At 39.8% G+C, this 62,389-nt stretch overlaps 2 protein-coding genes across 3 annotated transcripts; one reads left to right on the forward strand and one right to left on the reverse strand.

Moving 5' to 3' along the window:
- Window positions 1–220: 220 nt before the first annotated feature.
- On the forward strand, window positions 221–36,871 carry SUN2 (Sad1 and UNC84 domain containing 2). Of its 2 annotated transcripts, none has more exons than XM_088141032.1 (18): window positions 221–566; window positions 4,034–4,197; window positions 7,028–7,224; window positions 7,887–8,024; window positions 10,080–10,175; window positions 10,687–10,780; window positions 11,669–11,739; window positions 13,840–13,961; window positions 15,062–15,277; window positions 16,335–16,412; window positions 19,544–19,587; window positions 20,605–20,770; window positions 25,546–25,761; window positions 26,656–26,740; window positions 27,058–27,173; window positions 27,780–27,947; window positions 30,094–30,186; window positions 31,713–36,871. In XM_088141032.1, the coding sequence occupies exons 2-18, from the start codon at window positions 4,073–4,075 to the stop codon at window positions 31,827–31,829; spliced, it is 2,142 nt and encodes a 713-aa protein (XP_087997158.1). In that variant the 5' UTR covers window positions 221–566; window positions 4,034–4,072; the 3' UTR covers window positions 31,830–36,871. The 2 variants fall into 2 exon arrangements, with proteins under 2 accessions (XP_087997158.1, XP_087997157.1); XM_088141031.1 differs by having other exon boundaries at window positions 221–522.
- A 2,225-nt stretch (window positions 36,872–39,096) lies between these two features.
- On the reverse strand, window positions 39,097–58,803 carry GTPBP1 (GTP binding protein 1). Its single transcript, XM_007441785.4, has 12 exons — window positions 58,593–58,803; window positions 57,008–57,119; window positions 55,265–55,445; window positions 52,379–52,727; window positions 51,275–51,398; window positions 47,782–47,896; window positions 46,142–46,286; window positions 45,836–46,018; window positions 43,744–43,879; window positions 42,811–42,989; window positions 41,513–41,713; window positions 39,097–39,937 (listed from the first exon to the last, which is right to left on the reverse strand). The coding sequence occupies exons 1-12, from the start codon at window positions 58,782–58,784 to the stop codon at window positions 39,845–39,847; spliced, it is 2,010 nt and encodes a 669-aa protein (XP_007441847.2). The 5' UTR covers window positions 58,785–58,803; the 3' UTR covers window positions 39,097–39,844.
- Window positions 58,804–62,389: the final 3,586 nt, after the last annotated feature.

Here is a 62,389-nt window from a genome sequence, read left to right on the forward strand (position 1 = left end):
CCCCGCCTTCCGGTCTTCCTTCCTGTTCTACGCCACGCCCACCAGAGGGCGGGGCCAGCCCCGCTGCAGCTTAACCCGCCGCGGAGCCTGTTCTTCTCGCGCAGCTCGACAGCTGAATCCACAAAACTAACTGGCGGGGGCGGGGGGGAGAGGCGGCCAACTGAGGGCGCTCCTCGTTCAAACCAACCAATAGGCACAGGCCGTCGCGGGAGACTGACAGTCCGGGTCAGGTGCGGCTCCTGCCAATAAGCTCATGCTTGTGAGGTTTGACAGGCGCACGCAGGCAGTGGAGGAGCGGGCGAGAGTCCCGCAAGGCTCTATTGTTGGCGCGCGGGCGCTTGCTGGGGCTTCGAGCGGACCGAACCAGCAACAGCAACACTCTGGGGTTACCAGAACCAGTTAAGAAGCCCCCTAACTTCGCCTGCCCGGAAGAAAGACCTCAGCCGCTTTGCATTTGGGGGCTGCCTCGTGTTTTTGTTTGGAGTTCTTTTGGGCGTCTCTCTCCTGAAGCCGTTGTAAAAGGTAACTCCGTGCGCTCAGAGCGGAGGAAGAAGAGGAAGAGGAAGGTATTTCCTCCTTGGCTTTTCCCCCTTCTGTCTTGGGGGCAGGTATTTTCCCCATCACCCCCCCCCCGTCCGCTCTTGCGGCGCCCGAGCTATTTCCCACCTTCAGAACATCCCAGGCGGTGAGCCATTTCCAACCCGGTCCCCTTCCAGATTGCTGGGTTGGTTACAAGTCCCATCAACCCGGGCCATATTGGCTGGGGATGATGGGGTTCGTCCCACGTCTCCGAGGAGTGCTCGGCTGCGGTCCGCCTTCCCTACCATCCGCCTTCCGAAGATCGCGGCTTCATTTCTGCCTTTCTGGTAACGCAGCTGCTTATTTCATTCCTCGGAAGCGAGCCTCCGATGGCCTCGTTTCTTTCCGGCAAGAAGCAGCGTGGGCCAGCCTCGCGCGCGCTGCGCTTGTTGCCGTTCTTAAAAAGCGAAGCAAGCTGCAGCTTGGAAGTTTCCTCGGGAGACAGAGGAGGGACCGGGGAAGGAAAGGGGGCCCGCGAGAGACGCAAATACGCCCCGATCCTATGCATGTTTGTTCGGATGTAAGTTCCGTAGATGGGCTTTGAAGTAATGCAACGAACAAGGCTGCGACTGAAAAGTGCAAGGCAGCCACGCGGATCGAGAAGAAGCAGAATGCGAGGTTCTCCTGATAGCTGGATCGGCTATAATTGAAACAAGGAAAATAATTGTACTGTTTTGGTTTGACAGTTTTGCCGTTGCTTAAACCATTTTCTCTTCCCTTCCTCCTGGCCTTTCAATATCTGTAATTGAGATGTGGTGGTTAAAACTGTAGTTACGAAGTATTTGAGGGAAGGGGGAGGAAGTCACACCTCCTAATCTGGAAATCCTGCCCTGGAGAGACCTAGATTCAAATTCCTCTTAAGTGATCTCGGCCCATTTACAACTCAGTCTTAACTTATTTTGCAGAATTATTGTTGTGAAGTTATGTGGGGAAAGAGTATTGCTTTAAGCCACTGAGAGGAAATATTTATTCTATTTAGTGTTACTGATTCTCTGGGAAGATTAGTGGTGATATATATCACTTACCCCACTGATTTTTTCCTCTCAAGAGCCCTGTGATTTAGGCTCAGTGAAAAATATTCATGTCTGATGACATGCTGATTTCTGCAATTTTAGCCCAGCACTCAATAAACCACATAACCTGTTTTCTTTAGACTAAAAAGTGCACATGGTGCTGCCCGAGTGCTAAGAGAGATAAGAACTATTGTTATTCCTATATTAGCAGGAGTGGGGATGGGGGCGAGGGTGGAGAGTGAAAGTGGGAGCAGCTTAGCACCCCCTTGTGAATACAAGACAATCAAAATACAATCTGAATTTCCTGACACTATTTATTTATTTTATATGTCAAATTTACATCACCACCCAACTCCCCCACAAGGAGGGACTCTGGGTGGTTTACAACTATGAAATATGCTACAATATTTCACAAACTTGTCTTCTTTAAATGTTCTAATGTAGCAAGTTAGCCTTGTCATTGGAAGCAATGGAGCAGTTTTTGCTCTGTAGGGTCTCAGTAGTTTTCTTTCTCAGAGGTTAAACCATAATAGTTAAGGGGAGAGGGGTAGAAGAACAGATCTGAAAGATGTGAAGGAAAGGAGGCCAGATTTTCTCCTGGAGTAGCATATTTGATTTCAGTTGAGTTGCCTAGGATGTGCATCCTAATTGAGATGAAAGGATGCATTAGTACTCTCTGTTACTCTTGGGAGTTTGGTACAAATTCTCTTTGCTTTTGCTCTTTGCTTCCTACACATTTGGGGGGTAAAATTATGGGAAGGAATATGTGCTATAACAACAATGGAACTAACTGCCAAATTTGGGCTGCAAAATCCTGACCACCACTAGATTGCAGCAGAAAGAGAGAGAGAACTCAGACTCTTGCTTTGATCTAGTGATGGTATGGAGTTCTGCAATCCAGGTGGAGGGATGGGAATCATGAAGAACGGAAGGGGGTGTGGAGGGTGGCAGAAGCACGGCTTGTGACTAAGCAAGAGAACCCCTATTGTACATTTCTGCCATGTGACTTGCTGAAAATTGGAGACATTTCCCAGGAGACTAGTTGTGTTGTAGGAGGAGAAATGCAGGTTGTGGCATGATAGAAACCTAATTAGAGTATTAATGATGGTGTAAGTGTTCATAAACAATTGCTAACAAGCAGCCTTCTGAGTTGTAATGAGCAAGGAGGGCGGTTTTCTAACCATATAAGGAGTTAAGGAGTGAAAGATAGGCACAAGGTCAGACCAGGTTTCTGCTATTTGGGTTGTTTTCCATCTCAGCGAGCAAATCTGCAGGGTGGCTGATGCTGTATAAATATAGTTGCTGCTGCTGTTGGGGGTGGTGCCTGACTCAGTTCCAGACTGGCCTTGTCTTGGCTGGGATATGTATTCTTGTCTTGCCCAAAAGCTCTACCGTTCCTGGCCAAGATGCATTTGGTTCATGATGCTCTGATGCGAGCATCTCATTCATCTGTCAGCTGGCTAGAAACTAAACTCAGATGCCAGTGGCAGTCAGAAGGTGACCCTGCAGTGTTGCTCACTGCAAGAGCATTAGATATTAGTCCCAAGTGCCTTCTGATGGAAAAAAGAAATGAAGAAAAATAAATCCTCAAATCAAGCTTAAATCCTGATGACTGTAGACAAATAGAGTCATGCTGTTTTCTTGGCAATAGTACTGAAGTAGTTTGCCATTACCTTTGTTGCTGTTGTTACTATTAATTATTTACCCAAAAAGAAGACATGTGCAAATGACCGATGCAACATTTGAAACAGACACTTGGGTCTTGCAGGGATGTGCCACCTTGATATTTCAAAAAGAGTTGCTTCATTTGCTCTAACACATTTTGCAAAGGATTTTTAAAAATGTTTTACACAGTCTTAGGGTGTGTGTGTGTGTGTGTGTGCGCATGCTCATGCACCTTTGAGTCAGTTTTTGGCTCCTGGCAACTGCTTAGACTAGTCCCTGCAGTTTTCTTGGCAAGATTTTGGAAGTGGTTTGCCATTGCCTGCTTCCTAGGGCTGAGACAAGTGACTGGCCCAAGGTCACCCATCTGGCTTCTTGCCTAAGGGAGGACTAGAACTCAGTCTCTTGGTTTCTAGCCTGATAATTTAACCACTACACCAAAGTGACTTTCCACAGTCTTAGTAGCTATTATTACAGATAAGGGGAACTTCCCTGTCTAGGAGCAGTAATTGTAAACTTTGGAACACACTAGCAGGGATTCTTGGAATTGAGTGTTAGCTAAGGATTCTGAAGTCTAGATCAGAAAAGTAGAATATCAGCAATAGCAAGAGAGATCCATTCCTAGGTAGCCTATAGAGAAATTGGCTTGGCCACTAGGAGAAAGAATTCTGGTCTACATGAACTTTTCTTCTGGACTCAGTAAAACTGTTCTATCAAAAACCATCTTCATAATACTTAAATCTGTTCTGATGTTCTCTCCTCTGTGCTGCTTCCTCTAGGAATCTTGACAGAAGTGTGGTGGCGGCTCTTGTTTGGTCATGTCTCGACGAAGCCAGCGCATTGGTGGGACTTTTCGCAGTTATCAAAGTGAAGATGATGGTAGCAGCGGAGGAAGTTCACTGCTCGGTGGACCTCAGCCCCTGTTTAAAGAGAATTCAAATAGGTAAGTGGGAACAAAGGAAGAGAGAGATTCGCCCCACACATGCTAATGAATTAGGTTTCTTCACCTTTTGAGTGATAAAATTAGTTCGTTATTGCTGTTTTCCATACTTTCAGGTTGAATGTGATCATTTACCAACTGGCCATCCTTTATCAGTGCCAGATATAAACAACTCCCATGATTATTACTACTATAAATCAACATATTTGAAAGGCAGTAGAATAGAGAAGGTTGCTTAATGGGCCTCTGGCGTTAAGTGGAAATAGGAAGAGCTATTTTGCATAGTGGTGTATTCGTAGCTGTCTCAGTATTGATACAATACTCAACTAAGCTCAGACTGAATTCAGATATCTTAATTTTAACAAGCTTTTGTTTTTGAAAAAAATACAGTTTTCGTTTTGAGAACCACATTTGGTTGTTGACATTTGGTTTGGAATTCAACTGAGAAAGAGTTCGGGGGCACTAAATCCGGGTTTCTAGAGAATCTGGTTTAGCACTGAGTTTCATAGCTTAGTTACTACATTTTAGAAAATCTGTTCTTAAATTCGATTTGTCTGTCTTATCACCTGAGCAGTTTTTAAAACAATATTGCCCAGAGCTCCAGTTTTCAGACTTCAGAGGGGTTGTTGGGAGACTTTCCCATTTATGTTCTTTCTACATCTATGCTTTTCTGATATCTCTTTTGCCAGCCTCTTCCATGTAGTTGTGATAATCCTCTCTGATTTGATTATTGTCTCTACATAATGAAGCAGCAGCACTGTTTGACGTTACTGGAATTGGAAGAGAACAGACATATAGCTCTGTTTGCCAGCTGCTTAAGGGCTTCTGGAGAGAAGAAAGAGTGAGCAACAAGGCATTGGCGATTTCATTTTGGATTGTCTTAATTATAAAAAGATATAATGTTTATAATTTATTTTATCAAATATTTATGCAATTCTGTCTCATTTTTTATAAAGTGAAGAGCTGCTCCTGTTCACTCTCTTTTCCTGTCCTTAAGATTTATCTTGTGTTAATAGTAGCCATTATGATCCAATTGTGAAATAGCATCAAGGTTGAATCTTCCTCTAAATAGAACAAAGTACATCATTAAAAATTGCACCAAAAAGCAAACAATCTGCTTTGCTCCTTCTAAATTTACAAATAATGGGTGTCTTAAGACCTTTCAAGATTTTTTTTAATTACCTCTGGCACTTCCTAGACCATTTCAGTACATTAGTTGTAGTACAATAGATAGCCAGTATGTAACTGGTTTTAATATGCAAAGGTTTACTTTTGAATCAGCTTTCCACAATCTGGTTGGGCTAGCATTCCTTCATTTCCATCAATTCAATCTGTAGTTGTGCTGATTGGAACTGTGGGAGTTGTAGCCCAGCACACCTTTAATCCCCAGGTTAGGGAAGGCTACACTAGAGAGGCTGGGGAGCTCCCATTCCCATTAGATACTTCGATTCTTTGTTTAGAAACTAGAAGTAGTTTAGGAATGAAGGCACATCTACACAGGCTGCTTAAAAATAAATATATAGATAAAAGTGATAGGTACTACAGCAGGGGAGTTAAATTAGTCATCATTGCTGATATCACAGCAACTGATCATTATACAGTATGGCCATGTTCACGCCACTATGTTCCACTTGAAATAGCAGTGGGAACTCTAAATGCAGTAAAATAAATATTTTCTCATGAAAATGTTATGTTGTTTGTAGAGGATGCATGCAATTTCTTTGTCATAATTTCCTTGTTGGGAACCATTCATACAAATCTACAAAGGAAAACCATAAATAAATAAAACGATCAGTTATATAAATGAAGCTGTGGACAGAGGCACAGGGGAGACTTGGTGCCATGGAAAAAAGCCAGATTTGGATGCAAAACTTGTTTCTTTGTCTAAGAAGCATAGTTTTAATGCAAAAACAAACAAATGCTTGCTTTTCTCATAAATAGCCATAAAGCAACATGGGAAAAAAGGGTTCTCCCCCCCCCCCAAGTTGGGAACTGTAGTTGCTTCTTAGGAGAAAATAAGCAGCCTGTGAACCACGTCACCCCTCCAATGCATTTTTGCAGCCCCCACTACTCTTCAGAATTGCCCTGAAACAATTCTGAACTGCAACTTTTGGGAGACAGGATAATTTATAGCTTAAAATAGGCCTCTGGGAAACTCAGTGCATCCCCCCTCAAAAAACTGAGATGAGGGATCAAAGATTTCAACCTTGTCCAGTCTAGTAACATCACTATAGAACGTTAGCCACAGCCCCTGCAATCTTTAGAGATGGAAAAAATAATTACTTTTAAAAAGTGTAATCTGTAGGAGGAAAAATGTTGCCTATGTCTGGAGCAGACGGTGTCTGACTTTTGAACAATCAACTGAGAGGGCATTTGTCCTCACAGCCTTTTTTTCAGGCTTCTGTTTGCTTACTAATGGCAAGATTTCCCGTTGATGTGATTTGCCAGAGTTGTACTTAAGTTCCTCACAAACAGCTGCTAACCACATCAGGAAAGCCATAGCTGCTGCAGAATAAACAGGCAGGAAAGAAAATAGGCAGAGAATTTTCTCTGATGCATTGCCTCCGCTTGGTTAAAGACATGTGGGTAGATGAAAAAGATGTTAGCACCTGTCTGTATTACTCCCACTTCCTCTGTACCCATGCACTTTAAAGAAAAATGTTACAGGCAGAAAAAGCTGCTTGTGCTATTTTAAAATGCACTCAGATCTCTCCTTGGGAGGATGGTGGAACATTCACCCCTAAAGCACCAATGATTGGAGAGGATCCAAATGATTGTTTTATTACTTTGTACCATCTTATCAGTATGCCATTTCTGGTTTCTTCTCCTGCAGTCAAACCCTGAAAAGGAAACCAAGCAGCATGAAACGTCTCTCCCCTGCACCTAGCCTGGGGATCAGTTCTACTCCCCACACCACCTCCTACTACAGTGAGTCTGTTATCAGTGAGTCTTATCTGACTGATGGCAGAGGACTTTCTCTTAAAACTGGTACTGCCTTGGATGATCCACTGGAAAGCAGTTCTTACTGGAGTAAGTATTCCTCTGAAACTCCTTGTAGCTAGCATGTCCCAAAACATATGGAGGGCACTTGCTTGGGAGAAATCAATATAAGCTGCAAATGCAACATTTAGCTCAATGTGCTGCTGACATATAGTTCTGTATCTCCTTTTCAACTGATGCCCAGTGATATCAGCCAAATGATGCTGGATTGGTAGTTATAGCTGATGAATGTAGAACAATACCTGAAGGGTCATGCATGGTCCCTCTCTAGATTAGATGGTGGGGTTTTGAATGCAAGAGAGTATTAAAGAGGACTGAGGGAAAATTGAGTTGGGATGTGTGCTGAAAATCCAGCAAAGAAAAGACTGTTCAAGGGATGCTGGCTGGTGAGATTCTCAAACATCCAACCAGTTAATATAAAATATTGTAGCTCTTGATGGTGATGTAATCCATCATCTGTATTATCAACAACAACTATTAAACATGGTCATAGAGGGGAGGGTACAATTCCAAAAATATTTTCAAGGCGCAAGGGAGTTAATCTTTAAACTGTTTTGAGATTTTCACTAAATGGTATGCCTCATTTGAGCTTGTCTGAAGCTTATGGTATCTAGTAACATATAAGCTATGTGCAGGAGATGTATAAAATCATTGAGTTTACTTTTAAAACAAAATTTGTATTCTGTGGTCAGGTGAGGATCTCTCATTGAGAAGGAAAAGAGGCACTGGGGGCATAGAATCCAGTAAGAAAATCAATGGATTAGGAGAAAGGAAGACATATGACACCTATGCTTCTTCATCTGGGTATTCCTCTGAGGATGACTACACAGGTATGGGGAAGTGCTGTTTGCCTAAGCAGTCAGATGGGACTCCTGGAAGAAGAACATTCGGGATAGAATTAGTCATCACTATTTACAGCAAAAACTGGTTGGCTTTCTAGATTGAAGGAAACCATAAGTTAACAAAAACCCTGGGGAGATCCTTGAACTGGGTGTCTTGAAGTTTGCCTCATGGCTGTGCATGCTTAAAACCTGACCTCCGGTTCCACCGCAGGTCCTTGTTCTTCTGCGCATGACTCAGAAAGTTGCATGTTATGTTACTTTTTTAAAAATTAAGGAAGTTATATATCAATCTTTCAGTTTGTTTTTAAAAAACAACTGTTGCAAAACTGATCTGCAAATTAGTGATACACAGGCAGTAGTCAATAGTTTCCATCTCCATATAGTTGGCAGAGGAGGAGTTTAATGTATATGGAGGAAAGATTAACATCCATGGCTGCAACCTGCCTTCATAAGTCAAACTAATCCAGCCACCAAAACAGTACAGCTGGTAATGTTATTTTATTTCTGGTTTGGATAGATAAACTAACGAGAGGAAACCAGTGGTTTGTTCGGCCAATTCCTGGTGTATTTTTCTCTCCCTTTTTAAGCTGTTCTTGCCTTGAATCTGCTCAGTGGAGGGGGGAAAAAGTCAGGAATAAGTCAGGAACCCACAAACAAATCATGGATTCTCACATCACTCTAAGTCACAGCTGTAATTAGCAAACCTACGATCATCCATGGTTTCAAAGTTACTTCCTTTAAACTATTACTGCTATTTTAACTTTGAGCACCATGAATATGATTTCATTAAAAAATATTGCTTTTTCTTTTGTTCAAAATCTGTGTGTGTGTGTGTGTGTGCATGTGTGCATGCATGCATGCATGAGAAGTGGCAGTCAAACCAATTTAGCTGCTTCACTGGGCTTCTACCCATCCCGGGGTCTGCAGGATAGCATGCAGCTTTCACATTTGGCGATCCATACGGTGAGTGCCCCCCCTCCCCCATGTACTTGGAACGCATCAGTGTGGCACTCTTGTTTATAGAGATTCAATGGGCATGACTGTAAGGGCAGTGACTGATTGTTCCAATAGTACCTCCCTACTACATTTCCTATTCCCTCATTTGGCTCCTCCGATAGGCAGTAGGATTGCTCTGTTGCTGCCTTGATTGACTGACTGACTGACTGATTGATTGTTTGTTTGAATTTATATAGTTGCCCATCTCATGTGTGTGGCTCTTTTCTTATAAAAATCAGTGTCCCATTACATACTCAGTGTTGAGGAGGGCATCATAGTAGCAGGTAAAGCAGTCAACCCTTTGACTTACTGATCCAAAGCTGATATGCCAAGTGCCACATTTTATTTTTTGACTATACAGATAAATGTACCCATAGCAGGCCCCACCAAAAGGAAGGAAGGAAGGAAGGAAGGAAGGAAGGAAGGAAGGAAGGAAGGAAGGAAGGAAGGAAGGAAGGAAGGAAGGAAGGAAGGAAGGAAGGAAGGAAGGAAGGAAGGAAGGAAGGAAGGAAGGAAGGAAGGAAATCACATTAAGCAACCTAAATACTGAATTACACAGTTTCACTTTTATTAAGCCTCCAGATACTTTGGGTAGTCGAGGAATGTGTGTTCAGTGTGATGAGTGGTCAACTGCCCAATGAAACTTTAAACTGCAGATACCAAGACTTCAGTATGGGCAAGGAGGTCAGAGGCTGAATGAAAGACTGTGGTCCCATGGGATACTGCCAGAACCAACTGAAGGTGTAAGATTCTTGGCATGGACCATGGAGTGTGCATCAATGTGCCCTATATTGCCTGCATGCAGTGTCTTGAAGTGGGATGTGGGGGAAATCACCACTTCTAGAGCAGAGCACCTTAGCCTGACATTAAGCTTAGCTATAGATGGATGCTGAAATAGAGGCTGTAGGATATAGACATGTCCTCTGGAAATGGTTAGTGGGCTATTGTGATACTGGGGCAAGGAAGATATGTGGATGTGTCCAGAGAAAGGGGAAAAAAATCACTGATGATTTGTTAGCTGACAAAACTATATTCTGCTTCATGCAGGTGGTTCTTCCATGGACCAGAATACATCCAATTTTGGGCTCAGGAGTGCATTCTCCAAAGTAGGCTCCTTTCTTTGGCTGGTGCTTACAGCCCCAGGTAAATGGAAAAAGTTGTTAGAAATTTGATTAATGAAGGAGGCTATACAGTTGTGTCTACTCTATGTCTTTGTGTTGCTTTTTCTGTACTAACTTATCTGATATGGGCTTCTACAATATAATGCTGAAAATGTTCATTTGGAAGGGATGCAGAGAATTATACTAGGAGATTGCTAGAGGCCCAGAAGCAAGTATCTGGAGAAATTCTAATGCTTCAGATTCATTCTTTGAAATTCATCTGTCCATGAATGCAACTCAAGTTGGAAAATGTTTTATTTTATGTTTTAAATAATTTGTAAACCATCCAGAGTTGTTGGGAGCCAGGTGGCATATACATTTAAATAATAGTAGTAGTAGTAGCAGTAGTAATATCTGGTGGTTTTTGAGAATCACCATTTCTGCTCTTAAGTTTGCAAGAATGGCTTCTGAGGAATTATGGTGTGGATGAAGGGAAGAGAGGGAGAGGACGCTGAGATGCTGCTCTTTTAAAAGCTGCTCTGGGCTTTTTGCAGGTCGGCTCTTTGGTTTGTTGTACTGGTGGATTGGGACCATGTGGTATCGCCTAACAACTACAGCCTCTCTCCTGGATGTCTTCATCTTAACACGGTCAGTGTGGAGAAAATTTGAAATACGGACTTTGCGGCTGACTTTGATTCCTGAATGAACTGAAGAAGCACTAACTGAGAAAGGGGAATAGAGGAAAGTCCTTCAGGGTGCACAGTTTGGGGTGTCCCAAAATTCACCAGCACTTTAGAGTGTGTGTGTGTGTTTGGATGTACACTGTCTTTCTGCTACAGCCCTGTCTCGTCTAATCTGCTTCTTACCAACTAGGTGCTTATCATATGCAAACCAATAGCAGGTGTCTAAGAGCCATAGGATGGGCTTAAAAGTTTGAAGTGGCCCAGCTCTACTATGGTCGATGATCAGGCTTATGCATTGTGCTAAATGAGGTTTGTTTTGACCATGATTTGAGTAAACCATAATTGGCTGGATTCACATATAATACTAAACCACATCCCATGCAATTTACAAACCATACCACAATAGCTGGGTCTACCCAACACTAAGCAAACTACAACACAAGCGGACTATAGTTGCATAAATACATTGCACCAAATGTGATTGGTTTAGTTTTGGCTTAGCAGGTTGGATGAATCTAGCCACAGTAACTGGTAATCTTTGGCTTACAGCTTAGTATGTTATAAGTGTGGTTAAGGAAATGACATGGTACAATGTGTGAACCAGGTCTGTTTCGATTACTTAACAATATTAACTCCAGCACGTACATTTGATATGACTTCATCATGCTCTGGATGTCCCTGCCTTTTCCAGCCAATAATATAAAGTTGGGGTGTAAAACCTCACTTCAGTGAGGTCACATCACATGTTCTGTTGTTGTTGGCAGGCTGAGGCAACACTCCTCTGCTTATAATGCCTGATTTTGCCTTGTATTAATACTTTTTTTCCCTCTCTTTCCTGTTGTTTGGGGCCCAGGAGCTATCCAGTGTTGAAGAAGCTATTGTTGTTCTTGCTTCTGCTTTTGCTCCTGAGTTCTGTTGGTTATGGTGAGTTTCATGTTTCCTTTGCCTGTCCTTTCTCTGTATCTCTTAGAAAGTATGAGATGACATCACCCTGAAAATAGCACTACTGTAGATCTTACATTTCATCATGTGATGCTTTCTGCAGACTTCTGCTTTATATTATGCAACTGTTGAGGAAGGAAGGAAAAAAATGTGGGGAGGGCAAAAGTTTTTTATTTAATGCACTCCTATTTTTTTTTCTGTTAAAAATTGCTTCCTCCATAAAAAGTTGTACCTTTGGCTAGAAAAATCTGTTGTTACCCATGTGGCTTCTTGCATGACATTTGAGCAGATAAAGCTCAGCTGGGGAATTTTAATCGGCAAAACAGTGACCTAGAAGAAGTAAGAAGTCCTTTTTCCCCCTTACACCAGTTGTTGTTCTCAGGAAAGTATTCCACTTAAGCAGTGACTGGGGTCAAATAAAATGAGATAAAACTGTTTATTGGTGCAAATCTGGAATTGACCAAGTCCCAGACCTTGCCACTCTTGCAAATAAAGGCATATTGATTCATGACTTGGCTTCAGGAATGTGGTTCACAACTCTGCAGCTAATGCTACCCTGCAGTGATCTGAATCAACTGCCAGGATTTTATAATGCCTTCATTCTATCAAGTACTAAAGCTGACTTTTAAAGGACTAGCCCATTTTTCTGGAATTGTTGGCTTCTTCTGTGAGAGATGTGTGTGGGAATGAGAGTCAGAGGATCCAGCTGAGAATACTTTACTTGTGGGAGGAATTCAGGGTCCATTTCTTAAGAATCACAGGGCAGTGGTCTTTCCCTGATATAGCTGGAGGCTGTACTCAGGAGGGCTGAGTTCTGCTTTTCCTCCCAGTGTGGTTGGTGCTGCCACTGTGGAAGGTGTCTCTTTTTTTAGGGTCCTACACTACGGCTGCTTCCTTCCATGTTACCTCTCCATTCCAATGGCAGGCACAGCTCCATTTGATCAGACAAATATCTACAATAAGGACTGAAGAGCTACACCTAATGCCTAGAATCACTTTCCTTGGAAGACCAGAAGAATATAAATATAATAATTTAAAAAAGGCTTTGAAAAGTCATATCCATATATCAGTGTTTCTCAACCTTGGCAACTTTAAGATGTGTGGACTTCAACTCCCAGAATTCCCCAGCCAGCATGCTGGCTGGGGAATTCTGAGAGTTGAAGTTCAGACATCTTAAAGATGTGAAAGTTGAGAAACGCTGCAATATATTGCAGATTTCTATCCTTTCAGCTCATGAGGGAGGGATGTGTGCATGCTTGAATGTTTCTGTGTGTGAGAGAGAATGGTTTCTCATACACAGGTGGGGATTATTTTTATAAATGGAACTCCTTTTTTTAACATTAATTTTAATCAGCCATTATTCTTTCAAGTAATTTCTTTTGTCCTAGCCTTGCTGTACTTTGGAGTTTGGCTTCTCAGAGCTATATATACCTATGGGCACACACATGTATATATAAAAGGATCGGTGCAAGTAGAGTTGGCAATCTTAGATTGACTTTGCATAAGATTTTTGTCTATGTGTGAGTTTTGTTTTATTTTTGTTAATTCTTCCTTTCTTGGAGACTCATCTTAAATTCAGGCACATCTTTTTGTAGTACTTAAATGTATACCTTTCTCATATGCATAATGTATCTGATGCATTATTTAAAGTGATTTTATTTCCCTTCTATCCTTTACATGCCATTTCCAAATATTGAAAAATATCATCCCAATAAGTACATTTAGTCATGCTTACTTTAACAAATATGATGATATGATAGTAAAAGAAGCTTCATTTTGTTGTCAGCGACAGCATTAATTCTTTCAGTTTCTGACCTTTCTAGCTTCTTTCTCTTCTAGAAATATATCTTTGCATTATATCTTTCTGAAGGCATGGTCCAAAAAACAAATGATAATATGTTTGAACAAATAAGAACTAAAAAAATACAGGATGTAACATTGAATTCCAAAATTATGAGATCAATATCTTGAATTGCATTGAATAAAATCTGCCAGCCCTCATCCAACCTATTTGGATTCTTCTGGAATATACTCTGCAGTTATCTTTTTTACTTGATGTTCTTCCTTTTCTATTTATTTTAGGTGCCTGGTATTTTTATCCCTTTGGGCTCCAACCTTCTATGTTTTCTTGGGGAATGATGAAATTATTTCCTTCTGGCACCAAGAAGGACCATGAAATGGGAGACTTTGTTGTATTTTCTGAGGTGTGTACTATGCCGATCTTCGGGTTGTGCTTGTAAGGAATATGCGTGTGGATGTCACCTGTTGCAGAATTCTAACCTTTGCTAAAAATGGACAGTGTTTAAGAGGAATTGCAAGGAATTCTCCACCCATGTCATAAATGTAGCATAGACACTTAACAACCTTAACGTTACATTGATAGATTCCTTCAGACTAAAAGATGGCTAGTGGTTAAAAAAATTGAGTTAGGAGGTCTGTAGTTGGAATGTTGTTTTTGCCATGGACTTGCTGCATGGCCTTAGACAAAATATACTCTCTCAGCCTCAAATCCTTCTATTTACAATGTGTAATACTGACTTGACCTACAAGGGTATTCTACAAATTACAACTATCTAATGCATATTCAATATGCAGTAACAATGTGCAGTATAAGAATAATGATATCAACATCAAACAAAAAAGATGTATAAATCAGCAGTGAGGAAGCTGGCTCTTAACTGGTTCTTGAACTACAGCTCCCAACACCATTAGCTATACTGGCTGGGACTGGTGGGAGTGGAGATTCTGTAGCATTTGGAGAGTTGTGTGCTGTATTGCTTAAAATGTTGGACAAACTGCAGAAATTCAAGTTACGTCCACCATCACTATGCTCACTAAATGACTTTGGGTCAGTCACTATTTTCATTCCAATCTGTATCATAAGTTGGTTGGAAAAAATTGGGGGGAGACAGTACTCTTTACACTCATTTCAAGTTCTTTTTTTTAAAGGAAAGCCAAAATATACAGTATATCTGTTAAATACTGTAAATACATTTATATATCTCAAGATGAATGAATGTTAATATAATATAAGTTATTCTGTAATTTAAAGTGAGTCCAAGTTGTTAAGAAAATTATACCAGGTCTTCATGTTGCATCTGGGAGCAACCCGGAAACCAGTGTAGCTGAAGAAAAAAGAAGTTATTCCGTTCACTCTAGCCCACAAATGATCCAGGTTTCTACATTTTTCATTGGCTGCAGTCCACATAGAACATCCTGTATTATTCAATTCTGGAGGTTATTAAACTATGGATGAGAATAGCATTTCATTCTTTTTTCTTTTGTATTGTCCCTTGATTAAAAGGCCCAGCAGCAGGTTTTGTCTCGGCTCCAGGCTCTGGAAAGACGTTTTGAGACCCTGGAAACTGCAGCTTCTGTGCTAGAATTCCAGAAAAGAAAGAACACAGAAGATGCCACTCTATCACATGATGATACTCTGGTGCTTCTGGATGAGCTGATGACTCGGCAAGAGGCAGCCATGAGAGAGAAGTTTCGCTCAGACACAGATCTTCATCTCCAGGTCAGAGAGTGGGGAGGCCAACTGGGACTAAAAGGGAGGTGCATTGTAGAAGCTTGAATCACTGTCAACTAGAGCCTGTAATTGCTTAAAGAATGTTAATCTCCAATCTCAAAACCTGTATTTGAACTCTAACTAGAAGCTCATTAGACACTGTACTTCTACCCTACTATAAATTGAACAGACTCTTGGTAGCTTACCATAAAATAAAACATAAGACGTATAATACAAAAAACCAACTATCTTAAATACCTAAATCACTAGCAACAATTAAGAGGTGTCATGCTTCAAATGCCCTCTGGAAGAATTTCATCTTCAACTTCTGGAAAATGAACAGTGTCAGAGCTAAGTGACCTCCAACAAGAAGCCATTCCGAAGGGCTGCCCCTACAACAAAAAAATGCTTCCAGCCTTCATCCCCCTTGACCTCCAGAAAATGAGGAACAACCAGCTGTTTCTTCTGGCATAATCAAATTGGTCAGGCCAATTTCTGTAGAGAGATTAGGTCCTGCAAGTAACTTGGGGGTGAGCTATGAAGGTCTTTATAGGTTAAAACTAGCATTTTGAATTGTATTTGAAAGCTGATAGGAGTCAATGCAGGGCCCACAATACAGGTGTCAACTGATCCCACGAACTGCTGCTGGCGAGCACTTGGGCCACCGCATTTTGCAGATGACATTCACAGAACCTCAACATTAAATAAACTTACAAAAATTGTCAAGATTGCATTGATATCACCTGAAACCTCATAAGATCTCAGGATGAGGTTGCCGCCATTTCATAAAATCTACATGTGTACTTGAAAATATTGCTGTTTTTTGGCATAAGAACTGTGTACAACGATGTGAAAAAAGTTGGAGTCTAGATGAACAGAAGAGAGGAGTAATTGCTCTTTATAATTACATCTTGGAGCTGTATTCATTTTTACGCATTAAAGAAATTTAAAAGTTGTAAATTTTAAAACTCTACTTCAGTTTAAAGAGTACAGTTTTGAATTTTTTAAATCAGCATTTATCTCCTGTAATTAATGCTTGTGTTCTTTCTTTCTCTCTTTTGTGCAGAATGAGCTGGATGCTTTCCGATCCCAGGTGCAAAAGGATTTTGACAGTTTCCTGAAGAAAGTCTCTCAGGCTTCCGAGGTACAATTTCCTTACCATTTGTTACAAAGTGGGCAGATGCAGTGATATAGGAAAGCCTGTCTTGCTCTGTAATGTTTATGCATGTAACCTTTATGTCAGTATTTCAGAGATGTTTTTCAGAACTTTTTGAAACATCTGGCAACACTACTGGACACAATCAGTTAAATTTTGCCATTTAAATGTGAGACATGGATCTTATCCTACGTACCACTGAATTTTAGTGGACTTAATCCTGAAAAAGGGAACTTCCCATTGACACAAACAGTACAGCTGATAAAAAGGGAAATGGTCCAAAAAGAAGAGCTATCTTAAACACAATCCCTGTATTGCCAGGACATGTTGTGCTCTTCCATTGTTTGGGGTTTTTTTGGGGGGGGGGGTTGCAATTGGTCTGTTTAGTGAGGCAAAGTCAGTTGCCCATGACACACTTACGGAGGATCGAGGATTTTCTAGCTTTTTCGGGGAGTGGGGAGGTCTTGGGTTTTTCTTTTTTTAATCTATATTTAGGGGTTAACCACAGTTTTTCTGTTTTCTGCTTCAAAACGGTGGGAAACTGTAGTCCAAATGTTCAGTTGTTACAGCAGGAGGATGCTCTGGGGGCTGTAACAATATGGAGATGGGGTGTATAGTCTGAGGTTCCAAAGCTTCAGGTTGTCTATCTCTGTTTTAGCTGAAATCCCTGCCTAGGTAGAGAGTCTTATCTTGCTGGGTGGGTTGCTAGCATTTGCTTGTTCCTTTTCAGCAAGCTTTGGAAGATCCCAAACGCAACGATAACCTATATCTGATAACCTGTATCTGACAAGTGTGCATGTCAGGAAGCTGCCCTGCAAACCATTTAAGGACATGAACTGGTGCAAAACTGGCTCAAAGATCAACCATTCCTGGGGAGATGGTTGGTGTATAAATTAAGAAAGGAGAAAGAAAAGAAAATGATTATGAAACTTCAAGAGGGTGATACTGTAATAACGGACAATGAGACTATACCAAAAAATTGTTCATCACTATTACTCTAATTTATATAAAAGACAGGATCTCCCTCTGGAAAACATAGATGACTGCTTAAAAAAACAAAAATTGCCAAAGCTTTTAGATAACCAAAGATAGATTATGAATGGACCCATAACAATAATGGAAGTATCTGAAGCGATTAAAAAGATTAATCCGAGTAAAGCCCCAGGACCAGGTGGATTTCTGGGATCATACTATAAAAATTTTGAGGATGAAATTCTACAACCGCTCCAATTTATGATGAACTCTATATTGGTGGAAGGTAGAATGCAAGAGTCTTGGAAGGAAGCCAATATAGTGTTGTTACCAAAAGGACAAGATCTGACTTTAACTAAAAATTATAGACCTGTATCATTATTGAATAATGACTATAAGCCGTTCACAATTATTTTAGCAGATAGATTGAAAGTTATACTACAAGAATTCATTTATGAAGATCAGTGTGGATTTTTACCTAAGAGACAATTAAAAGATAATGTTAGAACAGTGCTAGACATTATAGAATATTTGGAACAGCATAATGAAAAACAAGCTGCATGATTTTTTTGGATGCAGAGAGAGCTTTTGACAATTTAAATTGGCCTTTTATGTTTAAAGTTTTGGAAGATATGAACTTTGGAGAGAATTTTATAAAGGAGCAAGATCGATTTATACATCATAGAAAGTACAAATTATTGTGAATGGAGACTTAACTAAATTATGTGAGATACAAAAGGGAACGAGACAAGGTTGCCCCCTGTTTCCCTTGTTTAGTTTTGGAAATTTTGAACAGAGATATAAGGAGAGATGAGAATATAAGGGGCATAAAAATCAAGAAAGAGACATGTAAGTTGAGACCCTTTGCAGATGATTTGGTGTTGGTGCTGGAGGACCCCTTAAAGGTGATTGAAGCTTTGATGAAAAAGTTGGAAGAATTTGGTGTTTTGGCTGGTTTTAAAATTACTAAACAAAAGACTAAAATGTTAATGAAAAATATGAGAAATAAGAACAAGAATAATTGATGAACAAAATGGGTTTTAATGTTGAAAAAAAGGTTAAATATTTGGGGGTGAATTTGACAAATAGTAGTTGTATGTTGTTTCAAAATAATTATGTTAAGACTTGGAATGAAATTAAAAAAGATATGTTAAGACGGGAGAAATTACAGTTGTTATTGTTGGGAAGAATTTCAGTAATTAAGATGAATGTTTTACCTAGAATGTTATTTTTGTTTCAAACAATACGTGTTAGGACAACTAATTTAAACAATGGCATAAAGACATATCTAAATTTGTGTGGTAAGGTAAAAAAAACACAAATTAAGTACAAAGTTTTACAGGATGCTAAAGAAAGAGGAGGTTTAGGTCTCCTGAATTTGCAGTTGTACTTTGCAGCTTGTTGTTTGGTGTGGATGAAAGAGTGGGTGGCTTTGAGAAATAGGGGGTTATTGGAACTAGAGGGGCATGACCTGAAATTTGGGTGGATGGCTATTTATGGTACGATAAAGTTAAAGTTAATGTAGGTTTTAGAAATCATTTTATTAGGCATGCCATATTGAGAATAGGGAATAGATAGATATAAATCTATGTTTTCTCCAAAGGTTCCTTTATGATTGTCACCACAAGAAGCTTTTTAATGCTAACTGGAAACCTTTTTTGGACTTTCTGCAGGACACAGAAAAAAATGAAATTATGCAGTATGGATTTGATGATTAGAAACAATATGGATTAATAGAAATAATGGAAGTTATGTTGTAAATTTAGAGCAGGAGTTTGATGTATATTGTTACTTATATCTGTAACAAGGAGGGTCGGAAGTCAATTCTTTTCTTTCTTTTGTCGTTTCTCTCCTTTTCTCTCCTTTTGATCTACTGTATGTTATTTTCTTTTTCCAATTTCTTTTTCCTTCTTTTTAATATTAGTTTTTGTTAGTTTTTACTACTCTCTTTTAAAAATTTAATAAAGTTATTACAAACAAAAGAAGATCAACCGCTGCCCCCATTTTCTTTTTCCTTTTTTTTACCCTTTTTTGTTTTGTTTTTGTTTTTTGGCTTTTAATTATCTGCCTAAGAATTTTAAGAAGCTTGAAAGTTCGTAACTGGTACAAAAGCTTGCCTGTGCTGATGGCTGGTATTTCTCCCACAGCAGGTGGAGACCCGGATGCTCGAAGTGACAGCTCAGTGGCAAAGGTAATTTGAGTGCCATAAGCAAATCATTCTGCCTATTTCCACCTTACGAAAAGGAAGAATGGAGTAGTGGGGTGAACACTTGCAGTTGGATTGGATTATTAGAATCAAATGCAGGAATTGTGATTGATATTAGAATTGTTATTCTAAAACAGCATTTTAGCACTCATAATATTCAGTGCATTCTTACCCAAACCCTTACTCTAGGATAATGGTTAAAAAGTGATTATTTTAACTGAAGTCTGACTTTTCTGCCTGGGCAGTTACCATTCCTCAGGTCATTTTAAGAAGGTACATTTCTATCTCATTTGTGCAGGGCACTTTTGCTAAACACTTCTGTGCTAAGTTTATTAAGCAGTGCTGCAAGAATACACATGCGTTAAAATAGTACATAAAAATTTAGAACTCTTTTTAACAAGTGAGTGTATCTTCCAATGCTTTGCAAAAGAAATTTGTTCGTGGTCAGATATGACTAAATTGGGGGTTGCTCATATTTTGTACCAACATGCTTGAGATAATGCTTCTCTGTACTTTGCTGAAGTATACCTCCCAGCATCTCCATCCATTGATCATAGAAGCAGGGTTGCTGGGAGCTGGGGTTCAACAGCATATGGAGGACCACATACTGCCCATCCACTTAAAGCTAGATACTCTTTATATGTATTTATTTAAACCATTTTTGCCTTGCTTTTCAATAGACAAGGACTCCAGAGGCAGCTGACATAAAATCCATTAACAAACAAAACTAAAATTAGGTTTTTCCAACAATTGCTTTGCTATGATATCAGATTGTACAATGATCCCATTTATTGTGTAGACTATTATTAATATAGAAAAGGCTAAATGCACAGTTTGGATTAGATCATTTAAGGTTTATGTAAATGGATTCGCTGTTGAAATGTTCATACTCCTAAGCTAGCTTTCAATAAACATGATTAGAAGAGGTAGATGAATACCTTTATTTGTATTGCATTATAAGCAGCATCTCAACATCTTTTTCTGTTTTTTCCTGTTTCGAAGCTCCACAAAAGAAAGTCTAATGAGTAATTTCCAAAGGGAAATGGGCAAGATGGAGACACATCTATCAAGTCTGAAGAAGGAACTTATGGCTTTGAGCTCTGATCAGAAGGTATTGTCAAGACAAGTGGAATCTCTTCCAGGGCAGATCAAGGAAATGCGAGAAGATGTGAGTTTCCCAATAAGTTTAATTTCATTTATTTATTTATCTTAAACATGTATGGACCATTTGTCTTTTCAAAAAACCCTGAAGTGGTGGGGAGGGCGGAGCTGGCGTCGCGGCGATACGGCGGGGGATCCTGGGTTCCCAGGATCGCAGCTGATATCTCCTCCCCTGGACGGTCCCGACGGACCTAAGCCGTCCCGAAGAGATGGCGATCGTAAAGGGCGCGTCCCGCGGATCTCAGGGACGCCGCAAGTTCCAGATTGATCCTGGGAGAAGCTCTTGAAGCCGGCGGAGGAGAGCCAGCCAAAAATGGCTGCAAAAGCCGGGACAGCTCCAAAGGAAGAAGGAAGAGAGGGGTGTCAACTGGGTGAGATGGACTTTTATTATTCAACTATTCTTAGAGAACACCTTAAGTAACTTAAAGAGATTTTTAAAAGTGAAGAAAAGTGGATTAAGCGGCGAGATTGAACCTTATAAAAAAAGAAGGGGGAAAAAAAAATTCTTTTCAACTTTCCCTTTTTAGTGGAATTGACAAGATGTTTTTCTTTTAAAAAAATATATTTTTTAACTGGATTGGCTTTTTCTTTTTAATATTCAATAATTCTTTATTTTAAGCCTTTTTTTTGACTAAGATTTCTTTATTGTTATAAGAAATTTATACTTTTTGATTTTGAAATGGGGAAAGTGGAGTTAAGAGAAAGTAAATGAAAGAAAGTTGCACTGCCATCTAGAGGCGCGACTTAGTGCTTTTTTCCTTCCATTGTGACGCATGCTCAAGGACTTTGTGCTTTCTAAAAAGATAGTGGGATGTGCATGTTTATACAGGTGCCATCCGTAACTATAAACAAGAAAGTGGAGTTGAAAGCGATTTTGAAAATATCAAGATGGAAAGTTTGAGCTAGTCACAAGAGCCTTGATTAGTGGCAGTAGCTCTTTTTTCTGCTAGAAGCTCTGCTTTGCTCTCCATTCCCCCCTCCCAGTTGGATTTTTTTTTAAAGAGACTTAGTCTCTCCCCTCCTCTCCTTTTTTTTTTCTTTTTTCTTTTATTTTTCTCCTTTTGCTTCTTTTTTTCTCTTATTTTTGGCAAGAACAAAGATAAAGAATCCTTTGACTCAATGAAGGTTTATCAAGACAATAGACTATACGAGAAACACAATGTAGAAAAAGATCTTTAAACTATCGAGGATGACTATAAAAAACTGGAAGAAGAGCTGCAGAAATTCCCGCAAAAAAAAAAAAAAAAGAAAAAAAGATATTAAAGCTAAAATGGACTTAATTAAACATAAAATGGGATCAATGGAAAAGGAAGAAATAGTACAAGAAATCAGAAGCATTAAACAGAATTATTGTGAGGCCTATAAACTGAGAATTAAAAGGGTTAATCAACTGATAAATGAAGAGGGACAGACTTGTTCTTGGCACTGAGGGTGAGAAAAAGATTATACAAGATTATAATGGAAAATCGTATTAAGAGAATGCACAAAAAGAAGTAAAACAACACTGAAAGAAACTATTTCAGATGTTTAAAGAAAAAACGAGGGGAATACAACAATGATGGAACTGACAGAAGCTTTAAAAAGCAGAATGTTTGAAAGGACATTTATTATTGCTTTCTCTTATCCAATAACATAGAAAAAGGAATAAACAGCTAGATATTTTGGGATATTGAATGAAAAGGGTGAACTCAAAATTATGCAAGCGCTGGAATAAAGTATAAATCTGAGATGTATAGTTAAAAATTGTATTTGATTGTAAATGTCTTAAGAGATTAGACTAAAATTTATATATGGTTGAATATAGTAACATATAGATTTTAAACTAGAGACATTTTTGTTGAAACATGTAGTGAAGAATCTGGTTAGAACTGTAACCTGGTTAGAACCGTAACTGATACTGTAACTGATACTGGTTAGAACTGTAACTTTTAAGAATTTGAAAAATTAAAAAGTACTTATGCAGGAGGAAGTTATTGAAAATTATGGAATGTGCAGAGATGAGTTAAATTGAGATTTGATATTAGAGTAAGAAGATAAGTAATTTTATATGACACGGGATTTGTTTTTATTAATGATTAGATGAGAAAATATAGTAATGTAATGGATTAGGAAATTTTATAATAGAAATTTGATATTAACTATTATATATATACACATATAATCGATAGATGAAAATGTATTACTAATCCTATTGAAAGTTAAAATTTTTTGTAATAAATGATTCTATAGATTAGCTATGAATGATTAATAATTGTTTATTGATAAGTATACAAGTATATTTTGAATAGATGATATGAGAATTTAAGATTATGAAAGGGGCACCAACGAGTTGGTAACTGGTTGACACACGGTATAAAATGGAAGATGCTTTTTTTATGCCTTTTTATGTTTTTGTTTGTTCATGTATGTTTTGTGTTTGTTGTAAAAATAAAAAAACATTTATAAAAAAAAACAAAAAAAACCCTGAAGTGGTATACAAATATTTTAAATAAATACATTGTTGTCATTCCTTAAGGATCTATCATGGATTACTTATACATTGGTTTGGACATCTCCAGGCCACACTCAGGGACCATCCACCTCTGGCATTCACTCGATTCAGGATAGGCACTGCTCTCCCGTGACATTTAAGATGACTTCTGGCTGCGTTGCAATAGAAGAGGGAAAACTGAGAGCAGCCCAACAGCATTAATGCTTGAGCCAGGGTTGATGGTGCTCCCCATGCCTTGCTGAAATCAAGGCACTGTGGCACCTTGTTGCTATTTCATTGCTGAATTACTAAATCAATATCCTGCCTTTTTATATAACATTCAAACCAGTTTAAGCAATGAAAAGTATACGTTCTAAAATGTAAGAATAAAAACAGTACAATTAAAATCAAGGCAACACTAAAATCAATTATCATTAAAATCAAAATTTACTAACTAACAGAAGTGTGGTGAAAGAGATCAGTTTTCATTGTTTACCTAAATACTTGGAGAGTAGCAACAAGTACAAGAGACAAAGTAGAGTCCCATGGGATACCATCAGTCAACAAACTCATATTAAAAGTAATCCCCTAGCATCCCCTTTGGGGTGTGTTTTGACAAGGATTGGAACCACTGCAAAACAGATTCCCCAAGTCCCAGCCTTATCATATGGCCAGAAGGATACACGGTTGGTAGCATCAAAAGCTGCCAAGAGATCTAATTTCTAAATCTAAATCTTTAATTTCCAGCATACGTTATCTACCAAGGTACTATCAAAGACTACCAAAGCAGTCTCAGTACCATATACCAGATGAAATCCTTGTTGAAATGGACCCAATTAATCAGGTTCAGCCAGATGTGTTGGAGTGGTGAGACCTTTCCCTTCCCAGTCACCTTACCCAGCAAAGGAAAATAAGAAACTGGCTTATAACTATCCAGATTTTCCAGATGCAGGCAGGGCTTTTTCAGTAAAGATCATATGACTGCCTCTTTTAAGTAAGTAGGAACACGTCCCTTATTCACAACAGCATTTGTCATCTCCAGTAACTCTGGGGAAGAGTTCTGCCGAGGCCAAGTTAGTCAGCTAGGAGGGACAATGATTGAGTAAATAGATGGTGGTCCTCATCCTTCCACATACACCATCCACATCCTCTAGACATAGAAGCTGAAAAGAACTCATACAGACAGGTGGTTTCCAAGATTACCTTACCTACTTCCTCAACACTGGAGTCCAAGTTGAAGTAAATCAGACCAACTTTCTCTGCAAAGTACAGTAAACATTGTTCAAAGTGAGCCTGTAACTTTTCCAACTTCTCTCCCCCAGCATCTTGTTTAAGAACATGCCACTATAGAAAAGTGGCCTGTACTGTGGAGGTGCTGTGGAGGCAGAGAAGTAAGCCCATTTTTCTCCTAAACATTGTTCAAAGTGAGCCTGTAACTTTTCCAACTTCTCTCCCCAGCATCTTGTTTAAGAACATGCCACTATAGAAAAGTGGCCTGTACTGTGGAGGTGCTGTGGAGGCAGAGAAGTAAGCCCATTTTTCTCCTAAACATTGTTCAAAGTGAGCCTGTAACTTTTCCAACTTCTCTCCCCCAGCATCTTGTTTAAGAACATGCCACTATAGAAAAGTGGCCTGTACTGTGGAGGTGCTGTGGAGGCAGAGAAGTAAGCCCATTTTTCTCCATCCACTGCCACAGAGTGGGATTGCAAATTGCCTTTAGGAAGAGCCCTACTCCACTTTTGAAACAATTTGTTCCAAAGGTTCTTCCACTTGTGGTCCTGCTTTCTATAAGTCTGCCTCATTGCTCTCCACTCCCTGGTGAATCAAGGTGCCACTTGAGCTCTGTTGGAGGAAAGAGGGCACTTGGGAACACTAGTATCAATGAATCAGGCCATCTCCATGTTTTGCAGATCAGCCAGTTCTTCAACAGTATCACAGAGAAGGCAGGAAATTCCTCAAGCAAATTTAGGAAACCTTCCAAATCCATCAGGTGCCTGGGTTGGACCACTTTAACTAGTCCTGCAGTGAGTTATAGCAGCCACCAGTGTAAAAATTATCAAAAAATGATCCATCCATGATCACATCCCCAGCCAACAATGTCATTTCCTGTGGATAATGAGGGTAGCCACATTTAAGAGGGGTATCAGCTTAAGGAAGATCTGTTCTTTTTAAAAGACCACAATAATTCTGAGATTCTTCTGAAATGGACAATACACTTTCTATTCCATTTGATAGAAAACCAGTCATCAGATGAAGAGTGGGGATGGGGGAATAAGCTATTTATTAAATCTGTTCTTCTCTTAACTATGTAGGTAGAAATTCAGTTTCCTGCGTGGATTAGCCAATTCCTGTCCCGGTCTAGAGAGGATAAAACTGGCAGACTGTTTGTCCAGCATGAAGAATTACAGGAACAACTCCGCAAACTGGAGCGCAAAATCCTTGCCAAGATCTCAAAGGATCAACAATTGTCTGTGAAGGATGTTGGGGTCACCCTTCATAAAGAAGGAATCATAGGAGTAACTGAAGAGGTATGAGGGTCTCTTTCCCAGTAGGCCCAAGAGAATCACCATGGATTATTTTGAATATTCTGTTTACGGTGCTGTTGTTTTTGTGAGATGTTCTTATGCATATGTAAATCTAGATTGTAAGACCTGCTCTGTGATTTACATGTGCATTAATTGGAATGTTTTGTATCTGAATGGCTGGCTTCCTGAATTAAACTATCATAATTTTGTGGCATTCTGCTATCAGTCATAATAGATCCTGAACAGAAAACTCACCCTACTGTTGGGCAGAATTTGGGTAAACACCTTGGGCAACAGGGAGAGCTCTTGACCTCTTTGCTCTTCCCATTCATTGCAAACGGACAATATGTGTTTTATGCAGCCTTCCCTGTGTTCCTAAGCTAGCCTCAGGTGCTGTGAAGGATGCTGTTCCATCACCAATTTGGTTGGCTTCTGTAGGAGGAATAGGGGTATATGCCGTTTGCCTCAGGTATCAAAACGTTTTGACTTAACTTTGCTGAAAGGCTATCCTGTCCAGGCTTGTAACCATGAAGTTGTGAGGATAGCATTTTTTCCTTATCTATCACTCTGTGGAAGGGCAAGGCTTGTGAAGCATTTCCTGGCTGTTGGCACAGGAATGGGCAGTCTTTATATCTCTCAGCTTAATTTCAGTTCCCTTCCCACTCTATACAGACAGAGGTAGATGAGTTCAGATGTCTAGTAAGAGCTGTCTGTCCTTCCTGATCCTGTTGATTGGAAGAGTGAGAACAGAGAGTCAGAGAATAGGTGTCCCAACATTTTTGTGCTCCAACTCCAGTTCCCATGTGGCCCTCAAGTAATCACCCTGAGAGAATGTGACCCTATATAAGTTGTATCCCTTTAACTCTTCTTGTATTCAGTCTTGCTGTCTTGTTTCAGCAAGTACATCATATTGTGAATGATGCCCTAAAGCGCTACAGTGAAGATCGCATTGGGATGGTTGATTATGCACTGGAATCTGGAGGTAGGTTACACAAAAAACACAAACAAGTTTCCAGCTTTCATGTCAAGAACCTGGGATTGTTTTGGTCAGTTTCATCTGTAGGCTTAAACTTTTGGGAGGGAACTTTCTTTGTTGCAGTTTCATGCTTATTGCTTCCAAATAGCTGGCAATTTTCTTTCTTCCACAAGATTCAGTCTCTGCAAAGAATCTCCCTAAGAATAAAGTATGCAAACCTGTGTGAATAATCTAATAACATATTTCTAGTTTCTCGTTTACAAAATGATTTGGGCATGAGCACTGTGCACAACTTACCTTCATTCGTGCCTTTTTAATTATAGGGGCCAGTGTTATCAGCACTCGGTGTTCAGAAACCTATGAGACCAAGACTGCACTTCTTAGTCTTTTTGGCATACCCTTGTGGTATCACTCCCAGTCTCCAAGGGTCATTCTACAGGTATGATTTCATTTTCAAAGGAACAATAGAATGGTGGTCCTTTTTCTCTGTTTTCTCTCCAGAGTATTTTGCTTATGTCCCTTAGTCACCCAGTTTATTTCCTGTGGCTTTTGCCCTGTGATATGGGCAGACAAGTTTTTGTAGCAAGAGGAGGATTCTTCCTTTCTCTAGCATCTTTTGTAATGACCATGAGATATCCATTGTCACCTGGTTCATTCAAGAAGGTCTCTGCAATAAGTGTTACTTATTATAAGCTAAACAAAGCTGGAAGAGGTCCTTTGCCTGATAGATGATACAGATATGGATATGGATATGGATATAGAATAATTCCCTGGCTTTCAAAACAAAATTTAGGGAATGATAAACTTAGTTGGATGTTGTCCTATTATTCCGATGGGAGCAAAGCTCCAAAAATGCTCTTAGAGGAATTTTTGCTGAAATTCTTTTACATACCCAATTTTTACTTTGAATAAGGCAGTAGCCTCATAAGGGCCAGTGATTATTGTAATCTGTGAATGGATACCAAATGCCTGCCCATAGTTTGTGATATTCTTTCTTTTGGTTATTCCTTTTAACTCACATTCTCGTTTGCCTCATTTGATACAGCCAGACGTCCATCCTGGAAACTGTTGGGCTTTCCAAGGCTCCCAGGGTTTTGCTGTCATTCGTCTTTCAAGTAGCATCCACCCCACTGCTGTGACATTAGAGCATATCTCCAAGGCCGTTTCTCCCAGAGGAACCATTCCCAGTGCCCCCAAGGACATTGCCGTCTTTGTAAGTCTGGAGAACATAGCAGGAAAGAGCAAATTAAAGTGAGCTCGACCTGGGAAAGGGGAGATATTTTTTCCCATCACAGGGAAAGAACAATCCATGGTAGGGAATTCCTCTCATATCTGATTGGCAGGCAAGATTTGCAGAAGTTTCTGAACTTTCTCAGTATAGGAGTCTCCTCACTCCTGCCTCCGGTTTTGTTGAAAGACCTGCAAAACAGTCTTCATCATTTTGTCAATTCTATCTGTAATTCTAGTGGGAGAGTATGTTTCATTTTAAAATGTTTTCAATACTTCCCTAAAGATACAGTTTTCTAATATTCACTCTAAATTAGTGAATGATTAATTTGTAGTCATCGGTTCTAGTATCCATAGATAGCTTTAAACTAGGTGGTCAGAGACACTGGCTGAGTGGTTCATACATTGTTTTAAGCAATGTTATGGCTTATTGGGTATTACCTTAGCACAACAAGCAATATGTAAACAATGGTTTATGACTGAGCATTTGAACACAGCCATTGTGACTTATCCAATAAAACATGGTTAAAACAAACCACAGAGAACCAGTTTATTGTAGTACTTCAAGGCGCCAGGCTAGAAACCAGGAAACTGAATTCTCATCCTCCCTAAGGCATGAAACCAGCTGGGTGACCTTGGACCCATCACTCTGTCTCAGCCCTAGGAAGAAGGCAATGGCAAGCCACTTCTGAAAATGTTGCCAAGAAAAGTGCAGAGACTTGTCCATGTAGTCACCAGGAGTCAAGACTGACTTGAAGGCCGACATAGACACACAAAAAGGTTTAGTGTGATGTATGAACCAGCCATTATATAAGAACTTATTATTTTTAGACATAGCCCTCCTATAAACAGTTAAATGGCTATCATACAGTTGATTAAAAAATAAATCCCACCTGGAGCCATAGACAGGTTCCTGATGTTCTTTTTACTTAATTATCCTGGTTTGTACAAGGAATTAGCTGTGTTCAGAAGATAGCCCTCACTTGACATTTGAGAAAAATAATTCTGAAGGTCATGTTTCCTCCTGTGACCAGATCATCCAGATGATCCTGCTGTCCTTTCCCTCACATAGAGGAAGTAATAGTTGGAAGCTAGCTTTGTTAAATGGAACAGCTTTAAATCTAGTGAGGTCTGCAAGACTAAGATGGTCCAAATGCAGAGGGACTATGTCATGAAGGTTTCAGGGAGGGGCAAAGATAGGCAGATGGTTTCGAACCCTCACAGCATCATCAGGGGTGAGGAAAACAGGAGCCAGAAGTTGGAGAGCTCCCTGTTGCTCATTCCTGGGATGCCATAATGAAAATACGTGGTTGTGAAGTAAGAGTGTTCAGCAACCACACTGAAGTCTTGATTCTGCACTGCAGTTATATAATAGATGCCAAGACAATCTATGCAAAATTATTTAGACTAATTCACATTTATTTAACTACAGTCACTGATCAGCAAGTTAAAACAAAACTCAGAAACAATGACTGAATACAGCTAAGATAGTTTAACAGCCATATAAATCTTAAAAGATTTAGACTTAAAACTAGAGTAAAATAAAAATTGAATACAGTAAAACATAAAATAAAAATAGGGTAAAATATAAATACAATGAACTAAAAGAGAAATAAATTTCATAATATCATCCCTCCAAGACTAGGACATCTTATGTCTTATAGAAATTGCTGCAGATAGAAACTTAGCAATTCTGTTGCTGATGGTGGGTTTATTATTATTATTATTTAAACTATCATAATAAGGACATAGAAATTAAGAGGAAATAAGGTTCTATACTGGGAAATTATTCAAAGCGTACTGAAGAGAGACTGATGGAAGCTATAGTGCACAACTCAGGAAATTGCTCAATATAAATCTCTAGCATTGACTGAAATTCCATAATTAGACCTGTCTTTGGGGGAAAAAGGAAGGGATTATGTGTTTATAACAAGCAGCCTTCTTTCTTTCTACTCTGCTGCTTCTATATAGTATGCCCCTTACCCACCTGTATGGTTTATTGGCATACAGCTACAAAAGGGGCCATGAGTCACCCTTGCCTCCCTTCCTCCCTCTCTCATCATGATTTTTCTGGACTCCTCATGGCTTTCACCTCTCTCCTTTCCTCTCCTCCACCTCACTTGTTTGCTCAGGGCTTGGAGGAAGAAGGGCAGCAAGAGGGCGTCCTCCTTGGGAAGTTCACATACAACCAAGATGGGGATCCCATCCAAACATTCCATTTCCAGGTAAGAAAGGGACAAGAAATTGGGGTGAGGGGAGGTAGACCAAGAGTGGGATAAAGGGCTCCAGAGCCTACAGGAAAGTAGTGGGCCTTATTTGCTGTTCTTATTCAGTACCGAGTAGATTTGTGAATACAGCCTACTAGTGGCCCTTTTATTTATATGGTCTTCCCTGGGTAAAGAACCAGTTTTTGAAATATGTTGGAAATAATAAAATGTAGGGATTATAATAGTAGCTTTTATTTTTCTAAGAATACCTACTTTGGTCTTGCTGCTTTTTACCTCCAATGCTTACCCAAGGATTAGCCATAATGGAGGTGGCAGATGGAGCTTCCTGGAGTTTTAAGGGATGTAGCCCAATGCATTTTGATAGCTGCATAAGCAACTTCTGTAAAGGGTCTGCTTCTACTAAAATAACAGCAACAATAATACAGTGAAGAGACTGATCATTTTGCTGTTTTGCCCTATACCCTCTCTTATGCTAGTATCTCATGGCCAAAGAAATGGACTTCAGAGCCTCTAGGCCACCTTCTTCAACCCAGTGCCCTCCAGATGTGTAGGATTAGATACCTCATTATCTCCATTCAGGACTATGATAGGAGCTGTAGTCCAACATATCTGGTGGTCACAGTTGGGGAAGAAAAAAGGCTGATCTCAACTCATTTGTCAGTGCTTGCAGAATTCTGACAGGGATGCTAAATTAGGCAGTACTTATTATATTTCTATAGATAACAGAAAAAATTAGAATCATGCTTGAGGCCTCAGTGCTGTCGGTTGGTGGTGGAGGCACCTTTACAGAGTTTGTTTATGCATTTGGATGCATCTGCCCCACATCCCACCACCATTTTATGCCTCCCGACACTCCCAGATTGCACAATCAATTTTCAGCATTTTTAAAATAAAATGGTACATTAAGTATTTAGGAATTTACCCCCTCTTCCTCTTAAACGCCCCAACCCTAAAAAACATACACAACTTTAGAAGAGGATATATGTAGCTGAGGGTTGAACTGTGGAGTCCTTGGGATTCTCTGAGCTTGATGGTTTTCTTGCAGATGTTTTGTTACCCGGCTAGGTAACATCTTCAGTGTTACCTAGCCAGGTAATGAAACATCTGCAAGAAAACAACCAAGCTCAGAGAACCCCAAGGACTCCACAATGCAAAACTTTTTCTTTGTTCTTCTTCTTTCTCTTTTCTTTTTACTTTATATTAGTTCTTGTTAGTTTTTATCTTCTGTTCAAAATTCTTAATAAAAATTATATATTAAAAAAAAAAACATACAAAAAGGGCCCTGTCCCATGCAGGCTTTACTGTGTCACCAAGTATATTCCTTGCATCTCCAGGAGAGGAAAGTAAAAATAAAGCCCATGGCTGAAAAAGTGACGTATTTCTCTTTTACCTGATCAGAGACAACATGTTACTGTCCTCCAGGCAGTAAGCATGGGTGTGACCCAAATTAGGCCAATCCTCCAGCATTCTCTCTGGGTCATATTTTAAAAAGTCGACTTTCTTTTTTCTTCTCCCATCCTCAGGATATAGACAGGGAGGCAACCTTCCAGCTGGTGGAGCTAAGAGTTCTCAGCAACTGGGGCCATCCAGAATACACCTGCATTTATCGCTTCCGTGTGCATGGGGACCCAGTCTCATAACATCTTCTAGCACCACTGGCTCAAATGTCACCTACCTCAAGATCTGCACCTCAGACTGCAAAAAGCAGTTGGGAAGCAGTGCTGGGAAGGAGAGCACCTTGGAATGGGCAATGTATCTTTTTTGCTATGTTGCACAGGGATGGGAAGCAAACTGTGACTCTCCCTGATCAGTCAGTTCTCTTCTGAAAACAACACCCTTCTGAGTGCAGAGGAAGACAGAGGCCTTTTTGATTTTATATTTTATATTCAGTTGATTTTAAAGGAGATTTTTAAACATACCTATGCAGTTCATACTTGCCCCATCCTTTATACTTCTCCAAACCTGATTTCTGGTTGTCCCTTTAGAGCTCAATTCTCTCGGGGCTGAAGACATATTTAAACAAACTAAGCAATGCAGGACAAGTCAGCAGGGTCATCAGTTCTGGTGTAAGGATGTAAAGCCTCTGCCAGATTTGAGGGACCTATTTGGCCCCTTATTACTGACCCCCCCAAAGCCTCAACCTCCTCATAGAAAGGAGGTGCCTATTTTGCCTGTGCCTACTCTGAGCAGCTCTGGGGGATATGGAAGGTGTGCTGGAAACTCCATGTAGTTGGAGCTTCAGAGAGTGTTGTAATAACTTTAATTACCTTTATATAATAATTATATTGTGTGGAGGCAGGTAGCAGAATGTTTTTATGAAATCTGTCTTGGATGAGGACTGTAGACTTAGGGCCATTCCTCCTCTTGTGCAGACAGGATCCTGTTGATTATTTTTGTAACCTAACCACAAAAGATTGAGATTGAATTCCATGGGAAGCGACAATGCACAGATTCAAAAGCTACAGAAGGAAATGGGGGAGTTGTTTATTAGGGGACTGTAATTTGTTTAAAAACTGGAAGCTGCAGTTTTGAAGAATAGGAAGGAGTTTTTATAAGGAAAAATAGTGTAAAGATAAACTAGAGCCATTTGTATGGGTTAAATGTTGACACACATTTCCCAATCTGCAGTATTTTATTTCTTAGAAAATGAATTAATATTGTCAGGCCTTCACACCACCATAGAAGCAAGTACACCAACTCCTAATAAGAGGGAGATGATTGCTAATGCTAATGGCAAATGAAAAGTACCCAGCTTGCATTCAGAGGTGGATATCTCTGAATATTCTTAAATATCTCAAATATTCCACAACAGAGTCATAGTATTACAATATGGGCTCCAAGGATGAACCTTGGCTTATATTGAACTCCGTCTTTTGAGCTGCTTGCAAGGACACAAGTATAAGTTGCATATTGTAATTCATAGAAAGTTAAAGATGCTCTTGAGTTGAGCTCAACTCCTGGTGACAATATAGATATATCAGAAGCTGCTGCAATTGAGGCTTTATATGTTTGAAAAGGGTTAATTTTTTTTAGCTTGCATAACATATGTATTAACCTCATAAGCCATTAAGAGTAGCAGAAACTTGAAGTCTGAACACTCAGTGTACCACAACTCAAATACATTTCTAAGTTAGTTGAATCTTCAGCCCTTCGCTTTGAATAGTTTCTCAAGACAGAGAAAGTACAACTATATGTCTATAATCACTTGCCAAACTAGTCCCATGTATCAGTTGACTAAACAGTAAGGAAAATTGCCACAGTTCTGCAACTTATCCAGCAAAACATCAGAATGAGTTAGAGTCCTGAAGTGGCATAGTGAAATGTGTCATTCCAAGGGGAAGAGATCATTTTTAAATGTTTCTTATTGTGTTAAAAAGCAGCCTCCCTTTAATAGAAAACAATCACAGCAAGGAATAAAACAAGCCAAGGAAAACCTACCTCCCTGCTATGCTACTTGTTGAATGTTCAGACAGCTTTACAGGTGGGAAGATAAAAAATGGTATCCTTTGCCTTTGCTCTGAAGTGTTACACTTAACTGCCACCCTTTCTAGGAGTAAAGCTCTCTTCTTTGTATGCACATATGCAAAGAGTATTTTTCTTTTTGCTAAATGGGTCATATTTGAATGAAATCTGTTTTTAGAAGGAACAGCCTTCTGGATGGGTGCCTCATAAGTAATTCCTCTTTCCATCCCTAGTTTGGAAGGAAATTGACATACATGGCAAAAGAGCATGGAGACTCTAGTAGGCTCAGAAGATTCCATTTTTCAGACTGAAATCAATTTGGAACCAACAAATTCTTCCTGCTTTAGAAAAATTGGGCTAGGGAGATGACATGCAGCCTGGTCCAGCATTCCCAATTTGGGTCCATCCAGATGTATTGGTCATTCTAGAGGTCTGTGTGGTCGCTAAGAGTTGACATTGACTTGATGATCCATAATCAATCTACCAGATATGTTGGGATTGCCAGAATAGATATCAGATTGAAAAAAGTTGATCTGGCATTTGGAACACATTAACCAAATGTGAAGCTACTGTCTCTATTCTCTTCCAGAATGGAGTGGTGGTGGTGGTGGTGGTGGTGGTGATGATGATTTAAATGAAGCCACATAAACGTTTAGGTAGGGAACCATGCTGACAACTGAGGAGAGAGCATAGAGAAACCTGGTAGCCAAAGGGCAGAATAATCTACACCAGAGTAGCTGTATTGCATATGTTTTTACATGTTGAAAGTCCCATGTCCCAAGGTTCAATCCTTGACATCTGTAGTTAAAGCTAGGAAAAACTTTAGTGCTGCAAATCAGTGTTGCCAGTACTGGGCTGAAAGGACTGTAAACTGGCTTGGTCTCAGAGTTGCTTGAATTCCTGTTAAGAGATTTATGCACCAGTGGAGAAGCTGCAGCAGTGTTCCCTTGTAGCAGAAAAAAACATAGTCCAATCAGGTCAACTGGTTGCCCTTTCCCTTAAGGATAGGTGACAGTGGTTTAGGCTTGGCCATTTCCTCTGCTTTGGGGCTTTGTTTTGAAAGCATCATTTTCTCAGTTGTATATACAGACCTAGTAGAGGATGTGCACAAGCGTATTGCTGCACTTTTGTAGATACAATGGCAGGGTAGTATCTGTTACTCTTTCCATATAGCTATGGAGAGAATAGGTGTGGGGCAGAGGACAAGCTTTATTGAAAGTAGAAAAATTGGCACATGCTTATGACAGTATTGTAAAAGAAACAGTATTACATGGGCCTTGCCTCACTATTTCAGTATTAAGATGTGACTGCAGTGACATAGTTAACACAGCATGTTAAATGCCTGAGAAATATTTAGCTAAGGTTTGTTAACATTATTGGACCCTATGGACTATGTTAACAAGCTGCACCCAACATGAAGATCTAGCTAGTATTTGTGATGTTGATGCAGACTTCCTGTACTATTTGTCTCTATGTGTATTTATAAAAATAACAGGCTAGATCTATCAATCGATGGGTCCATTCCCTAACAATAAGGACAGGGAACTGTTAGCTGATCATTGTTCTGGTATCTCTTTGTCAGGTGTCCAGGATCAGGTGGCACCTTATTCTGTCTTTCAGGCTCCAATAATAAATCCCATGTCCTTTGGTCTACAGTAATTCTTGAATTGATTACTTTCTCTTCAACATTACAATAAAGGCGGTTCCCAGCCCTTTTTTTTTCAATGGGATGCAGGAATAGCAATTTTCCTTGCCAAAAGGACTCAAGTCAGAAAAGGTCACATGGAAATTGTCTCTTAAATCTGAATCCTTGTGTTCCTTCAGGCAAATTATAGGCCTGCATTAGTCCACTACTTTAGAATAAAATTGGAGACCCAACCCATTCTCCATGTACTTAGTTATCCCATGCGTGTGTATGTGTGTATGTATGTACTGTATATGTATATATAGTTTTTTAACTAATTGTAAAGTTAACTTTTTAACTTTGTAATTAGCCCAAAATAGGGATGGGGTAAGGTCAAATTTTTAATAACTTCTTATATTCTGTTACGAAAGAGTGACTAATGGAAGGTTGTATTTAGAAAGAAACTAAAACATCTGGAATAATGCATTTTCAGGACATCTGATTAACTTAGAATTTCCGGTGTGATCATCATACAGTGGTTTTACAAAATAATGGAACAGTATTGTAATGGTATGTGGAAAAGACCCTGGGAGACAGGGCAAAGAGATGCTGCCTAGGGAGCAGTCAGAAAAGAGACAGCATAGTCCACAGCTGGATAGTGGGTAGGACAAGAGGGTCAGAAGGGACCCTCCCTAGTTTCTTGGGCTGTAAAGGAAATGGCAGGAGAATTGTACTTTCATACTTGCAAGATTGATGTCAGCCTTACCAGGTAGACCAGACAGGAAACACGGCCAGATAAGCTAATTCTACTTTATTGTAAAGCTACATTAACAGAATCTTGCAAGTGTGTTGCAAGTTTTTACTATAAGTTAATTCCTGGTCACCATTTTGGGTTCAGCCACTAAGTTTGGTTTAAGACCTTCACATGATGGTGATAAAATAGCAGCACATGTGCACTCATTAACCAAGCTTTTTAACTTAAAAGTGTTATGAAATACAAGCAGACTGAAAATCCAGTGGTACCAAATCAACAGTGATCTTATGTAGGCACGTGAAAAAGTATGACAATTTTATGGTGCCAGTGCCTTCACTTGTCAGTACTAAGCATTTGCACGCAGTTGCTCTCACCACTTCAGGGCTAACCTTTTTCACATAGCCACAGGCTAGCTGAGGATGATAGAATCATACATTTGAAGGTTATTGCAGATGGCTAGTTAAGATAGCTGACTGGGAAGCATTATAGCAGCTTCCAAATTCCACATATACAATAGTTATCATCAGGAATGCTTTTATACAGTGTGCTTTTCAAGTGGAAACAAGAAATTAAGCATGAAAAATATGAGTTTTGCAGACCTTTTGTACTTGGGAAGGCACCCCACAGATTAACAGTGTAATAAGTCATACTCCTAAAGAAATATCTATTTACATTGCAGGGTTGGGGGGAATTGCATCTAAGTCTGTAGATTACAAATGCTGCACGGTCTGCTATTTTTTTTTAATTTGTGTTGTAATTTATACCTATGCAAGAGAAACCAAGTTCAATAAATGATTTTTCTTAAACTGGTCATTAATGAACAGGGGGCTTTTTGTGTTGGAGAGGAATAAAATGAGTAGAAATTCTGATCAAAGAATAATGGCACTAAAATTTCTATCAAATAGACCACAGACCATATGCATGACATACAGACCAAAAAAAAAAAGACATGATACAAGTTTTCTAGGACAGAAGGGGAGGGGCCATTCTGCTGAAAAGGTTAAATAATTAAAAAAGCAATTTATACTGCAGTTTAAACTACTGTAGTTTAATTTTAAGAAAACATTTGATGTCAAGGCTTAGCTAAAATCAGGATTGCAACTTCTATTTTCAAAATAGCAATAGCTTTGAACTTATTTTTTAATCGTGCATATTTCTTATGCACAGCTGTTGTGAATAGCCCTTGGAATACTGCATACAGTTCTGGTCATCACATCTCTTTTGCAGAGCCGGAAAGGATGTAAAAAGGATGCCCAAAATAATTAAGTTGTCTTCTAGCATGAAAAGAGTACAAAGTATTTTTCATTTAAAACTTGATAGATGTATATAAAAGCTATGTGGAAAGAAATTTCTCTAAAAATACCAGAACTTGGCAATCATGCATCGATGGAAATGCAGGGAGATACAAGATACAGTCATTCTTTATAAAACACATAGAATTTGCTTCTATTAGACAAGTGCTACTGATTTAGATGATTTTAAAAGCTAGTCAAATCTATAGAGGACTAGCTTATCAGTGGTTACGGGTTTCAGTGAAAGTATGATATGTCCAGAATGAAAGGCAACATGTGTTAAATAACAGTTGTGAACACCTGGCCTTGCTTCTGCCTCTCAATGGGAACTGTAAGTCACAGTATACGACAAGATAGACTTGATTCAGCAGGATTTTTCTTATGGCACAAGTTTCTTTTGCAAATTTGATTTTCTACAAGGTTCTGGAAGCATTAAGTAATCCCTAGTTCAGGAGAACCACCAGCTAGCCCTCAAGACTTTTCAAAGGAGAAACTTCAGCCATATAAAACATATTTACAAATTACATCTGACTTGATTTACATTTTACGAACCAGCATGAGTGAAGTAATACCCCATTTCCTCTAAAATGGAGAGAACAAGAAGCTTTTCATTTTTACCAAATTGTTCTTTTTAATGTTGATACCATGCCAGCCTCAGTAGTCCTTACGTGCGGTTCAAAAAGGAGAACACAACACTGTGATCTTCTTAATGCTTGTCAGCATTGTACATTCATCTTTCAGAACAAAAGAATGAAGGAAGGAGGGCACCACACCAAGGCCTCTGCTTCCCTTGGTATTGGAAGGCAAGGAGACAGATGTAATACAGGGTGAAAAGCAATACAGCAGATTGCTACCTTGCATTAAACATCCCTACATTGTTTTGTCCTCAGAGGGTGCTCTTAATACTGCAGCTGCTGGGCATTATATCCAAAAAAGAAGATAGGTATAACAACTTTCCTTAATCTGATGCCTTCAAAATAGATTGGTCTACAACTTCCATCAGTCCCATACAGCATACCAGTTAATCATGCTTGCTGGGGAATTGTAATCCAATATATCTAGAGCGCATCAGACTTGGGAAGATGGCATAAGTATTCCTACCTGCTTTTTAATGTTTATGACTTCAAAAAATCTGGTTATTCCAAAAACGGTTAGGATGGAATAAATCTAAGAAACACTATACCATAGAGAAAAAAGCTATTCAAAGTTACAAACCAGTTAACTACAAACCACAATTTTGTTTCGTGCTTTCTCCTTTTTAAAAACATGATGCAGTTAAAATAAGTCAGTTCAGAATGAGTGCCTTGAAGAGTCACAGCTACTAAAGTTATAAAATCACAAATGTGAGTCCAAATTTTAATGGTGGATTCAGTAAACCTCAGCCCACCTCTCTGAAGTCTGTTACTTTACTGTTACACAGCACAGTAAAGATTTTGAGAGGCTGAAACAAGTTTCTAACTTGGTCTCTGAACCATTCAGTTAATGAAAGAGGCACCTATTTCCTTAATGCGAAGGGAGTTGAATATGCAGATGCCATCAACAACATCTGTTCCTGGCAGGAGGGAAATGTGGCCTTAAAGACTGGTTTGGAAACCATGAAAATGAAACAGGCAAGTAACCAGAAATGACCTTGCACTCTCACTCCCTGTTCCTAATGTGTCCACATAGCTGGTTGCAAAACTAGATGTACAATGCAGTCAGAGTTACACTGAAGCCCCTACAGCTGGCTCTGTAAGAAAAACATCAGTTTTAAACATAAAGTACAAACAAAATAATGTGAAATAAACTCTCCAGCCTCCAACTGTCACTTTCAAAGCTCTCCATCTTTTCTTCCAGAAGGATGAAGTGCTTGCGAACAAGCTTACAAGTACACACTTATGACTTCTAGGATCTCATTGGAATCCAAGTTTTGGGATGAGGCTGGTTTGAGGGGTTTCTTTTGTGACAGTTACCAACTACGATCATGGTGACATTACAGTGAGAGAGACCTAGTACTGGTTTCAAACAGCTGGAAACGGGGGAAGAACTGCTATCTCCTCCCAGCCAACTACCATATATTCTTACTCTTACAGGCCTCGGATTTCAGAAATTCCCAATTGCAAATGAGAGTGGGTTAGCTAACATAATGATGAACATGGGAGTGGAGAAGAGGCAGGTACTTTCTTTTCTATACCTGCATTCTCCTAAACACACATGCACGCATGCACACACACACACACACACACACACAAAACCACCATAATAAAAACATAAAAATCATGACTAAGAGCTCAAGGTGTACAAAATGTTTTGGGGAAAAGGGAGAAGGTGGCTGTTGGTCAGTCTCCTGTGTGCTTTGTCACCTTCCTTCGTTTAAATGGAAAACCCCACATTTTCTGGAACTTCCCTCCCTTCCCCTGCCTGGGGGAAACAAAATTCCACAGTAGGAGATTGGTTGCAAAAGATTTTGGTTAAGCTCCTCCGGGTTTTTGAATTGAAGAAATGGACGGGAAGATGTGAATTTCTCAATGATTGAAAAGATGTTCAGCAACCACCAGCTGAAGTCACAATAGCTGCTTGAGATTTCACTTTATGACGCTGGCCACCACGCCTCCGGCCACCACCTCCAGCCTTTGCCTGGGGAAGGGGTGAGGAAAAAAAGCCCAGGTTAGAATAAGGACAAGAGGATTTTGGATGACAGAATAAACTTTTATTTGTGTATTTAGATTTGGATGACAGAATAAAAGTTTATTCGTGTATTTAATAAAGGTTTTATTCGTGTATTTCTGACTTTTTCCATTGTAAATTTGACAAAATAAAAAAAAACTTTAAATAAAATCAAATATTAAATGGGAAAGGGGGGAGGATGAGAAAACATCTCCATAATAATTCTTCCTGAAAGACTGAGCTTCATGAGAACTGGATGGAAATTATGACTAGATCTCACTACCGCAGCCTGTGCTCCCTAAGGCATACAAGCCAAAGTAGTAGAGGAAATACCTTATTTCCCTCTTGATTGTGGGGTTCTTCATCCAATGCAGGCTGAAGGAAAGCATTGGGAAAAGAGAAGTAGAGGTAAGCAGAACACAGGACAGACAAACAGATAAGCAAGATATGGACAAAGACTGACAGAATAAAGGGAGTTCTATACCAACACATCTGGAAGGCACTAGACAGAGCGCACAAGGCAGGAGACAAAACAAAGGCACACACACACAGGCCAAAGGAAGAAAGGAGACTGAGAAGCTAAATAAATAACAGTTGCCCCTATAGAGCACAATCAAGTATCTGAATGAAGGAGCACAGCTCTGCTAAAGCACTCAAAGTCTTGTCAATTTAACAAATGCTTGTCTTTGATTTATGCTACCTGTCCAAAGTTTAGGATGGCACTAAATCTTAAGAACAGTTAAAATACAACAGAATGGTGTAAATTCTGCAAAGGAAATACCTCAAAAAACTGTAAAACCCTCTTAAAGGAACAGAAATTTGAACAGGATATATTTTATGCCTTCAGTATAAGTCAAGGATAGATCCGTAATTCAAGAGGGAGATCATCCTACACTTTGGTGCAACTGCAAAATAAGGCTCTCTTTTTGCAATGGAAATCCTTACTGTATTAATCCATATCACAAAGGTAAACAAAACACAGTTGGATCCACAAACTGCAGAAGAACTGCAAGGCTCACATGGAAAAGATTTAACAGTATGATTATTCCAGATCTGCAATATTAAACAGGACACACCAAATCTGAGGCAGACAAAAAGCTGTCTCACTCTGAACTAAATAAAAAACTTCTGATGTTCACTAAGGGATGGACGGAAAATTAGCTTCCATTTAAAAGAGAACAAAGATATGAGCAGTTTCCTTGGCTACAAAATTATTCCCCTGACATCTGTGTCCGTGTTTGGAGCCATTTTTATGATGCAGTCAAACCAACTCTAGACAGAAAAACAGATATGAACATACAGTGTTAAAAATGAACATAATATGCCCTGCTTGGTTATCTTCTTTTGACTTAGCAGAGCATATCGATCAGGATATGAAGGTTTGTTCAACAAAGCTTACTTTAAAAAGTCTTTTCTCAGGGAGATAGGAACTCAGCCAAAATCAGTGGAGCAGGAGAAACTGTGGCTCCCCTTAAGGCACGTCTGGGAAAGGCACGCTGGCATTTGACAAAGGTACAAAGGCACTGCACAGGCCACTTTACCTACCTGTGGTTGTTGAGCACCAGATGGTGCTGAGGCAACTGTTACCAGTGACACTGCATCCTCTGCCACAGTGGGGTTCAGCACTACTATGCCAGCCTGGGCTCCACCCTCTTCGCGCTTGGTCAAGGGCCCCTTTTTTGTGGACTGCATCTTGATCTGCTGGGGCTTGGAGTTCATGGGAGAATTATTGGTGGTCTGGAGTAACTACCAGTCAGAAAAAGATAACCACAATCAGGATCTTCATTGAGTGTTGGGTTTTACTTTAAAGCACAGTATCAACCAAACAAAGTTGATGTGACTTTAGTTAAACCCTTAGATACTTAGAAAAAGAAGCTGAGCGCTCTCATTCTCACAGCCTCTGAAGCAGGAAGTGACTAAAGAAGAAACCACAAAGTTAGTCTCATTTTTTATTCCCTGCAGCTGATGGGGAAGACTAAACATTAAGTAAAAGAGGATATTAATAGCATAGCAATATCTAAGCCATTTCACCATACATATTAGTGGTTTAAACAAATGCCTCCAATTTTCCTATTTGGGTGATATATAAAACTATCTTCTGATTTGGCAACCGGGGCCTTTTGAGTTCGCCATGCTTTAAAAAAAAAGATGGCTGGCACACTGCCTTTATAAATAAGAAGAATCCAGTGCCTTCATTCTGAAGAGAAGCAAGGTGTAAATGACATAGAACTCTAACTGGATTTGCAAGCCTTTAGAAAATATGGGCACTGTAGCAATATATAGTTTTAACAGAAAGAGCATCAATGCAGGGCACAAAAGAAGTAGGGCATTTTGGATGGGGTGAGAATTCTAGAAGATGCTTGGCTTGTTGCCTGCATTCTAAAGAGGGAAAGACCCAGAACAGCAGAAATAGGCTCCATCCTTTTCTCACTGGCTTCTCAGTAGGCCTTCCAGCACAGCTAAATGCAAACTCAGATAGACAAGCAACATTTTGCCAAACCTAGTATCCGGTTGGAGAACACTAGACTAAAGTTTCTTACTGAACAGCAATGCTCAAACTTGTTCTAGCTACCTGAGGAGGGCTGAGTACTCTGAAAAAATGGGAACAGAACCGTTTGAGCACAGAACTTGCTTTAAAGTTAATCCCATTCAACACACACACTGTAAGCTTAAAGAAAAATATATAGAAGCTGAAAAATAACAACAAAAATGTTCCTCAGTCATGTACCCCACCAGTAACTGGCAACAAGCAGTTTTATGCAATACACCATTTAATCAACAAAGAAGGGAAATTGGGCAACTGCAGGTGCCAACCTGTGAAACTCCTCCCCATCCACTATTACCTTGGTGATAGTGCCCACAGCTTTGGTACGCCCCTCACGAAAAACCAGTCGCTGGTCTATGTGCAAGTACTCTGGAGTCTTGATGAAGCGGAAGTGGACAGTGGCTTTATCCCCAGTGCGTAGACAGTCTTTGTCCATGCTAAGAATAGTGGCTGTCTGGCGAATGCTACCACAATGTACTAGAAACAGTAAGAATCTCACTGGCACTCAGAATGTCATCAAGGAAACAAATATTGGCAATACACATGGATGCTATTAATTCACCACACAAAAAAGTTGAGTTTCCTTTGTTATGCATATGCATCTTTGACTAAGAATATAAAAACTTTACTCTTGTTACTTTCCCTAGTGAGCCACAGATCATCACCAGCCACCAGCATTCTTGAGAACTGAAGGACTCCCACATGTCATGCTTTCCTCAAAACCTTGTATCTTGTAAGATACAGGTTACAGAAATCAAATGCATTTTTTCCCCCGTCATCCACCAAACCTAGCACTGAAGTGGAATTTCTAGAGTGGTGCAAGTCAAACACTCTAGATGTGGACCACCCAATCTCTTGACGTTCTTCTGTACAAGATGTTCTTCTGCCACATTCCAAAAGTTCCACAATGAATAGTGCTCCTTTGCTCTTTGCTGTCCCTTTAAGTCAGAGATGCAAAATATTAAGAGCTGCACCTGGTCTCTAAACAGCCTGTTTGGGGAGGGGAGGTTAAATTAATAACAATACTCCTCATCTATTTAGTAATTTTACAGTTACAATTTACAGATGACAGGGCACTGCAACAAGAGCTTTCAGGAGCAGAAGATGGCCTTGAGCCTAGGCTGTGCATTCCTACTCTTATGGGGAATAACTGCTACCACTAGTATATTTAATATCTCAGGCTAAACTGCAAAAGGTGTATATAAAAGACATAGAAAGCAACTCCACATACCCATTGCCTGATAGCGTGGACTGATAGTGGTAGGATGGTGCAGTACCAGAATCTCTGCTTCAAATTCCCAAGAGGCTTGAGGATTCAGCCGAGGTGACACCATCACCATCCCTTTCCGAATAGAGGAGCGTTTAATCTGGTAGTGGAATAATTGAAAGAGAATATCAAAATCAAAAGTAGGCTCATTGGAAAATAAACATACTTCTGTGGTATTTACAGAAGACTACAGCAGCTCTTTACAATACAGCCTCCTGTGGGAAACAGTAGGATGTCCATCCATCCAACTAACCAAGCAGGAAACCATTCCAAGGGATGCTTTTGGTCAAAACCATTTACTGATAAGTTTTGGCACAATACCTAGTGTATTAGCAATGAATCAGGTCTACCTGCTGCCCTTTCTTTATTGTATAAATGAGTCAAGAGTTTTCCACAATAGATATGTGTGGCCCAAGGCTGCTATTTTTACTTTTTTTTTTTTGGGTGCCTTTAAGTCAGTCTCTTCTGCTTTTTAGGATCAACCATCAACAGTGAAGGAACAACCAGTCAAGAAATATGCCACAGACTGGCACTTGGTAAAACAACCATGAAGGCCTTGGAAAAGACATTCAAATGCCATAATGTATCTACCTTTACAAAGATCAGAACTGTGCAAGCATTCGTATTCCCTGTGACACTCTATGGAAGCAAAAGTTGGACTTTAAAGAAGCAGGATAGGAAGAGTATTGATGCCTTTGAACTTTGGTGTTGGAGAAGACTCCTGAGAATACCGTGGACAACCAAGAAAACAAACAAATGGATCATCGAACAAATCAACCCAGAGTTCTCACTCGAGGCACAAATGACCAGGCTCAAATTATCCTACTGTGGACACATTATGCGAAGACCTAACTCTCTGGAAAAGGCTCTAATGCTGGGAAAGGTGGAAGGAAAGAGGACAACTAGCGGCAAGGTGGATGAACTCAGTTATAGTGGCGATGAATTGGGAGACTTGAAAGAACAGGTTAAAGATAGATATTCATGGAGAAAATCTATCTATGTGGTCACTAGGAGTTGAAAACAACCTGATGACACATAATCAATCAATCAATCAATCAATCAATCAATCAATCAAGCCAGTCATGACTCCTGGTGACTGTCTGGGCAAGTCCCTGCAGTTTTCTTGGTAAGATTTCAGAAGTGATTTGCCACTGCTTTCTTCCTAGGACTGAGAATGACTGGCTCAAGGTCATCCAACTGGCTTTGTGCCTAAGGCAGGACTAGAACTCATGGTCTCCCAGCTTCTAGCCTTGTGCCTTAAACTAGTACACCAACCTGGCTCTCTATAGTCACTTACCTAGGACTAAATCCTACTGAACTCAATTTACTCAATTTACTTCCTAGAAAAATAGGTAAGAAAAGGAAGTTATGAAAGAAAATTAAAGGGGCTGCCTATTCCTCATGCATATAAATCTCTATTGTATTACTCATTAACTCATTCCCTGTGAAGACAATTTAGGTCTGTAATAATTGCAGACTTGCTGCTGCAGAAAACTTGCTATAGCTTAGCCATCCTGAACATACAGACCAAGGAATAAACTCCCTTAACATAGGACATCCTTCTGGACACACTGTGATGGACTGGAATGGAGGAAGGGGGGTGAAAACGGTGCTCTCGTCTCCAGAGCAACGCTCTGGAGATAAGCGGAGAAAGCTGGCGCATCCCTAAACATTCCAGAAGACAGTAGAGAGCTGTGCCTGGGAACTACTGGTCGGTCTGAAAAGATTGATGTCAGGCCTAGCCCAAGGAACTCCTGGAGACCGTGTAGGTTCAATCAGCAAGGTTTATTAGCTAGCGCTTATTTACAGAATCTTCTCAGACTGACCACTAGTTCCCAGGCACAGCTATTCACTATCTTCTGGAATGTTTAGGGATGCGCCAGCTTTCTCCGCTTATCTCCAGAGCGTTGCTCTGGAGACGAGAGCACCGTTTTCACCCCCCTTCCTCCATTCCAGTCCATCACACACACACATGTTTACAGCTGCATTGTCAGACACTGAAAATAAATGCCCTCCACAAAGACAAGAAGTCCAGCCATGGCAAGTAGGCACTCACCTTTTTCAGAGCAAAGGAAGCAGTCTGACCACCCCGCACCTCTTTGACCGGCATGCGCTTGCGATGGATGGATTTCACTGCAATAGGCAAGAAGTTGCCTAGTGGATCTGGGCCTAGAAGCAAGGTGTCATTCAACTTGATTAGGCCTCTCAGGGTTGTCCCAGACACCACTGTCCCGACACCCTACACCAGGAGGAAAGTAAAAAGTAAAGGAGTTAGTCATGTTAGGACAGCAATAGAATTTCTCTGCTTTTCTCATCCCTGGAAAAGATGACAGAAACAACTTTCTAGAACATTTCTGCTTACTGGTACAGAGTAAGTGTCATCTATCTGGAATTCCGCAGGTTCCTCCTCCCGGTAACTTGTCCTTGGAGATAGGAGATTGAGAAACATCTTCAGCAACTCCAAATTCTCGCCAGTGACATTGGAAATCTGGAAGATTGGGCACATCCTAATTGGGAAAAAAAAAAGATTATTACAAAACAAATTCTTCAGGGCTCTTTACTAACTTATTCTTCATGTTTGGTGCAACATCTCCAGATGATATAACCAATATGCTCGATGCTGGGAGAAAAGCGCCCTGCAACAGGGATTCTCAAACTTTGCAATTCTGTGACCCCCTAAAGTAATAAATGAACTTCGATTACTGTATGAATAAAACTAATGATTTCATTGGATTAGGGTTGGACAAAAAAAATATATACCACTTTTATTCGTTACATTTTAATCTATAATCTGTGGCCCTCCAGAGGTTGCTGAACTGTAAATTCCAGTCTGGCCAAGGGTAATGGATCTGGGCACCATAATTCAGCACTACCAGAAAGGCCACAAGCTGCCTGCTGCAGAAAGAGCATCTTTCAAAGGAAAGTTTTAGCCTCCAAGGAAAGCACATTTATTTTCACCCATCCTTACTACTTCTGGTCAACCTTCCAATTTTTTGCTAGTAGAGGCAGAAGTGGACCAAATGCAAGATATCTCCTCCAACCTCTATCCCAGAACTTTGATAGGTATCCCAACCTGCGTTGTTGCAGCTTATTCCTGCCTCCTTAGCCTCAATTGTGGCCCCAAATAATCTCCTTCCAGCTTTTGCCTTACAGGAAGAACCTACTCACCTAGCATCTCCTCCTACAGCGGGTCCCCCCTTACCAACATAGATCCCACACTCACCCCCTTCCACAAGCCCAGGCTATGGAAAACTGCTTAGAACGATGCTGAGTTTTTTCCTCTGTTTATCTGGAGAGATCAGATGCTTTCACATTATTGTTTTGTTGCCTTAATGCCCATGAATGGAGGAAAACCAAAAAGTGACATTCTTCACTTCACTTCTCCTCCTCAGCTTCCCTTTAACCAAGGAGGAGGTGCCGAAGAGAAGCTTGCAGTGCAGATGACTTGTGTCTGCTATACATGAGACTACATTTCAACCAACCCAAAACTGGGGCAGTGCTGCAGCCCTGGCTGCCTCATCATAGCTTCACCTTACTCCTGCCCTTGTAATGAGCTGAGAAACCGTCACCACTGCTTCATCCCAGCTGACAATATATTGTTCCCAGCTGACAACACTGTAAAGAGCACAATGGATCATATTCAAATCCAATACCATTCAAATTTGTTCATGATATTTCCAGAAGATGAGGACCCAATTTGAAAACCCCTACCCTTCAAGGGACATTAACTGTGGTACTTTTACTGCTCCTGACACTAGCACTATACCCAAGTTATCTAGCATCACATTCTTGACTCACCTGACCTCATCCTGCTTTTTAATCCTAGGGGTGGCAAGGCAGGGAGCCACAATTTTAAAAGAACCATCCAGTTCCATTATAGGATTGTGAGGGTCTACTTATGTTTTTTTTTAAAAAACTATGAATTTCTCAGGGCCTTCCTAGCAGTCTTTCATCTCTTTTCTAAGTTATCAAATTGGGATTCAGCTTGTTTCCATTAATCACCTTTCAGAGCTGAAATTGGAGGCAGTAACGATAACATCATCTTTGCTCTGGACCAGCACAGGGATCTTCCTGCATCCTGGGGACTTCAAAAGTCGTTGCAAGAGCTTCAGAGTTTCTTGATGAACAAAATGAAAATAATTAGGCCTGTTTGTGGCACTTAATTTTGATGGGGTTAGTTGAGAGCAAGAGAGAGAGAGAGAGAGATGGGGAACAGGATCACCTTCCATTTGTCAAAACAGGCTCTTAGGTGATGGTTTCTTTACAATTTTGCCAACAGAACCATTTGTATTGTTCATGTTCCACAACTGACAACATTGCAAAGAACACAATGGCTCATATTCAGAACTAATCAAGTACCATTTCAAAACTGAAGAGTTCCAGGGTTCTATGGCCGATATGTACACTTTCAATTTATTTGAGCATATTTAAATGCCTAGAACACCAAGATTTCCATAATTAATTTAGAAAAGACAGTCTTAAGTAGAGAGAGAATTTAGAAGGCAACATACAGGAGATTAGTGGGAGACTTTAACACCATAGGATTAATCAAGTTAAAGTTTAAGGACTGTAACAAGAACTTAGGAGGCCCTAAAATGGCTCCTTGTTTCTGCTTGCTTACAGCCTTTATTCTCTATCATATGTATCTTTCTAAAAAATCATCAGTCCTGAAATAAAGCAATTCTTATAGCTAGAATTTAACCTGTGTTGTTACTTTGATCACATATGTTGTCAAATTAATTTCACAATACACAACTAATAATTTAAGAAGATACAAGATTTAATCTTGTCATGTGGCTAGGATCTGGTTTTGCTCTCAATATCGAAATTGTAAAACAAAGACATCAGAAAGCCCACAATATCCATTTTATCATCATAAGAATATAGTTATCCACAAAAGAGATCAATGGATGCAATTTTTGCCCCGGAGCAGGCAGCTTCATTCATCCATCAACACAACTGTGAAGGTGTCAGAATGTTCCCTATTCCAGTCAGTCTCTTCTCTTAGAAATGTCCCACTGCAGTAAATTCCACACCTAAGTGCTTGTGGCACTTAGTGTTCTTTTATGCCAAGACAATAGTTTGTCTTTGGCAGCACAAAGCAATTTCCCCATGAACACTACTTACCACAGTAAGGAATAAATGAAGATGTTCTTGCAAAAGACAGATATCAAGAACAGTCTGTATATGATTATCATCTACAAATTTTGCTAGGAGCCAGTTTTGAAGACCACTAGTGACAGACCTGCCAGTCAATCAATTCTCTGACTGGGCTCACACAAGCTAAACCATTATTCAGTTTATCATGGTTTGCTGAGTAAATCCCAATTGTAATTCACACATCATGCTAAGCATCAAGTAGGGTGTTTATACTACATAAAAAATGCCTGGGTTTTCTACTACAGAGCTGGCTATACATTCCAGAGGATCCTAGGTCATCCTTTACATAAAAGGCCTGGAAAAACCAACACGTGCAGTACCAGAAAAGAGTTTTTGAACAGGGGTCCACACATTTTAAATGGGATCAACAAAAAATCACTCTTTGAAACAACTCATATGCCTTAGGTGTTTTCCTTTGCTTTGCTTTTAGAGGCAAGGTGCAGTCCTTTCATCCAATAACCAGAAACAGAATTTCACAGAGCAGAAGTAAAGAACAACTTACATATTTGTAGCTCACACTGCTGCTAATGGTATGCTGCAGTATAAGATACAGCAATGCCCCATTCCAAAACAGAACACTTGGTCTTGCCACTAGCTACAAGACTGGCTACTCCTACCACAAACTACACTAGAAGCATTCTTGCTGGGGGCCATCAGTGACCATATATTTTTTTTTTAGACAGAGCAGAGAAATAATGATTTCATTTGTTCACAAGACTCACAATTATTTACTGCAATATATAAACAGAACCCTTCAATTCCAAAGTAATATGTCCCCCATAACCAGTTGCTGGAGGACAACAATGAGAAAGGATTATTTACTTCCTATCATTCTTGTGGGTTTCTAGAAAACATTTTAAAGGGAAAAAAAGCTGGGCTAGAAGGATGCTTCAGCCTGATGTTCCTTTATGTTTTCTTACATCAGATCAGCCTCCCCAAACTAGTGTCCTACAGATAATGGGAGCAGTAATCCAACGTATCTGAATAGTAACAAATTAGAAGAGGCTGCATTATTTCAGAATTATCTGCAAACCCAAATCAACTTGCTAACTAAAAATACCTGCTATAGGAAAAACAATACTTGTGGCTAAATTTAACAGTACTTTCATAGATAAGTTAATAAGCATAGATAAGCATCTGCTAGATGCTTACTTTTTTCTGGGCTTGCAAAATGCTATATAGAATTTAGAAGTTTATGTGCTACACACAACTTCAAAGATAAAGCTCCTTATAAACCAGTCAGTAAACAGAATATTTCCCCTATTAAGGCTTAACTTCTATAATTTAAGTTTTAAAACTCTAGAAAGAAAAGAACTATCACAAAAATCAGGAAATAAATTTTGAACAGATCTCTGGAAAGGGATCCCCATAACTCTTCATCTTACTTTATCAAATGGATGAAGAAAAATATAAACCTTTTTTTCTTAAAAGTTTATCTGTGTGAGAGAAGGAAGAAGAAGCCTATACATTGTTTTTGAGCCATTTCATTGTGCCACTATGACTGTTTCGTGAACTATAGATATCACAGGAAAGAAGATGAATACAAATCTTACCATGTAAAGGAAAATTCCTGTATTATGAATTAGTCTCAACAAAAAGAGACAGAGAAGTTCAAAAAATACAAATATAAAGCATTACAGAGCTGACCTTGGAGATAAAGAAGCAATGAGCAAGTTGTTAAGAGGAGACTTGCAGAAAAGATTACACAGTCCCAAGATAGGGAGAAGTATGGGGGAAAAAAGCCTCAAAATAACCCCACCTTGATTTTGTTTAGGATAAAATGAGACAGAGAGAAACCTGGACAGAATAACAAAATTCTGTAATTCAACCTTATGAAAATAAAGAGTATTCCTGGAATTCCTGTTGTGCCTGTTTCTTGATCTGGCCTACCTCAAAGGGCTGACATCAAATCAATAACTGGCAATGACTGGAAATTAATATTTTAACATGATGCCAGTACTTTATTTGAAAGCAATAACCACAACAAGAGATAGCAGAAGATCAGAAAAACAAAAACAGAAAAGAAAGCCAGGGTGGCATAGTGATTAAAGTGTTGGATAGAATAGAGAGACTCAGGTCACTGTTGTTGTTGTTGTTGCTGTTATTATTATTTGTATACAACTCTGGGCAGTTCATCTTTGCCCTCAGCCACAAAAGCTCTTTGGATGACTTCGAGCTTTTCTCAAGGCTGATGTGGGGAAAATAGGAATAGGGTGGACTATATGTGCAGTACTTTGAGCTCTTGAATAAAAAGGTTGGATATAGATCAAACAAATAAAAAAGGAGATAAACACTTCACAGCAAAGATAAACTGTTTGTAGCAATATCTATTTACCTTGAAGGATGTTAGCTGGACACATATCAATCTTGGTCACCACCACAAAGACTGGAACATTAAGTGCCAATGCCAGACCCAGATGCTCCTTGGTCATCCCAACAATTCCAGCATTGCTGCCAACCTGTATAGAGTTTGAAGAAAAACAACTATGACTGTGACAGTGTTAAGCAATGTTATGTGGGTATGCCCAAAAAGATGGGCATGGACAAGAACTTCAATCTATCATGGGAGAAAAAATTAAGACTTGCAGTAAAGTAAGGGTTGATCAAGTTACTATTATTTGCCATATTAGAAATAGTTTCTCAGGGTTAGTAACATCATTTGTGAGGACAATTTGAAGAGCAACATTTAAGAGAAATCCAGAGAGAATCTGTCTTAATGAGTGAATATTCCAACCTGCCAGTTCAAAATGTTAGCTAATTTTTTTTTCCACATTTAAGAACTCCTTTGTAAAGTCTGCCCTCTGCCTCCAAACAATTCCCAAACTTCCCTTTATTCATGAGGATGGAATGTGCATCTCAGAATCAGCACACAATGGCAAAGGGAAACAGTTTGCTTGCTACTGTCATGGAAGAAAGCTCACTGATACAGACATAACTCAAATCAATTCTTATTCAGTTACTATGACAAAAGTTTCTTTTTTCTGTTCCAGTACAAGGAAGAATGTCCAATGAGCAAACAGGAGCCAAAGTTTACATGCTTTGCACACATTATCACTGAAGTCTTTGGGATTACCACACATGGCAAGGAGACATTTCTACTAATTTTACATTTTGTATTTGACTAGCCTAACTGCAAGAGCAGGAACTTGCATACATCCAGTACAATTGAAAAACAAAGTCAGGCTGAAAAAGACCACATAAAATCAAGGCAAGCCACAAAACACAGTTCCATGAGCAGAAGACAGACAACTGAAGTTTCCAACATTCAGTTTGGTGAAAACAGTTTTCATATATAGCTTCTGCCATATTCTTTATTATTATTACTGTTATTACATTTATCATAAACATTCTCTTCAACTACTTAACAGTGAGTCGAGAACAATGTTGGAACAGGACTGCTTTGCCACAAACCTCTTCCCCTACAACTAGCATTGCTTACCATGAGCATGCAAAAATCAGGGAGATGCCCAGTCATGCCAAAGACTGTAGTCTTCAAGTACTTCTCATGGCCAGCCAGGTCAATGAAGGTTATGACTTTTGTTGATTTCTCACAGATCTTGGTCCACTCCAAACTTCCACCATGGCTGTCAGGCTTGTTCACGACATTGCCTTCGCTGTCAAAGCCCAAGATGTCATTGCCCACACTGCTGGTACGACCCGATTCAATCTCATGCTTGTGGCGAAAAAGCTTTTGCCGAGCAAAACCACGTCCATTGTCCAGCTCACCATGGGTGAGGACACCCAGCAAAGTGCTCTTCCCAGCATCCACATTGCCAACCACTGCTACCCTACAGGAAGGCAAAAGAAAGTGATAAACCTCCTGGACTTCAGCTCAACAACTGGAATCAATTTTCCCCTGTCACTATAGAATGAAAATCTGCAGCATATTCAGAATGTTGTAACTGATATTTGAAGAGCCACTTTATAAAGTTCCTATCTCCAGTTTCTAGATCATATAAAAAATAACAGCTAAGACTAAGAAAAAATGAGGAAAAAATTCACCAGTGCCTCAGTCAGAATATTGAGATCTCACAAGGATGTGCACAATGGCTTAATTAATATCAAAACTGTTTCCTAAACACCAGTGTCTGCATTCAAACCTAAACTCAATACAATACAATGAGAGTGTCCTATGGTTACAATTTCTGTCTTACAACTCTTCAGAGCTACCATAAGTGTTAAAAGCGACCATGTCTTATGCTATAATGTAATATATTGTACACAATATCATATACTGTACAATGAGTTATACTGGAATGTATAGTTCAGTAGCAGTTATTTATTACATTTACATCTTGCCTTTTCTCATCAGGGTATTCCTCTAATTTTATCCCCACAACAGCAAGCCTATGAGGTAAGCTGAGCTGAGCTGAACCAAACAAGTCACCCAGTGACTTTCTTGAACCCCTGACCCAAATCCTACATCTTAAAACCTAACTCTGCTATTGCTGAAAATGGATATGGTGAGGGGAGGGGGAGGAGGGAATTTGAATCAGACCTTGATTCTGGTAATTCAAAAATTTACAAATTTGAAAAAAGAAGATAGCCAACAAATTTCAAGAACATGAATACGTCTATCAAACCTGAAACTAAGTTCAAAGTAGGAAACTGAGCATACAGAAAAGTATATTCCCCCTTGAAAATCAGATACTCCTATATAATCCTTCCCAACCTGTGTCCTCCTGCCAGTTGTGTTAGACTACAACTCTCATTATTGATCAGGCTGACTGGGAGTTATAATGCAACACATCCAGCAGGCTACAGGATAAAGAATGCTATCACAATGTGGGAAACATTACAAGACCTTTCATAGATACTGAGTCACTACCCATCAGTGCCAAATCCTTATCCAAGCTGGACAGCTTTCTTTCTTGACTGTCTGTTACACAATCCATTATATAAGTACATATTCACAGAGCCCCTATACAACTGGCACATGGCATGTTTTGTTCTGTACCTATCTACAAACTTTTTTACACTGACACAACATGATGGTGACCAGAGTGAAAATATCACTCTGGACAGATACTGTAGATGCCCTGCAGATCTTAGGAACATCTCAAAGAAGTGGTCCTGACTCTTCAATCAGCTGTAACTTTTTAAAAGGATGGATCCAGTGGAGTGCTACACTCATGAGGGAAACTGCTCATTGAATGATTTGCACAGATCTAGCATAGCTGACCTTTGCTGACCTTAAAAACTAAATAGGGTCAGACTTATTTAGTACTTTCATGAGAGATCATCACAGAAGCCCAGAACTGTTGTGGGAAGACAATATCAGCCCGAAAAGAAAGCAGTGATGAACCACTTCTATACTGTGACCAAGAAAAAAAACTGCACATGTTCATGAAGTTTATAGGAATCAATCTTAACTTGTAACTTTATCTTTTAATATGTACATCAATCAGTTACGTTTTTTTAAAGATATCCCACTAACCATATACATTTTGGAGGGGAAGGGTAGAAAGAGACTGTATAAGTGGTATTAAATCTATTTGCCAGTAAACTTCAAGTCAGACCTAAGTTGGAGGAAATTCTTAAGTACATTCCAAGTTCCTTCTATATGTCCATACAGCTAATAAGAATGGCATAAGTTTTTCATCTTGATACTCACCAAGTACTATAAAACAAAACTGGAAAAAATATTTCCAGTTCTTAAGCGTCAGGATCAAATTTCAAGAGCTGCTATGTGCCAACTCTGAGTAAAGATAAGAAAAAGGTGAACAACTTAAGACACCAGTATCAACGTTTACTCTGAAAATCCAGATTCATGGAATGTTTCCAAATGCTAGTACGTTATTTCAACTCTCATCATGAACATGTTTCCATGACCTGGTTCACACATAATACTGGTTTGTTGAGTGGCTGAGCTCACCAGAACACTGTACCCAAATCAAGTAAACTACATTATGGTTTAATATGCTGTGACTACCCACAGTCAGTAAAAATAACTTCCCAGAACCTAAATCTATAAGACAGTCTAAGCCAATCCCAGAGCCAACCCTTAAAAAGTCAGTTGAAAATCTATGGGGTAAAGAAAGTAAGTTTCGTCCTTTGTTGGATATGAAAAATACAACTTGCAAAGGTTCTAACTTGATAATAGCTAAAAGTAGGAAACCTGCCATTCAGACACTTCTTAGTAAGCTAAATATATACACACAGTCCCAACCATGAGCTTCTATGCATAGCATGAAGGAGACAAAAAGATAATTAGACCAAATTACTCCCATAGTCAAACCAGAGTTACCAGCTTTCTGCCACTACCTGTTCAAGCTGTAGCAGCAGATGTCATGTTGACTAAGCAAGCCTCCATATCTCTTCTTACCTGACCTCTAGGAAATCGTTGTCACCCACACGCTTCCGCACCAAATAATCACGCACTTTGCCTCCTGCTTCTTGGTGCTCTCGCAAGAGAATTACATCAGCATCAATTTGTTCTGCCATGCTCTTCACTGTGGCATAGGAAGCTTCCATGTCTCCATCACTGAGCCCATAGTCAGTCCCATCTAATGAAGCATTGGAAAGGAAAGAAGAAGAGCTACATGAAGCTTGTTATAACAAAGAGGTACTTTGTACCACGTGGTCTGTTAACAGACTAGTCAAGGGGTTCTGTCGATTTTTTTTTAAAATAGAGATTTAATACTTAAAAGGGCATTGATTAAAACAGATAGGATGGTGAGAGATGAATAAAAACTCCAACTTTATTCCAAATGCTTATAGCATATGTGAACAACCTGGGAGACATGGGGGTATGTGACCTAGGAAGAGGCAGGTGCACATTTCGTTACTGCTGATATACCCTGCCATCCCTTCCTTTCTCATCCACCTTTTCTACCAGCAGAACACCCACCCATACACACGCACACACTGCTGCATCTCCATGCAGCCCTTGGTCCCAAAGTGTGCAACTTTGCTTATCTGATATATCTCCCTGTTCACTGTGACTTGCTTTTCCCAGGATAAAAGGCACAGATTTGCTATTAGCATGAGAGTATTTTTAAAAAAAGGATGAAATAGTCTATACCCCACTTAATGTCCCACAATACCCTTATTAGCTTCACTTATTGAAAACAAAATAAGAACAATTTATTAAATGCTGCTGCTGTTAGTAGAGAAACTGACATTGTTATATTTATTTATATTTCAAATTTGGACACTGCCCATCTCACAAGGAAGGGACTCTTATAAAGGGCAGGACTCAGATTTACAGAGAAGCCCACTTTCTACACTTGTATAAACATGAATATCCATAATGTTTTACTGACCTATTTCATGTGCAAGTGGTGGTTTTGGTTTTTTTTTTTTTTTTTTTTGCGAACTGGACTGATTGGTGCTTCTGGCCTCATGTCATTGTCAAACATCCACTTAATCTTAGAAGACAAACTTGATTTTACCTGTCACATTCCAGTAAAATCAGGGGCAACTGGGGGCCGGGGTGGCAGAAAGCTGCATTTAACTTTTGGTGGGGCCAAGGACCATGACAGACAGTTGGATGATGAAGTGACAATCTCAGTGTCAGTGAGATTTTCTTTCTTTTCCATGAGTTTTTGGGCAGAACATGGATTTTTTTCTTCATTTATTAAAAAAACTGGGAAAGAAAAAGGAGTTTAGAGGCTACATGCAGTCCTAATGTTACAGATTACTCCCTCCAATTGTGCAGGAAACACCTTTTGCATTATTATCATTTAATGTGATTATTTTGAATGCCCTTTAGAAGTAGCACATTATTTCTATATATATACTGTTCATAAAGGACAGGATTCCAGTTTTGTACAGGGAGGAAATATGAACATTGATTGATGTGATTAACTATTGAATGAATTAGTTGGCACTGACTAATAAAATGGTGCTTGTTATGGTATGATTTAATACTGCACAGAGTGAAAACATTTGAAAGCATTAGCTAGTTGTGAAGGTAAGGAAATTATCGTTATATTAGGGAATGAGGTAGATATCATATACAAGCCATTCCTTTCCCCAAACACCATAGATTGAGCTACTCCTGCAAAACCACTACTACTTCTTAAAAGCTCAACATTTGGCATTGAAGAAACCATACAGTACTTACCTGACCCTTGTCCGATAACATAGATGGTCTCCCCACATCCTTCATCCATTCTCTCCCACATCTGTCGGAGTAAGCTATCATACTGTTCGGATGTTGGGCTCACCATTACTAGCTAAATAGAGAGAATGGGCATTTACTTATTAACTACTTCAAGAACAAATTATTTCTCTTAAGATAAATATTGTTTAAACAATTAAAATCCAATGAACAAATACATCAAACAATACAGCTAAAACAAAATACAAGCAATACATCACAATTTTCTGTTAAACAGTTCATAAATCCCTTTGGTGAGCGCCCCTTAAAATCAATGTCCATTTGAAGGGTATTGCTTTCAGAAGGAAGTAAATAAAAAAAAAAAGAAGTGACATAACAAAATACCTGATTATATTACTTGATAGGGAACTGATTTTTAAATGTTTGTATTCTTTTAAAAATATCTGAAATACACTTAATTTTTAAATGCTGTATTTACACTATGAAGAATAAAGTTTAAGTCTGCTGCTTCTGACATGGTATAATATATCCAATATTTTATCACATGTTGCACAGTATGCAACACCATCCCAATGCTTTAACAATAGTTCCTATTTACCTAGAGCTGCAAGGTTCACTACAGCACAGTAACAGAAGCCTGTTCTGTCAAAGTGTCTCATCCTCAGTTTACATACATACAGTAGTGAAAAACTGCTCAGGTTCCATCTATCTCAAGTCCATCACATAACCATGCCTGGCAGGTTAACAAAAATTCAGGTGCTACAGCCAGTTCTTTGGTAAGAACAATGCTCCTTCTGCAACATTAAAACAGGTCGTACCCAACTGTCCATAAATGCATAACTATACCCCAACTTTAAACACAACAGGGAGTGAACATATAAGACAAAATCTAAACATATCAATTACTTGGAAGGGTTAGAGGAAGGAAAGCATAACTGGGTAGAAGGACTGGGATTTATTTTGTTCATACATCTCAAACTTCTTTCAATAGGTGAAACCCTGACATGCACTCAAAAAGATTACTAAGGGCAAAATCTGGATATGTTACACTTGTTCCTACAGTGCACTTAAAACTGTGCCACATGGATTTAAGGAAAGAAGAGTTGGAGGCTGCAATTAAGTCCCACTTTTTTCTTATTTACGGGAAACTTTTTCCTTATTTATGGGAAAACTCATTCAGGAGTACAGTATTAACTTTCTGAATCCAGACACGCGCCAAGTGTGAATGCCACGTACACCGACTCAAGTTCCCCGAAGTACCCTTGATTACACTCTCACAAATATTTCTTTCTTTCACAGACACACATCTCACAATTGGTAACCATGACAAGGACTGAAGAAGCCAACCTTTTATCATCTCCAAACAAATCTACCGACTACAACGCATTAATAAAACGACCCTGAATGAAGTTCCCGAAAAGACGATCAGAACGAGGACCGGCCCCGTGCTGGTAGGAAGGGAGGGAACCAGCCCCAGGAAAGGCCGAGGCGGCCAAAGGAGCGCGACCCGGAGCAGCCACCGCCAACCTCGCCTTCTCCGCCCCCTCCCCCCCACCGCAGCTTTCGTCCCCAACCCGGCCAGGCCTACCTTGCTGGTGAGATCGAGCTCCGGCTCTCCATTGAGCACCTCGCCGTCCTCGCTGCAGTCAGCCTCTGGGACGCCGCGGTGAGGCCCGGAGAAAGCCGCCACTGTCCCACCGTGCGCGACGGGCTCTGGGGCGAACATCGAGGCCGGCACTGGCGAGCCCCCCACCGGAGAGCGACTCCTTTCCGTCGCCATCTTGGCAGCGCCAGCCTCCTTCCCCGGTCTCATTAGTATAAACCCCGCCCACTCGCGCGAAAATTACCTCAAAGAAGCCAGCAGAGCTTCTCTAACAGTCCACCCAAACAGGTGGTTTAGTAATTTAGTCCTTCGCCCACCAATCAGGGAGCAGAGCCGTCAATAATCATTACTGCATTGCTATGACGACCGCGGTAGAGTCGATTAATATGTATGAGCCACGCCTCTTTCGAATATTTTCTTTCTGCTTCTTTTCAGGCTGGAAGAAGAAAAGCAAGCGGGCGGCAGCGACGGCGTTGGTTCGGTCTCATTCGTGAATGTCGCCTAGAAACTCGGGGAAAGCGCATGCTGAGTGCGTCCCCCCTTGGTGGCTGGGACAAACAAAACAATCCCGTGAACATTTAAAGAAGCTCTGGGGGAGACCGAGCCTTTGTTGTCCGAAAGAACAGCTGAGTTCGCACCTGGCGTGCGCGAGCCAATCAGACACGGAAGGCGGAAATATCTCTCTAACAGCTTTATTCGGCAGAGTAAAGGGCACTTGCAAATTGACTTTTAAGGAAAGCGCAGCGCTCCATTCAAATAACTGGGTTTTTAAACTGCTACAATCGGAAAATCATTACATCATACGTTAATGCAATTTGATTGGTATACACAGTTAAAACACTCCTAAAAAGGTGGGTATTAATGCCCAGAGGGTGGGCACAGGTTGTTGCTAAGGGAAATATGAGCTAGTTGGTTTCTTATCTCTCTCGCTTGTGAGCGAGCGAGCGCAGCCAGTTCCTGCCTGGGAGGAGATTTCACTGCGCGCTTTCGCTTTTCGCTCTTCCCAGCTTTAACTGATAAAGCTTGTCAATTTCAAACGGAAAGAATATTAACAAGGTCCGCAGCTGCAGCCTATTTTTCACTTTGTTCTTAGCTAAGGTCAGTTCTAGGACGTACATAATGTTTCCTTAATCCAAAATCCCCCATTCCATCACCTTCACCAGTCATTGGGCGTAGCTTAGATCGAGCCAGTTAGAGGAGAGAAGACCGGAAGGGTCGATAAAAAGCAACCGATCTACGCGACAGCCAGTACGCTTGGAAACCCTTCTACAGCACTGTATGGATAAATGGGGATTTCTCCTCCTGTATTTACCAATGCTCGGTCCGGGTCAAAAACTGGGAATGGTGGTATTCTTATCCTATGAGCAGCAACAAATGTGTCTCGTGACTTAAAACCCTGGCAGCGAACATTTACTGTTCGTGTCTTTGTTTTGCAGCCTCATTGTTGATTTGAAAGATGCCTTTGGGACGTATCTGAATCTGGAAGGGAATTTTTTACTCATAGAAGTAAGTAATCCTATAACCTCAAGATCTATTATTAGCAAAAGCACGTGGCAAAGGTTCTCGTGCAAATACAGCCCTAGAGACTACGTTCCATGGGGAGGCTTGTTGTCTATAATCAGCTCCAATCTAATATGTTTGTGTAATGAAGCACGGATCCGTGACTTGAGCAGCGCAGAATCGGATGCTGATGCCATTTGGGGATTTTATTTTATTTTTTATATGTCATATACAAGAACCGATGGTCCTCGGTATTGGGAAGACTGCTGCAGCAGATTTCTCACCACACCAGTTCTCAGGAAGTAAAAGTAGGAAACATCTCATTTAGTAGTTCTATCAGAAGTTCTGAACCTTTTTTCATAGTTTAGGTTTACCATTTTTTTCTTCTGGCAGGATTCTTGTGTTTTAACAGCTATTGTTAAGTGGAGATTGTGGGGTCTCCATCTCTGAAGATTTTTAAGAGGCTTGAACAGCCACTTCTCAAGGAGGGCTAATGGTTTGCTCACACGCAGATAATTCTTGTGGTCCCTTTCACTTTTACAGTTCTATGATTCTATGAATTAAGTTTTTTAAAACTAATTTTATCTACCCTGCAAAATACAGTATAAGCATCCTTGTACTTCACTGTGGTTCAGAATATAATAAATTGTGTAATTCTTTTTCAAGTTCTTTTTACTACTAAAGAAAAATATGTAGAAAAATGTATGACTCATTAATATTTTGCACTCAATCCTTGATTACAGTCAGGATTTTTAGTATTTTCTGAAGCAAAATAAATTGACGTATTTATGAAATGTATTATATACGAGGAGGGAGAGATGGTGGGAAATACAAACTTTCAGCCATGATGAGTTTGAAACTACTTTGAAGTTCCCAGTTTCTTAACAGGAAATGAACAGCAATATCTGGTGAGAATGGCATGGGATATAGGATCTTTTCAGCATGTGGGTAAACATTGGCTATCTTTATTCCCAAAGTAATTTTGAATGTGCATCGATAGAAATCTTTGTCCTAATGTCAAGCAGCAATATGAAGCAGGCAGTAAGATCAAATCACACTTCTGACACACTGGCCCTTTCTTCACTAACAGTTTTACAGGAGCACCATAATGCCCTGTCAACCTCAAAGTTCCCCCTTGATCAAACAATGCTTGTCTCATTTTATTACAACTTCTTAATTTAAACAACATTAGATAGTCATTTTGTATACTGGCATACAAGTAGTTTTTTCCTTAAAATCTGATTCTGCCTGGTCACAGCTTGAGAGAAGAGCTCCATTAATTTATTCTTAAAAAAAGAAGGGGTGAAATTTTGCAGCTGTGTACTTGCTCAGTTCCAAAATGGCATTAGATGAGATGCAGCATCCCTGCTTTTTGTTATTTACTTATTTGTTCAATTTATATCCTACCTTTTTATTCAGGATCTCAAAGTGATATACATGGCACTTCCTCCTCACTGCACAACAACCTTGTGAGGAAGATCAAGCTGAGAGAGAAAGAGACTCTGACCCAAAGTTATGCAGTGAGCTTCTATGGCTGTGGGTGCACGTGAACCTGGGTCTCTCCATAACAGTCCAGTTCCTTAACTGTCACACCACACTGGCTCTTTATGTTGCAGAACACTGCATTGAGGGGTAATGAGCTGGGGTCATTTATAATTATTTATATGTATTTGTCAGTTTCAGCCAGTCCCTTGCCTACTCACTCAATCACTAAGAGTCAAAAGGACTTTGGCTGTTTCAGTCATCCAGATCTATAGATCCTAGCTAGCTGTACTGTATAGTCCTGGCTAGATTTGTTTCCCTCCCTTCTGCAGCCATTTGTGCTCTGATGTCTCCTGGTGAATATCTAATTATGTCTGCCCAAATTTGAATCTGACACCGTCCAGTTAATTAAAAGAAAGTAGAGAAACATACACTTCTAGGATTGGGAGCCACTTTCCCATTTTGCTTTCAAATTATTTTTAACTTGTAAGATGTTCAAATGGTGTATGGGATGGGCAAGCAAACTAATCTAGAGTCCAGATACTGCAGAACTGTGCCACGTCACACCCAACACATTCCCAGTGCAGTGTTCCCATTTGTGGATGACTGATGATACTTAGAAGCGAGATGACACAAAGCCAGAGAGAACCAATCCTGCCTCTATAATGACTGATGCACTCATGAATCTGGACAATACAGTCGGGCAGGGAATTGCAACAGGCCAGAGAGAGACTGATAACAGAAAGTGTACTAGCCGCCCATTCTTATAACGGGAATGTTTTATGGAGAGTAGAGGGTAG

The sequence above is a fragment of the Python bivittatus genome, unplaced genomic scaffold (genome assembly GCF_059951505.1).
Source record: "Python bivittatus isolate LINGU-HERP-01145 unplaced genomic scaffold, Pbiv_v1 ctg000330_np1212, whole genome shotgun sequence".
Classification (NCBI taxonomy): domain Eukaryota; kingdom Metazoa; phylum Chordata; class Lepidosauria; order Squamata; family Pythonidae; genus Python; species Python bivittatus.

What these genes read in the sequence shown, in the direction of transcription:
- GTPBP1 (XM_007441785.4), bottom strand. Translation starts at nt 58,784, where the DNA reads ATGGCGACGGAAAGGAGTCGCTCTCCGGTGGGGGGCTCGCCAGTGCCG. An exon ending in CTTCCTTTGCTCTGAAAAAG is followed by an intron (nt 43,880 to 45,835) that starts GTGAGTGCCTAC and finishes TTCCACTACCAG; the next exon opens with ATTAAACGCTCCTCTATTCG. An exon ending in CTGTGGGCACTATCACCAAG is followed by an intron (nt 41,714 to 42,810) that starts GTAATAGTGGAT and finishes TCTGACTGGTAG; the next exon opens with TTACTCCAGACCACCAATAA.
- SUN2 (XM_088141032.1), top strand. Translation starts at nt 4,073, where the DNA reads ATGTCTCGACGAAGCCAGCGCATTGGTGGGACTTTTCGCAGTTATCAA. An exon ending in TTTAAAGAGAATTCAAATAG is followed by an intron (nt 4,198 to 7,027) that starts GTAAGTGGGAAC and finishes CTTCTCCTGCAG; the next exon opens with TCAAACCCTGAAAAGGAAAC. An exon ending in GTGACAGCTCAGTGGCAAAG is followed by an intron (nt 19,588 to 20,604) that starts GTAATTTGAGTG and finishes CCTGTTTCGAAG; the next exon opens with CTCCACAAAAGAAAGTCTAA.